The sequence below is a fragment of the Zeus faber genome (assembly GCF_960531495.2).
Source record: "Zeus faber genome assembly, chromosome: 11".
NCBI classification, from domain to species: Eukaryota; Metazoa; Chordata; class Actinopteri; order Zeiformes; family Zeidae; genus Zeus; species Zeus faber.
This window is the reverse complement of record NC_137205.1, coordinates 20,014,799-20,075,746: the sequence shown is the minus strand read 5'-3', so window position 1 is coordinate 20,075,746 and position 60,948 is coordinate 20,014,799. Positions and strand designations below refer to the sequence as shown.

The window sequence follows — 60,948 nt, the reverse complement described above, 5'->3', positions numbered from 1 at the left end:
TCAGAGCTTTATTTTGGTGGGCCAGGCTTGTTGCTTTTTGTCACTTGGAAAATGGTGGTTCATATCTGTATTCAAAACATAGCTCGTCACCACAAGAGTCAAAAAATATATTAAACAAAACAAAAAGATCCAGAAGAACTGGGTGTAAAGATGCCATGTCAAACAATTTAAGTGTGATGCAATGGCGTAGATTGCTGACAGGGGGCGTCAGCCTGGGTGTGATCACAAAATGAAACGGTATAAGGGACAAATTTCCGTGCACAATGAAAACCAAAAAAAACCTCCCAATTGCAAAACATTTTTTATTGCGATACACAGGTTGTCGTTTCTTCTGCTCTGCTCATTGTCTGTCAGGGACATCAGCATTAGGGGGGGACAAGCTGACACCAGAATATCATGAGTGTGTAGTAATGTGGGCTCTATGACAAGGGCTCAAGCCAACCGTGGCCCAGGTCAGCCATGCACTTTTCCCAGAGTTCCACTTGTGTTCAGCTGTTTTAATTTAAAACATAAACAGAGGCCTACCCCAAGCGAAGAGCATATTCTTATAAAATAGAGCAAACAATGATGACAGCAGAATAATACCCACACAATACATTCAGAGTAAGAACTGAAGAGCAGAAGAAAGAAAATGGAATTTTGGAGCACATAAAAAAAAAAAAAAAAAAAAAAACTTGGGGCGAGCAATGGCAATGATTTTTTTCTTTTTTTTTGGTATTTCTCCCCAAGGAGTCGATCGAACCTTCGGCCGGTAGCATTATGAAAAATGGGGGAAAAAAAAGAAGAAAAAAAAAAAAACTACAATCATAGTGGACAGGAAAACACAGAGAACATTAGTAACCGAAGAAGACAGTTCCAGTGATTAGATAAAAGCTAGCCTGTCTGATTGATTCGTAGACTAGCTTGAATGATTGTAGCGTGTTTGGCTGAACAAGAAAGCGTCAGACAGAAGGCAGAAAAGGGCTGAAAGTGCAAGAAGTTTAGGACAAAGGAGCCGGTGCTCGGTCATACAGGTAAATCAAAGAGAGGGGGGATGGGGGAGAGACGACCACCAGACAGGGAAACAGAAAAAACAACAAGAAGGAAGGTGAATGTGAGTGTGTTCAGTAGAAGATGACGCTGGACTTTCCGCCGGGAGGGTTGAGGACTCTGTTGTGCGAGCGAGGCTTGGGGCCCAGGTGGGGCTCGTGGTTCTTTGGCGAGGGTGAGCCGGCGCACGGGGCGGAGGACGGGGGTTCGGGCCCGGGACACGGGGGAGCCGCGACAGGCTCCGCCTTGGCCGGCGTGGAAACCGTCTCCACCTTCACCTCGGCTGGGGTGACCTTGGGCTGGGGGGCTTTCGGGAGGGGGAAGAAGAAGGAACAACTTTTCAGCAGAGTCACATTATTATTCATGGAATTCACTGGGAGACCACGTCTTTACTGGTCTGATGGGAGGCGTGTTGCTGATTGGTTAAAACAATGGGTAATGAGGCAGGAGATTGGAATATTTAAATCTCCGAAATTTCCATGTCTACATCTTTCAAGGTGTAAATGTTCACACACACACACACACACACACACACACACACACACACACACACACACACACACACACACACACACACACACACACACACACACACACCTTACCTGGCGGCTCGGGCTCAGCACCCACATTTATGTTGTCCTGTCAAAAGAAAACAAGCATTCAAAGCACATTACATAAAAAATACGCAAACTTTCAATTTAAATGTTGCCAGACAACAATTTAAGTAAAATGAAATTATTTCTGTGGAAGTTTTAGCTCTTTGGCTGGGGGATATCAGATTAACATACATGAGCCAATTCATTTTTCTCTTTTTAGTAAACTGGCTTAAAGCCTGACAACCACGACCGAGCAAAACCTGGAGTATGAAGGTGATTGTCAATTAACTCATATGAGCTCAATTTATTCTCAGAATTAAGTGAAAATGATATTGACAAAGTAAAGAACTGGTGTCGCAGTCGCTCCCATACAACAGCAAAAAAACCTGAAAGACTCTGTCATGGGAATTTCATTACTGTGTTGATGGGTGCTTAAGTGCTGTACTTCACCATGATACTATGACTATGATAGCACTATGATTTACATATCCTGTTCTATGAGATATGTTTGCGGTATTTAATTAAAAGGAAGCACATACGCACATACATACATAGTCTGCAGACTAGTGTTGTCAAAAATATAGATTTTCGTATACATATTGATTCAGAATATTTGAAACTGTTTCAATACTAATTTGCGCACTATGGATATAGTGGTAGCAGCTGCTTCCTCGCTCTTTCTTCTCTCCCAATCAGACACACACTGCCGCGGTGTCCATGTAGCTCCGCCTTCTCTCCCTCGCTCGCTCGTTGTCTCCACTGTCTCACTCATTTGTCGGGGTGTTTGCTCATTAAGGGTAGCAAGTGCAGAGCGTCCGCTCTGGTCGGTTTTGAAAGAAAACAGCAGAAATGCTGTTTGGAAATATTTTGCATTTAAGGCAAAACGGAAAGCTAACTCAAGAGAACTGGAGCGAAGCTCGTTTCTCTTCCAGACTAAGCTGTGCATGCGTGCGTTCCCGTGGCGATTTTACTGTCGTTTTTATTTTAGATCTATTTATTTTTGTTGGTTTCATAACTTGTATGAAACTTTGAAATTTTTTTTAACACAACACATTTCTTTTTATCTTTGGTTCAATAAGGGAACTGAGGCCCCCCTCAGCCCTCAGATTACCTATGGACATTTATTAAGTTGTTTGAAATAAGTGCACCACGACAATGTAGACAATAAAACAAGTGTTAAATAAATGCCCATTCAACTTCAGCAATTTTGTGTGTCATTTGTTATTGTTAATAAATTGATGTACTTCATCAGATGAAAAAAAAAATACATGATATTGCCATTATACTGTATATCGGCCATAGGCCACCCTGCTCACTAAATATCGGCATCGGCAATTGAAATACCCATATCGGTGGACCACTACTCACTAATGCCATAATCTTGCTTTAAAACATACCCCCCAAGTGTTGGCAGCATATATAACATCCTTCGCAAGAATCATTTGCATGCCAGATCCACAGCATTCACAAATGACACAGTAACAGTCATATGGTATAGTGCAAAGCATCCATTAACTAGTCAGTAATCACCCTCATCAAGTAGAGTGGGTCAACCTTTCTCACTGGCCTTATTTAAATACAATCCTTCGCAACCCTTTGCCGGCTCCATTCCCAAGACTGTGCAACCCCATTTATACAAGACCTCAAACCAACCGTGTAGTTATAAATTGTTAAAATGACAAAAAAAAAAAAAAATTATAGTCATTTTAGCATTGAGTGGAGAGAAGTGTCGCCCAAATCAAGAAAATCAACTGGTAGTAAACAAAGAAACATCATCGAGGCTATAACACAAATAAAATAGGTGAACATAAGGAGCCCTTGCCTCTAACTGTTGCACTTGTTGAAGGAATATTATTTGTTGATTGTATACAATACAAGACCAGCTTTATGAAGTACAAATGAAACACAAAATACAAAGTGAATGCAGAGGGGAGTGGTCATTATGGAACCATAGAAGCTAATACCTGGGGACAGCTTCGTTATTCAAAGAGCTTGGGTGTATATGCATTGCATGTGCGCTACAGTTTCAATGTGAGCTTGGTTCACCTTTGGTTTATTGGGGTGGCAGGCTGGGCTTTGGGCAGATGCCTTCTCCGTTCCCCCAAAGATGTTGTAAGACGGTCCAGCTGGAGCCGCAGGTCTTCGCTTTTGAGCTTGAGCTTCAGGCACTCCAAATATTTCACTGGTCTTCCCCCCTGCACAAACATTAAATAAAACATAATATGCACTATAATTATGCACCAGGGGTGTACACTAGGCACAATTCAGCAAATCCACATTCGGCTTTAAGGTTACGATTCGATTAAAACTTTTTTCAGTACTTGTGGCGATGCCATTGTTTGACTATTAAGTCTTGATTTGTAAAGAAAAACACAACTTTTATTTGGATATTAAAAACGATAAATAAATATTGAAAAAAACACACCTAAACAGTTAAGAGCTTTATCAAAGTTAGACTTTAGAATAATAAACAATTAGTTAGTTATTACACTACTAAATGCAGAAAAATGGATGTTATTTTTGCCAGAGGGGAACGCTGGTAGTAATGCAAATGACTCCCTGCAGCTCCGCTCAGAGCCATCTTTTCTCCAAATAAAGCAAATAAAAACTCTAGATGTATTTTCATTTACTCCTGAAAATACCCCGCGGCCCATCATTGTCCGTGAGCCGGTGGTTGCGAACCGCTGCTATAGAGGACATTCCCTCCGTGATGGCCGGGTTTATTTCCCACTTTCATGGCCACATCTGTGGAATTACTGGACGTTCCGGTCAAAGGCAAACTCTCCCTTGTAAACACGGTAAAACGCCGGAGGAGAGGGAAACGCGCCGGTGCGCTCGTATGTCTCTGCCAGCTGGACTTCGCACACCCTTACCGGGAATATTTCTCTCTAATGTGCGTGCACTCTGCAACAAACTGGATGAACTTATATTGAACTTGATTGTAGGGCTGTACCCAACTCAGAATGTAATGAAACAAATCGGAATTCACTATTCGTCGGCAGTGGCGGTGGGCGGTGTGTGTGTGTGTGTGTGTGTGTGTGTGTGTGGGCGGGCCGCTCTGGTCTTCCTATAGGCAAGATAGGCGGCCCCCCATCTGAGCGATTGGGGCGCATTTTGCACACCAGTGTCCCCCCCCCTCTGACCCTGCAGACGACGTGTGCGCTAGCGACAGGGTGCCCTCGATCAGTGTGCCAGAACAGTGTCTTTATTTTGATTTTACGTCTCTTATGGAACAAAACATGTGCGTGTGGGAGGAAACTGTGCGTAATGGGAACAATTTCTCTGTGACTCTCTTCCCGACCGGCCCCTCTCCATGCGTTATGCGGGGAAAATAATCTTAGTAAGTTGATGAGTCGTGCCCCGTTCCCGCACTGTTTTTAGTTGTTTTATTTGGAGTGACGGGGCTTGGCCCTCCATGTCGTGCAGCCTCAGTTCCGGGTGAGTGGGTGCAGTGTGCGTTGAGGGATGCGGTGCAGCGGACCCTCCACGGAGCCCACCGCAGCTCGCCCAACTCATGCAATTTCATGCAAGTCAGTCTGGAGACAGGCGAGCTGCAGTTGACATCCCCCAGGGCACGCTTGCATTTGTTTACCGGAGGATCTTGACCGTCCCCAATATGGTGACCATGTCAGACAACATTACCCACGAAAATACAGCGAGAATCGAGAACCTGCTTGTGATCTCCAAGTTCGAAATGGAACGCTCATTTCCATCGATTTTCAATTTTGAATCGGAATCGTGACACCCCTATAATGCACTATTCTGGGCTGGACTGTCACATAGCTAACCAAATTTCCCAAAAGAACAAAAGAGGAGTAGTTCAAGTAGCAGTGGTGCTTTTTAACAACCAAAACAGTGTAACAAACCATTTCAAAGTGCCAAAAACCTTTTGAACTTTAACGTTCCCGGGCGGGTGTTACTAAGTGCACATCTTAGCCAAAAGACCATTATTTCACCTTCCTCAGACTGCCACTTAAATCTTCACACAGCTAGTTTCAGTATCTCGTCAATGGTCCACTGCACCTGCAACCTTAAAAATGTATTTACTTTGGAGTTTTAACATGCACAGTAAACGGCAATAGAATATACTCCAACCTAATTCCCACACTTTCTCATTTACGATTGCGAGAGCCCAGAATGGAATCTTTTATGGTGATGTCAAAAAGGGGGAGCTAATGCCCCCCCCCCCCCCACCCAGTACATTGTCATTGGTTTGTCGCGTTGTCAATCCAACTGCCAGGAAAGTGCAACTTGTAAATGGGCCAGACGACCATTCCTCCCAGCCTGACAGCGTTTTTAAACAAAAGGCATCGTGGCCTCAGAGACTCAACTTGATGAATTCTTCAAGGGTGTAAGCTCCATACAATGCCTGTTGTTACTCTGCTTTCACTTTGTGAAATTAAAGTAAAAAGGATGACAACACAGATGCGAGAGAAGAAAGGATAGTTTAGTAACAAGTTCCTGTAAACCAAAAATTCTGGGATGTTGGTCAACCCTAAATATACTGAAAGCAACTGTTACCAAGATCCTGATTTGGCAATGATCTTAGAAGTAGCATCTTCTTCTGCTTTTATCTGTCAAAGCACTTTGTAAAGAGTGTTCTTAAAGGTGCTATATAAATCTAACACCAGCATTTTTCATCTGTACTTCAATAGTTTCCAACAATAACGATGGAGTCTATCATAATGTGCATGCAGCAGTTGTTGTTGAAAAACCCCAAAAATATAAATACCTATAAATACCAACAACAAAAAAAAAGGAGTAAGCCCTTCAAGGTTCTACTTGAGATTTTAAGTACACTACTTGAGATTTTAAGTACTAGATATGGAAGCGATACAGTAGTTTTGTAGAACAGAATAGAATATAAATAATAAAAAGTAAGACATCTACTTTGAAATAAGGTTGAGTAAAAAGTAGAACACCCTTTTAAAAAACCTCTCAATTTTTCTTAAGTACAGTACTTAAGTAGACTGAAGGGTCCAGCTAATTTACCAGAGGTACCATTTGCATCAAAGGTACTGGTTGTCAGTGTAGTTTACCACTTGATGATGCACTGAAGCTTGCTAGCGGCAATAATAGATTCGACACGATACACGTGGTATCAGTCCAACAGTTGGCACATTCAAGTTGCAATTGAAGCACTTCCCAGGAATACAGAGGCCAAGTGAGGAAAAGTGGCCTACAGCGTGATAAACCATACCCAAGTCAAGCAAGGGCGCTCATTTCAGGTTTACATAACGCATCATGTGCCAGTGGGAATCAGCATAATACATATTAAAACACACATATTTATGGAAATGACTAAAATGAATAAACGAAATGAGCAACCATGGGAAGTTTTAATGTTGACCATTTTTTAAATCACCAGTTAGTAAAACCAGAATGTGTTTAATAACTAACAGTATTCTCCCCAACCCCAATTTCTTAAGTTACTGTTAGTGGCAAAAACGGTTTCATGCCCCTGAAAAAGATCGCATTATACCGACAGTTTTCACACTGTGGTCAGTATGGGAGGCTTGGAGAGAGCTCTCCTCACTGTGTCTAGACAGGGATTGGCCTACCTGGAGGATTGGACCGTTTGGGGCCTCCCTGGGGCTCCTCCATCGGAGCAAAAATGTTGGAGGCCATTTTATTGGGCTTTCTTGATGACGAGGTGTCTCCCTCGTATCCGCCAAACAGGTTGCTTGAGGCGCCTCCTGGGGGCCGCAAAACTCTGCGGAGGACAGGGGGGAAATGAGGCAAGCGGGTCAACAGAAACAACCTTTACCCGTATTGGTCTCGGTGAGATTGCTTATCTTTCACAAGCGGCACATTTGGTTGCTCCGACACACAATGCACTCTAACTTTAAAACCCTTGTACAACAAGGTCAAACATGGGTTTGGGATAAGGTCAGAGGGCATGTTCAGTTTTTGTTGAATTTCACATTGGTAAATTGAAGTGGAAGGGGGGGGAACCCCGCACTATATATTTGTTCCCCCATTGCAAACCGTACACAGTCAACCCCAGTTGGACATGGTACATACTCTGTCTCATACATATTAACCTTACATACGTATATATTTTGTTTATATTCTTGCTATGTCGTTAAAATAGCATTTTATGGTAAAGATTACTACTTTTCTTCATGCTTTGACTGCTAATGACAAAGAAAAGAAAAAAACTAAGATCTTGAAAGACAAATGTTTACAAGTAAAGCAGCATACAGGGCGCCCAGCATGATGACGATCAGTCATCATTTGTTTTGACATATTTTCATGTACTCGAAACTAAAGATAACGAATTAAAACAACTCGGGGTAAAATAAACATGACGCAGCAGCGGCCATTTCGTTATCAGGTGACAGTTCCATCGATCAATTGAACATGTTAAACCCAATCTCCGCGGGCTGCCACGTTCATGGTGAAGGGGGGAACGGGGGAGCCGCCGCGCGGCGCCGGGGGAGATGAGGCGCGGAGCGGCTTCGTGTGGTCGCACTTCCGCAGTTGGGAGACAACGCCTGGGCGATTGGTACAGAAGCTAAACCCAACGCTTCGCTTAAGCCGTTCGACTGGGACAACTCGGGACGAACCGCCTCCGTAACGAAACGCGCGGTCCGGCCGACGCGTGTGGGTGGATAGTCGGACGGGGGGGGGGGGGGGGGAGAAAAAAACAGAAGCCGCGTTAGCATTCCAAGCTAGCCGAGTTAGCCGAGCCTCCCCAGCCCCGCATCCGCCGGCCGGGGACGCCCGCTCGAACCCCGAACGGCGGCGTCCGGGGTCGCCCTCGGCGTGAACCCAACGTCCCTTACCTTGAACTTGGTTTGGAGCCGTTGTCCAGTCCCTGGAACATGTTCGTCGAAGTCATTGTGGCTTTAGTCGGGCGCCGACGAAACTCCTGCGAGCAACTTTGCGGGCGAGCCAGCCGGCCTTCCAGCGGATAGATCCCTGCCTGCGTCGTACTCCGCTGTGCCCTCGCTAGGCGGGGTTCGAGTCCAACCCCTTTCCGTGACGTAGGAGGGGGAGCTTTTGATTGGTCAGGCTCCGATCCGGTCTACAAAACGCTGTTCTCGTTGGTCTATATGAGAGTGCGTATTGCAGGCACGGGCTGTGATTCGTTGCATTAAATGTCAATCGCTTTAAAGGCGGGGTCCTGTTACCGGACGCCCCACCCCTATGTCCGAACGTTAAAAAAAAAAAATAATAATAATAATAATAATGGGAGAGTGACGCGCGGATATTTTAAGGAAATACATGCGGTGGTTAATTCCCTCAAAACGTACACTTTATTTTGGAATTTGTTCGTCGATATTGCGGAAACGCACAAGGAAGAGAAAACAATTGGTCCCACGCGATTCCCTCTCTCACCGGCGATTAGACCGCGGAGCTGTCAATCTCCTGGATGCTGCGTTCCGCTGACGCCTTCGCGCGGAAAACGCAGCCCTCCGCTTGGGCAGCGCGCAGAGGGACGACCGTTTAAGGCGCAACTTTCGGAGTTTCCCCCCCACCCGGCGTCATAGAAACGCGGCGCCGCGCGACCTTCGCCGTGCGCACGAAGTTCCATTCACGCGGGGTTTCGATTCAAAGACACGCCCCACGTCGACCTAAACCCCCGCCGCAACCCCAAGCCCCCCGTGCAAGATTGCTGTAGATGCCACAAGCTCGCCGGACGACGTAAAAGCCACTGCGCGGCGCCCACGACTCCCCGAACCCGGGGCCGAGGGAGACGCTTCGGTCGGAAGTAAGCGACCACCGAACGCGCCGGAATTACCGATTTCCGACTCCCCTCGAACGCGGCCCTGCGTGACCGCGCGCGCGCGCGCGCGTGTGTGTGTCGCGCCGACCAATCGCAGCGTTTGTTTTTGAGTTGCAGGAAGTGTCAGAGAGCAGCGGGGTTTTTTTTTTTTCCGCCGACACATGTTCGCAGACGGGGACGCCGCAGCTAAAGCTCCACTCAGGGTAACTCTGCCTTTCGTTTCCACGCTGTTTTACCCACCAAACACGCAGAGGCGACCCGTCAAAAGCGGGTGCGGGGTGGGGAGGAGGCTGCGTTCGAACGCGCGTTGTGTCGCCGTGGCTAGCTAGCGACAGCCGCTAAAGGGGGGGAGAAAAAAAAAAAAAAAAAGAGGAGACGTCGTTCTCGGCGTTTCGGGATGATCGATGGTGGATGTACCCGCTGGTGTTGTGAGGGTGGAGTTTGTACCCGACACCGGTGAATGTAAATGACGGTAAATAGCTTAACGTTATTTGAACGCCGCAAAGCACACCTCGTGTCGGAAACGGGTTGCAGACATACGCGTGTTGTTTTAAGGTAATAACAAGTGTCTCTGCCTGGGAGCCTGGGATAGAGGTGGACGAGACTGCAGCTTGTATTTAAAGTCAAGTATCTCTTTGACCTAGATATTATATATGTGTTATGTTATATTATCTTATATTGTTTTAGTTGCATGGACTCGTAAATGCAAACAATGGAGCCGTTTGGGGGGTTTTGATAAGCTCTGTTGACTTCATGTATGTTGACGGCTGAGAATCTGTGGAACACTAAGTTGTCCTTGATAGTTGTTGTTTTTTTATGCAAAGGAATGCCAATAATTCAGATGTTTGTTTGTTTGTTTGTTTGTCTGCTCCCGTGCAGGTTTACACCCTAAACCCGTAGTCTGTTTACAACTGGCATTTAGTTCATTTTCCCTTTATACCAGTTCCATTTCCCCCCTCCACTCGTCATTTCTTAGAATAACAGCCATGATCGGGATACAGTGATCTGGAAATAACGGAGCCAACAACGTTTTATGAAGAACATTTTTTCTTCTGCGCACGTATAAACATTATAAACATTCTTCACTCCATCGAGTGGATTCCTCCTCGATTCCAGGAGCATAATTTACTCCGAATGTTTGTTGCGGTATTTTTTTTTTCTTTTAAATATCAGATTAGTGAAAGTCTTTTGACTTGGATCGGTGTACAATTTCTCAACAATCGGTTGAGGAAACATCATTTCTCCATATTGTGCCGTGGAGACAAGCAAGTCGTCCTGAACACCAAGTTTCGGTGTAATGGATTTGGAATAAAACTGTGTGTATGGGGGGAGGCTTTTATTTAAACTGAGTGTCCCTGACTTGTTAATAATTCTCCATCGTGGAAATGTAATGATAATCTGTCACATCTCCTGATGTGGCCGTGGAGAAGCGTCGGGTTCCGTGGGTAATGTTGCTGATCAGTGGATCTGCGCAGAGTTGGGCTCAGTCTGGAGCAGCGGGGAACGGAGAGCAGCGCCGCGGTCGTTTCTATTATGCCCAATCGGACCCAGTATCGCCGGTCAAACCTATCGGATCCATGGTGAAGAGGAAGAAGACGCCATCCGCCAGCGAAGAGCATGAGAACGGGTAAAAAAAAAACGTTTCGGAGAAGCACTTTATTTAGAGGTCGAACCCACCAGAGGCTTTCCTCGTCGTCGTTTCCTCGGGGCGCTAAACCGAGAGAGAGAGCGGCGCTCGCTTTTCGGTTTCGGGTTGAAATTTCCGCAGAAACGTCCCCGGACCCACCCCGGGGACAGCTCGTTAGGCGTTTTGGCCGGTCTCCCGGCTGCCTCGTCCGCTAAGAACACATGCACACCGACGAAAAGACAGGTTTTTGTGCGCGGTGTTTTTGTTGGGACGGAGAGGGATTTGGAGCGAGCCGCGGCGGCCATGTTGAGAGAGACCGGAGCATCGTGTTTGGAAGTTGATTCGAAACAGTTGATTTGAAAACGGTGTGTGTGTGCCTCTAATGTGACGCGGCGGCCCCCCGAATGTGTCCCGGCAGGATGACGCTGGGCTCCAGGGAGGGCGGTGGCGCCGACGGACGGAGGAATCCGCCGCGGAAGCCCGAGGGCTGCGACGACGACGACGACGAGGAGGAGGAGAGCACAAAGGCGGCGGAGCCTCTCGGTCCGTCAGCTGGAGCCGGGAGCCCCGGACCAGCACCGGAGCCCCTCGGACCGGGACCCGCGCCCGGTCCCATCCAGCAGAACCCGACCCAGACGCCGGCGGAACCCGCGCCCCCGAGCCACGACCAGCATCATTTCCTCCGCTCCAGCGTTCGTCCTCCGAGCAAGCGGCTCCGGAAAGACTCTGTCGGATCTGCCATCAACGGTCACGGCGCGGCGAAAGCCAAAGGTACGGAGAGGGATGTGAGCCCGGTTGTGTCCCGCCGCCACCGGTTTATTCAAGAAAACTCCGTGACATAAGTTTGTCTATGGTGGTAAACTGTGACTCGACTTGAGATGAAGTGTTTTCTGGGATGTAAACACTGTTTCTGCAACTGTTTTCCAAACCGATCAGTGCAGCTGAGACACAAGCCCCAGGAGACTGACACAAGGCATCTGGGTTTTTAGGCTGTCACATCTTAGGTTTTCCTCGTTTTTCCAGAAAACTGACGCAAAAACACAGATTTTAATACGATAACACCTTTTTTTTAAATCAATCCCTGGCGGGGGGTAGGGATTCGGGTAAACAGACCTGTAGCTTCTGAGCACTGGGAATATGTGAACCCAAGATGACCATTTTAATGGATGTGGGGAATATTTTAAGAAATGAAATAAAACGTGTTATCAGAGGAAATCATGTTTTTTCGGGTGTCAGTTTAAAAAAAAAAATGTATATTGATACTTAAGCATATAAACACACTTACTTCACACCCACCTATTTGTGAGTCATGGGGGAAATTATCAACTTACAATTTATGCTAAGTTAATCATTTTGGTCATGATTAGTGAGGGGAGTGCTTGGAATTTGTTAATTCTCTGGGCCGGACTGGTAAACAAAAAACTGTAGTTGTATAAAGCACAAAATGACATCATCAAGAACATTTCCATTTCCAGCGTATCTGTTTTCCACCTTTCATAAATTTCAGTGAGACCACAGAGCTGGCAAATCAAAATTTTGAATCATTTTTCAGGATTGTTTTTACTGTTGAACCCATGAGGACAATGAATCCTATTTCAGCAGTGGGACGTCAACAAATGCTGACCGAACTGTTGTCCCTGTTGAATCGCTCAATATGAACAAGTCGTTTTAAGCAATGTGTGCTGCGTTATTTGTCGTGTCGTTTTTAAGTAAAAATAGAGTTTCCAACTGAGTCACCAGACGCTGTCACTAATGAGCCTCCCTTAATTGTGACACGAGCAAATGCATCACCAAAAACATGCACATAGTAATTTCTTACATTTGAACAAAAGGTGGCAGTGTTTTATGGATATGAATCAGTATTACACGTCTGAAACTAGAAATGTATTGAGGTTCCTTCATCAATTCAGCAACAAACTCCGCAAAGATCTCACAATTAACTTCTATCATTCAGCATATTTAGTATCATAAGAGAAAACAATCAAACTATTATTGTATGTCGTGTATATTTTCATATACATGATTTTGCATGCATCGGTTCTCGCACTGACTTGCTGTTATTCCAAAAATTCTGATGCCGTCGCTTAAATAAATCCTATTTTGGAAGCCTCAAAGCCTTTGGTTTCTATATGATCTCGTTGCTTTGCTTGTCTCCAAACTTGAAATAATTGCTCACATAATACGTTGTCGTGTCCCATTTTAAGAAGGTGACTGCAGTGGGGAAAGTCTGTGTACTTTGTGTAACATGCTTCTCGGCGACATCAACAATCTAAAGCTGTCCCGGTATTCAAAATAACCTTCTTGAAACTGGCATTGGTAAGCATCTGCCACGGAGGAGCGGCAGTGTGTGCAGGTTTTAATACGAGCAAATTGCGACCAAACTCAAATTTCTAGTTGGTCACTGCCATTTTAAATGAGATCCTTCTGTGTTGGTTTAAGTGAAGTGCATCTCAGTGCGTTCAGATGGTGCCGTGCATTGAAGTCACGGCACATAATTGCACGTCTCATAGAATCCCACCGCTTGCTTTGTGTGCTGCCACCCACCTCTAACACAAGCTAACATTGATTTTTCTTGACGCATGCTTTTGCACAGTTATTTTTTTTTTCTTTGTCTTTTACTGCATCTTAAACGAGCGGGTCTTAACCGTTTGCCCGATTTAAATATTTGAATTAATTGTCAGACTTTCTCATGTTGTGAGAAATTAACCGTGAAGGTATGTAGGTCAACCAAATGTTGACCAGCGGAGGGAAGACTATTTATTTCAATATGATTTGACATTGCACCACATCTATTTTGGACCAGACATATCTAGGCCATATCCTGTGCACCATACATTTTTGATTCTGGGGGAAAAAAAAAAAAAACGTCACTGATTTTGAGTAAAACCTCGACAGCAGAAGTATTACAGGCCAGACTTGTAGCGGTGGTTGTGTGGATGCCTCCTGGCATTGTTCTTTGTGTTGGGCTTAACGTGGCTACTGGGGCCAACCTCAAAAGTCGCTTTTGGACCATTATGCTGTAACCCCAACCATCGGCTTGTTTTCCTACCCTGACCTGTTGCCAGAGCTGCATCATGGGAGGGGAAGCTCACTATGTTGTCACACACACTAATAGGTTTGTGTGATTGATCTGTGAGCTCTATGTGTTTGTAATTCACAGGGACAGAAAATGGTTCTTCCTCCCAGGGGACTGCAGGTCAGGCCGGCTCTGTGACTGGCTCCGCCGGGGGAGTGCCCAAGGCGTCCAGGGGACAAGGCCCCGCCGATAAGGAGGAGCAGGCGGGGAACCAGAAGAGGGCCCGCCGCCAGTGGGAGTCCTGGAGCGCCGAGGACAAAAACAGCTTCTTTGAGGGTCTTTACGAGGTAGGGCATGGGCCGTGCTGGCGTTATCTGAGTGCTGCATGAGGGCATTAGCGCTCATGGGGCAAACCCCCTGTTTGATATTGTGGCATTTATGTTTGTCCAAGACAAATGTCAAATAATATTGCTTCTTTTAGAACTGAGATGTGTATCTCACGTTGACCTCTCCCCCCCTCAGCACGGGAAGGATTTTGAGGCTATCCAGAACAACATAGCGATGAAGTACAAGAAAAGAGGCAAGCCGGCAAACATGGTGAAGAATAAAGAGCAAGTTCGCCATTTCTATTACAGAACCTGGCACAAGATCTCCAAACACATCGATTTTGCCAATGGTGAGCCTTTCGTTTTCACCTCCTCACCCCGAGCAGGCTGGAGCAGCCGGTCTTGCTAAAACCCTATAAAGTCGCTTAGGAATGAGAAAGCAGCATATTTCAAAGGAGGTGCGCATTTTGTTGAGGTTTTATTAAAGGATGGAATTATTGGAAATGGGAATAGTAGGGATAATTTAACACCTAACAGGCAGAGAGGAGCATTTATCATGTGCATGCAGGCTTTGTTCCAGCTGATCATTCAAAGCCACGGGGGGGAACAAATTTAGGTGCATTAAACTAAATAAACAAAACGATAAAATTTCATATGAAATGAATTTGCTGTGACTTCAATTTTGGACAGAAGTCTATCAAGCGCTCTCCTGGTGGCAGTTTTATATCGCAAACAGCCAGCTGTAGGGTGAGCGTGTCCCAAAGCGCTGGCGTAACTGCATTAAGCGCCACATGGTCTCCATTCCAGTGGCCAGAAAACGGCCTCGCTGGGACTGCCTTTCTGTCGAACATGCATCCTTCACGCTTTACCGGTTGTGGCATTAATGTCAGCGTCTTTTATTGCGCAGTTTACTCCCGAGTGCTGAAGAAGTCCTCCCAAGAACTCTACGGACTGATCTGCTATGCTGAGCTCAGGAAGAAAGTCGGGGGCTGTGAGTAGAGCTATGGTTGTGTGTAGTCACGTCCCATCTTAGTTTTCTCCCGTGTTCGTGTGTGTGTGTGCGCGTGCGTATGTTGTTGTTTTTGGACACGAGGGAAGTGATTAAACTCTGCGTGCTAACCTCCCACTAGTGATGGGGGGGGGGGGGGGTGTTCAGTCACGCCTGATAGGCAGGTTGGACTTCCAGAGGGAGAGCGTTTCTAAACAGTCCTCTGTGTTTTTGTTTTTCCTCTTTCCGCACAGTAATGGATGATAAGAATGTGGCAAAACTCAACGAGCTCATCCAACAGGGGTAAGTCTGAGTGTGTGCTTTGCACAGTAAGTACACAATATAAGTACGGTATAAGTAAAAGCATGACACTTTATATAAGTGAAAACAGCAGTTTCTGTGTGTTATTGCATATCAGATTGAATTGTTAGATATCCATCTGAAAAAGTTGTAAACCCCTGCAAACATCACTACCGCATTGTGGTAAAACTTATTATGCTCTGCATTCAATATGTTATGTTTTTACGTTGGTGTATGACAAAATGGTGAAAGTTATTATTATATTTTTTTTAAAGCGGGATGATGACATAATGTGTTGTTATAGCATATACAAAACCCCATGTTGACAAGCAGGTTGCGTTGAGCTCTTACAAGCTGTGTCACTGGTTGAAGTACTGAATAATGATGTTTCAACAGGGCCACCACCGTGCGCTCGAAAGGCAGAAACCTGCGCATCAAAGCACCCATGTGCCGAGCGCTCAAGAAACTCTGTGATCCAGACGGTGAGCCCACACACACCACTCACTTACTCTCACGCACACACACACTCACACACACACACACACTCACAGACAATAATCAAACATTGCAGCGTTGGAAAAAGGTTAGAAACGTGTTTTGCGGGACGGTGTTTTTCGGCGGTAACGGTGGCAGCATGTGGGCTGGAGGGGTTACATTTCCATGGCAACTCTGCTGGAGAGTACCAGAGCAGAGCGATGAGGAGGAGATGATTTCACCGGCTGCCATCTTCCCCTGTCTGTTTGGCAACAAAGTTTGAGGATTTGCTTTCGACGAGTGTTGACGAGTGTCGGTCTCCCTGCGGGGCTCGGCTTTCAGGGCGCCGGTGAGAGGCTCCAATGTCCTCTGGGTTCAACGCGTCACGGTGAGCGTAAACACCGGCCTCGAAGGGATTGGGGTCAAGTCAACAAAGTAATTCTGCACTTGTTTGACATGTTCCGGCATTGTAACCTGAATATTTTCAAATTAGGATTATCCAGTTTGAAACAACTTGACGCTGTCATTCATGTCATACATTAGCAGCTTTATCTCAGTGGTGCCCGGCCCATTGTCTACCGGATCCACAGCCTTGTGCCATGCCTCCCACCACGGCCTCTATGCAATACCGCTTTCTGATTATCATTCGCCCACACATCCCGAAATGGCGCCGCCTCACCGTTTTCCTTTTCCTGTAGGCATCAGTGACGAGGAGGACCAGAAGCCGGTGCGTCTCCCCCTCAAGGTGGCAGTGGAGCTCCAGCCACGCAGCAACCACTCCTGGGCCCGGGTTCAGAGTTTGGCCCACAACCCTCGTCTCAGGTCAGCACGGTTCCTCACTGCTGCCTACTCTGTCATTTCCCAAAGTCTGACCTGACTTGCACAGTAATCCTGTGCTAAAGCACCAAACATCAGGCCCCATTGTATGCACCCTTCCTGTACCCCTCTATGTACTTTACTGGAAACAAGTGTTGGCTTTTCCTCCCGAACCAGGATGGTGGTGGAGCTGCACAGGAAAGTCTCCAGCCTCATTGAGTACCTCAAACAGAAGTGGGCCTTTCACGACGAGCGGATTGTATCCTTAAACACAAACTCAATTACCTTCCATCTGCTGATGTCATCCTTTTCTTCATATCGTGTCCCTTTGTCAATAGCTGTAGAGCAGGGCTATTCAAGTGCATTCTGTCAGGGGCCAGATTTTCAACGTGTTAGTGACAAATTCAACAGGAATTTTTCATTGTTGAAGGTATAGCTACACTTAAACAAAGAAAAATAAAATGCAAAACCACCTTCATATTCTTCAAATTATCTTCATCAATTTACAAAGCTTAAAATAAACTACTACATTTAGAGATTTAAATACATTTGGCCCTAAGGCCGCCAATTGTGGAGTTGTATTTGAGGCCTTAAAACTTTGTGTGCAGCTGAAGAGTCTGAAGGAGCGAGAGGCTCTGGAAGGAAGCCAAGGCGGTGTGGTTGTTCCTGGAAAAGCAAGTCATGAGGAGCTGTTCCTGTTTCCCGCAGAGAGCAGCACCCTGAACACGCTGCCCGGCGTGGCCCGCGTTGTTCACTCCAAAGCCTCGTGTACGGTGCACTGGCAGGAGAGCGGCAAGCCGCGGACTGGCTCCAAAGAGCTTCCCACTGCTCAGATCCTCGGGATCCACACGGCACTAAACCCGCATCAGCGCGGTGGGCCCAAATCTGGACGTGGTGGGGCTGCCGCCGCTAGCACTTTAGCGACAGTAACGGGTGACGCTCGCCAAGCCGAACCCCTCACCGTCCCCAACCCTCCGACGGACAATACTGCAAAAGCGGAGGAAAAGTCCAAACAGACTCCAGTCCCCAAGCCAGAGGCGAGCGGGATGAGCCCCCAGGAGGAGGGCAAGGCTGGTCTTGGGGCGGAGGCGGGTGGAGGGCCGGCGGGGGCCAGTAGTAAGGAGCAGGCGTTCGGAGGAGCGGAGGAGAAGTCGGATCAGTGCAGAGATGAACACACCACAAGCACGTTTTCGGCAGAGGCCCCCGACAAGCCTCCAGTGCCCGGCTCGGAGGACGCCGCTCCGCAGCAGAACGCTGCCCCTCCCACGACCAAAGAGCGGGCGGCGGAGCAGATCAGGGTGGAGGGCTGGAGCGGCCGGGGGGCAGAAAGCGTCACGCTGGCCGAGCTCTACCTGATGCTGGGGAAACCCAGCAAGCTACAGCTGGAATACGAATGGCAGTCTATCACGGCGCCCTCGACTGACCTCCAAGAGAACGGACAGGTCGCTCTATCCCCCCAACCTTGTCAGAGCTCCGGGACACAAAGTGTGCTGCGCTGCCTGCTCAGACTGGTGGCCTCTGAGGTCAACCCCAAACCTCTGGTGAGCAGGTTTTGACAAACTCACTTAAACTCAATGACATGCATTTTATATAACTAAGACCCTGGTTCTTAATTTATTTCCAATTTTTTTTACTCACCATAGCTATAGCTTGCTATAGCCCGACATTCTTTCTCTAGCCTGCAAATCACATATACCACCCCCCATTTACTCTTTATGCTGTACTGTATTTTTCATTTGTATTTTTAGGGTCCACCCTGTGGACCCACCCACCACCTGCAGGGATAGGCGTTGGGGTCAAGTGCAATGTCAGCTGGGCGGCAGGCAAAGGCGGGGGCCTGGGCCTGCTGATCCTCGGCATCGTAGACTAGTTCTAGGGACGTGGAATGTCACCTCTCTGGCGGGGAAGGAGACAGTGCTGGTGCAGGAGGTGGAGCGGTACCAACTAGATATAATTGGGCTCACCTCTACACACAGCACTGGCTCTGGAACCAAACTCCTGGAGAGGGGCTGGACTCTCTCCTTTTCCGGAGTTGCCCAGGGTGAGAGGCGCCGGGTGGGTGTGGGGATACTCACGAGCCCCCGGCTGAGTGCCGCTGTGTTGGGGTTCTCCCCAGTGAACGAGCGGGTCGCCTCTATGCGAATACAAGTTGCTAAGGGGAAAGCTCTGACTGTTGTGCGTGCTTAGGCACCGAACACCAGTTTAGAGTATTCGGTCTTCTTGGAGTCTCTTCACCAAAGTGAAAGCTGTGTTTGCATTCTCGGCACCAAGTCAAACACGTTCTCAGTGGGTGTTGGACTCGCCAAGGTTGCCCCTTGTCCCCGATTCTGTTTGTGACATTCATGGACAGGATCTCAAGGCGCAGCCGAGGTGAGGAGAGTGTCCGGTTTGGGAACCTCAGAATTGCATCTCTTCTTTTTGCAGATGATGTGGTTTTGTTGGCTTCATCAGACCATGACCTCCAGCATGCGCTGGGGAGGTTTGCAGCCGGTCGGGATGAGAGTCAGCACCTCCAAATCCGAGGCCATGGTTCTCTGCCGAAAAACGGTGGATTGCTCCCTCCGGGTTGGGAGCGAGTTGCTGCCCCAAGTGAAGGAGTTGAAGTATCTCGGGATCTTGTTCACGAGTGAGGGGAAAATAGAGCGTGAGATGGACAGGCGGATTGGTGCGGCGTCAGCAGTGATGCGGGCGTTGTACCGGATCGTTGTGGTGAAGAGGGAGCTGAGCTGGAAGGCAAAGCTCTCAATTTACCAGTCCATCTACGTCCCAACCCTCACCTATGGTCATGAGCTTTAGGCCGAAAGAACGAGATCGTGAATGCAAGCGGCTGGAATGAGTTTCCTCCGTAGGGTGACTGGGTTCAGCCTTAGAAATAGGGTGAGGAGCTCGGACATCCGGAGGGAGCTTGGAGTAGAGCTGCTGCTCCTTCACGTCGAAAGGAGCCAGTTGAGGTGGTTCGGGCATCTGATCAGGATGCCTCTTGGGCGCCTTCCCTTGGAGGTTTTCCGGGCAAGTCCAACTGGTAGGAGACCACGGGGTAGACCCAGAACGCGCTGGAGGGATTATATATCCCAGCTGGCCTGGGAACGCCTCGGGGTCCCCCAGGTGGAACTGGAAGACGTTGCCGGGTAGAAGGGGCCCTGGAGCTCTTTGCTCAGCCTGCTGCCACCGTGACCCGGCTCCGTATAAGAGGAGGAAAATGGATGGATGGATTTTCAGGGTCTCAGCAGGGCCTCAAAAAGTCTTAATATGTAGGCTTTAAAAGCCATAAAATAACAGACATTTACCTATTTTTATTTTATCCATATATTTCTTTCTGTTTAAGTTAGTCTGGTTTCTGATATTATTAACCATAAACCTAATACCTTCATGATTACCTTTGTACTTTCCTGTTCTAGATTAACCCAGCTCACTTTATTCTTACCTCCTCAAGTGTGCCGATAGTTGGGTCATCAACTCATTGTCTGATGAGGGAAAATACATGGCTTCCAATATTGTCCTTTTTCGACCCCCTGGGCTGTGGCAGAAGGAAGTCTTTGAAAGCCTTTTGATTCTTCCGACAGGTTCCAGAAACGTGCTCTACAGCCACATCCCCTATCAAGAACCCCCAAGAGGACCAGGGACAGACCCTCACCCCTCCAGGGAAGGGTCCCGCCACAGGGGTCCGCAGCCCCAGCTGTGGCCGCCAGCCGGCCTCCGTCCGAGGGGCCAAAGTGCTCATGCCGACAGCCACAGCGACAGGTAACTTTGGGTCTTGCTTGGTAAAAGTTAACCCTCCTCACAAAAACTGTTTTAGTCATGAGTGTTAGACTCCTGGTTAATAGTTTCATATTAGAAACCTTTTTTTTGTTGTTGTTGAGACAAACTATTATATGCCCATTCTAAATTTAAGACGTTCTGAAACATTCTAAGTTTAACAAAATGTCAACGCATATATGCAGAGGGCTGTCCGCGTGAACACAGGGGTGTCACTCTCTCCGTGCATGTGTGCCGTTGGAGGTCATGCGCCCCGCTCGCTGCACAGGGGTCACCTCATGTCACAAATCATCCGAGCTGCACAGAGCGGCTCGCTTGTTTATTCAACGTTTATTAATATTACACGTTTTGCGTGTCCAAATTGCACAAAATTCGACACTCAACGTTCTTGGTTCCCCAGCAACACACCCGCCAAGTGTAAAGTAGATCGGGTGAGCGGCTATGGTTTTAATCGGATGCTTCCTAGAATGCTGTGCCTCATCCAGGCCTCTACCAGGAACGGCCCTTTTTAACGTAGATGTTTCTCCATGCCCTGCCACAGGAGGGCGTAACCTGCCGCGGTCCCTCATGGGGACGACGTCCGGCGGTGACTCGGAAGGCGGTGTCTTCGCAATACCCACCACGTTACCACCGAACAGCTCCAGACACTCCAGAATGTTCTCCCCCAACAAAGAGGCTGAGCTGGCCTTTAGGCAGCAGCTGGACTCCATCAGTGTAAGCGCTTGAATTGTAAAAGTCATGATATGTACAGTGGAAAGGTTTATATCTTAAAGGTTGATTTGTATTTGATAGCCATGGAGCGGCCATTTTGTCCCATTGTTGGCATGTGCAGCATATTTTTGGCACGCCTTGCCTTCCTGTTATCAGCCATACACCCAAACTATATATTTCGAACAGTCCAAAGAAATCTCCGATTTATGATTTTCATGTCCCATTTCATCTTTAATTTGCACGACTGGATCTTAGGATTTGCGTGCTTGCTTGGATGTAGTTGATCAGTAGGTGAACTGAAGGAGTTTTTTGTTTCCGTTTTCTCTTTCAGATGCAGTCGGATCTTTTTCTTTCCAGACAGAGGAAACCCAGGAGCCGACAGCCGAGGAAACCCCTGGTGGTTCAGGTAAGAGAGAGAGAGAGAGAGAGAGAGAATGATGCTGCACCTGTTTATCAGTAGGGTAATTATCTGGCTCAAAGTTGACCTGCAGCGCGGCTGTGCAGGTTTTTTTTAAAGTGATATTTCCTTCCTTCAGCGAACTCTGCTGCCCCGCACGACTGGTGACACTCCTCAGCACGTGTGCTCCTTCTCCATCCTGTCCAACTCCTCCGCTACAGGTACCTGAGTGGCACTGCTGCCCCATAGCAAAGAGGTTCCTAGGTTTGGTTGGCATTTTGCCAAATTGTTAATGATTCTCCTCTGTTGGGCAGAATGTACAAGAGCCTGACGACCAACGAGTTGTTTAGAGGAGATAGCACACCGGAGAGGCGTGCTATCTCCTCTAAAGTATTGCACCACGAGTGGAGAAACGTCTAGTTGATCAACACAAATAAGAGGATTTGTTAGAGTGGAGTCATTGATTCATTTGGGTTAGTTGGACAGTTGACTGCTTGACATTATCCAGGCCCTTTGAATATGCTGCCATTAAACATGAAAAGATAATAATGTTTTTGAAAACTCACATCACACCCACTTTCCAAGCAAAAAGTATGGTGATAGAAATTTTTTGAGCCCCCAGGTTTGCGGCTGCTACTTTTCTGTCTTCTTCTTCCTCTTCTTTTTCTTTCGGCTGCTCCCGTTAGCGGTCGCCGAGGTTTCTAAATTGTCGTTATTTCGAGTGGCTCAAGCGTGGGACGTAAATCTACAGTCGTAGGGTTATGAAGCTGCTGCCGAGCCCTGACCCTCGCTCCCCGTCTCGTTCAGGAACAGGATCCTTCCGGCCCATCCAAACCCGCCTGGCCCCGTCGTCCCGCCCTCTACCCCCCAAGGCTGCCCCTGCTAACTCAGGCAATACCACAGCCAGTGAACTCTCCAGTACGTATCTGCTTTTAAACGTGTTGTACACATGTAATAAAACGTGTGATGACTTAACCCTCTAAGGAAAATACAATTTTTCTTTGACTTTTTACACTTCCATATAGAAATGTAGTTGGATATTAAAGAGATTAATAATACCTATCGTTTTACCCTTTCAGGCGCCATCGACTTGGCGGCGAAGTCTGCGGGCATCATCCCCGGCAGCCCTTCCCGGGAGTTGGGGTCCTCGAATGCAGACAGCAGCGCCCTCCTGGGCCCCGCGGCCATCGCCGACGTCCCGGCCGACACCAGCCTGCTGCAGCACAATGCCCCGGAGGTAACGCAACCAAACTGAAACAGGATTTTTATAATTTTTTTTCTCTTACCTAGAGCAATGTGTGTCTAAAACAAGATAAGATGAAGAGGTCTGGGTCCGTCGAGATTCTTCAGCGTTCAGCGCTTCAGAAATTTGAATGTGTTTATTCTTTCATAGAGAATGAAGGTCTTTGCCGTGGTTCCCTCACACGTCGCACCTCTTTCCCCCGGTGCTTCACGAAATGTATCAAATTAATGAAAGGATAAAGTGCGGTTTAAGGAAAGCAAAAGGCACAACAGTAACCATAACCTACAAAATGAACACAGAGAATAAGTCTTGAGATTCAAATGAATTAATAATAATTTAAAAAAAAATGCTATCTTGCATTTAACTACTTTTACCAATGTTGGCATGCGGGTCAATACAGGAGGGTGAGCCGCTCACACTATAACTTTCTAAAAAAAAAAAAAAAATGAATGAGACGGCCAAACATAAGTGCCATTCAGACACTTGGCCTTAAGCAACATTTGTTGGTGAATTGAGGGTGAAGCTGCTCTGTGACCAACAATGGACGCTTGTGGTTGAACTTGATATAACACGCACTGACTTCTGTTGTGTAAAGAAAAGGAAAAACAAACTAAATATCCATCTCACTTTGCCATCTCTCCAGAACGGCCCGCCTCCGCCTTCTCCTGGCGTGTCCAGATCCAGGGGCGGAGAGCCGCTCCTCTCCCCGCCCAGCGTAGCCTCTCTCCTGGACATCTCTCTCCCCGGGCCCCCTGAAGAGGCTCTGACCCCCGGTGAACCCCAGACACACATCAGCGACTCCATCATCGAGCTCGCCATCAACTCTGCCCACTATGGTGTGTGTGTGTGTGTGTGTGTGTGTGTGTGTGTGTGTGTGTGTGTGTGTGTGTGTGTGTGTGTGTGTGTGTGTGTGTGTGTGTGTGTGTGTGTGTGTGTGTGTGTGTGTGTGTGTGTGTGTGTGTGTGTGTGTGTTGATTGGAACATCTACAACGTCTTATGAATTTCAGAATTTTACTTTACTGTAATGCAGCCATAGCCTTAACTATATGACGATAACCAAAAGTATTTTCAACCGGCATTAAACTGTAACTTTGCCATATGACTTCTATTAACTATAAACGGCTGATGCCTCTGGTGTCGTGCAGGTGAGGAGGCCTCTCTGTCCCCAGCCAAGCTGAGCTCCAGCGACGGCTCCAAGCTGCTGGCGTCGTCTCCCCCGGTCAGCCCGTCCAGGGGGTGGATCCCGTCACCCAGCCACGACCCCCAGTGGTACCCCAACGACTCGTCCGACTCCACGCTGGGTTGCCTCCTCTGTAAGTCTGGGACGGGTGATCGTCGCACTAATCAATGGGATTTTCTTATGTTGATATCTTATGTGAAAATCTAAATTTCCCCCATAATATTCATCGGGGATATCAAATCTGCTTGCGTCTTTAAATGTCGTCATAAATAATCAATTTGAACAGTTTCACTTTCAATTATATCCAGGCCTTTAAAAGGTCTTGAAATGTAAGGGACTAGAAACAGGAAGTTGCATCACTTACTACAGGCAACCGTAAAAAAGTAGTTGCAAGACACATATGGAGCAAGTTTCCAGTTTTTTCGTAAAGTATATAATTTTTTTTAAATATTGTGCGATTTATATTGAACTTTTAGACATGGCTTTGTTTAGATGCTACCTTTGCTCGACGGTCGTGCCCAGACTCCCCTCTCTCTTGCAGCCAGTCTGGCGTCTCCTGAGAAGGGGCGGCGCATCACCCTGGCCCCCTCCAGCGGGACGGCGCTCCTCGGCCCCAGCCTCCTGGACTGCAACTCCCATGACTCCTTTCAGTCCCGTGGCCTTCCAGATGTGCCAGAAGTAAGCGACCGTCCGTTCATTAAAGGGCACAGGTGGAGACTTCTTTAGAGTCAAAAAATGTGACCCTGTTTTTGTGAGGTCCCAAAATTCTTGCGAGAACAGCCAAAAAATGTTTTGCTTTTATTTGGAGCCAGCATCATACATTTTATGCGTTGCAATTCACATGTAAGCCCATAAGCAAGTAACCGAGGCTAAATACAAATCTTTCTCACTGTACTTTCAAAACCGACATTACTAGTCAAATTACGGCCAGTAGTCAAATCCCACATTGCACATTAGGAAACGGTATGATTTGAATATGGCAACAGCTACTTTTATTATATCCTAGAGCACAAAGGGAGCTCCACCTGGATTAAGTTTTACCATTTATAATACATGTTTTACAATTTTTATTATAATTTTTTATTCAAAACACATCAATCAAATATCAATAAATATCTTAGCAATGCCCCATGAGGCCAAAGTGGAGAATGTCTGCTGGAGGCCTGTCTTCTTCCCTGCAGATGGATACTCAGCTGGCCTGCATGATGAGCGAGAGCAGCGTGGACTACATCGCCCGCTTCAACGACCTGGCGCAGGAACTGGCTGTGACGGAGCCTGGCATCCCTCCTCCGCCCTGACCCCCCCCCCCAACCCCAACCCTTCTCTTGGAAAATAGTCTACCGTTGTGACGGAGAACACCCCTCCCCACCCCCACCCAGTATAAAGCCATCGCCCGACATGTTTTGTATAAGTGCAATAATAGCAGTGAACCTTGACCATTGTGTGAAAGTCGCGTTGGTTCGAAGCAAGACGCCCGCTGCTCTGTCCTTATTTGTGAAATGCCCTTTAAAAAGAGAAACTAAACGTTCGAAGACGAGTACAGTATACAGAACACAACCTCATGTATAGAAAGAAGCTGATGCCATATTTGAGCAAAATATTTTCAACGTCCTTCTGTCGCGTCCGCTCTCGCTCGCTCTGTCGCGTCCGTGTCCGTCTTCTAACGCCGAGGTCCGACCCCAAAATCTCCTCGAGTGCGCCACTCGGACCTCTGAACGACCGCCGCCGGGATACGGCGGGGACGTTCTGTGTGGCTGGTTTTTTTTAAGGAGTTACAGCCTCACCGTGAACGTTGTTGACGGACGGTGAAAAATTTGGAAACGAGGCTGTGGAATGGAATATAGCAAAGAGCACCAGGCGTTAGCCAAGCCGCTCGTGTAGTAAACAAGCTTTACTTGTGCAGCTGACCTTGCACTGAATGACCGATACTGAACAGGAGCAGAGTTTCTTAACATCCACTTGTGTCTTTGGAGTTCTTCTGTATTCAGTTTTAACATTCTTCCCGACTTTCTGTTTAAAGGACTCTTCTTCCAGACCACCCCCCCTCACCGAGGATTCCTTCTGCTTCCCCCCATGAGGCTTATCACACGTTTTTGAAACTGTTCACATTTTCCATGTTGCGATTTCTTGAAATCACCAAGCCCCCGACGTAGTCGAGTTTAAGTTGAATGTTTCGTTTTAAAACTACCTTTGCGGGGAGGAGGGGGCTGAATTAAAAAAGGAAAAAAAAAAACGAAAAAGTCAAGACACCACTACCACGACCCCTGGAGGGAGAGTGAATTCAGTGCCTTGCTCAAAAGGCTTCTCGGCGGGGGCAAGCGGGGCCTTACACCACAGCGTCCTCTGATATGCGAGCTGGACTGACGGAATCTTGCTTCTTTTTCCCCCTTTGAGGAAAAACAAAAAAAAGGAAACACTTTGAGAAACTCTTTAGCAGTATTCACCGGGAACAAATGCAGAAGCATTTTTCCCCCACATTTACATCTATACATTATAACATACTATACAGCACAGGAATATAGTTTTTTAAAGGAAACGGCAGCCTGAATGACTGAATCACTCCCAATTTCAACTTTGTTAATCGTGTTGAACAGAAAGGACGGTGGAATAGGAATCTTAACACTAAGAGGTTGTGACGTCATTCCAAAAGCAGGATTTAGAAGCCGGTCTCGTGTCTTTTTACTATGCGGATAAACAACGGCATAACGTCCAGTCTCACATAATTTGGTTTGACGACATTAACACTCTGCAAGGCAAGGAAGTGTTGGGTTTTGTCTTTAAATCAGGCATGCAGGTTTGTTTGTTTGTTTTCCTCCCATTAAGATTTAATTGTACATTGACAATTCCAGTTGTTTTTGTAATATAATGTAAATTATTTGAACTATTTATTAACATTTGCAATAAGGTGTTATTAATATTAAGGACACCTGAAATGCGAGGGCAACTTGTATAAAGTTCTCAGTTTGTAAAAAGATGTTTTTATTCTGTGTATAAAGATGGTTCCAAAAGTTGAAATGGTCGGTCACTAAATATTTTAAAACTTTGGTCTTCGGTACCTCGGCCTCAGTCGTCTTTCACCCTCTGCTCTTTGCGAGCGCGGGAGGACATGAGCCTGAAGAAGAGGGCGGGGCACAGCGTCCGGAGGTACACGGCGGCGGTGGGCAGCGGCCCGGCCAGCAGCACCTCTTTCCTCCTCTGACGGACGGCCTGGAGGACCACCCGGGCGACCTCCACGGGGTCCCGTCCCGCCGCCGTCGTCCTGTCCAATACTAAAACGGAAAAAAAGGGTTTTTTTTTTGAAGGGGCGTGGGTAAGCGTCTGAAGGTCAACTGCGACTCGGCGTGACTCTGGGAGACTTACTCGAGTCGGTTAAATTAAACTCTGAATTTGTTACGTAGCTGACCCCACTGTACTTCCTTACAAATGAGCCATTCTAAATGGCAATGTTCTCTGGGAAACACATGGTGAGGTAAATTTTTCCATAGTTCATGTCACTAAAATGGAAATCCATAAGAACGTCTGTTGAGTGCTTTACACTATAAGCCCCTGAATTCCACTTAAAACTGCAAGGTTTCTGCTTTGGGTTTTTTTCCCCCCCTTCCCCAATATCCAGATTTACCAGAACAGTCCTTTTCTTTTCCCTTAAAGTTGCCTTCTAATAGATTTTTTTTTTTTTTTTTTTTCCATGCTCAGTTTTGCAATGAAGTTACGGATCTTTACTCCGCCCTTCCTTACCTCCATACTTGGATCCGTCCCCGGTGACGGCGTTGAGAGACAGGTTGGTGCGGATGTAGCCGGGGCTGACGACCGTCACGGGGATCCGGTAGCGCTCCATCTCCGCCCGCAGGCAGTCGAAGTAGGCCTGCGTGGCGTGCTTGGAGGCAGCGTCTGACCGGAGGGGAGAGGCGCTTAGAGACCGCGGCGTGGGTTAGCGGCGCGGTGCAGTTTTGGCTTGTGGAGGTGTTCACTCACATGCAGATCTGTAGGGAATGGCGATCCTGCCCTGGACGCTGCTGATAACCACGACGTGGCCGCTGCGGCGACGAACCATGGAGGGCAAGAGGGCTGCGGAGAGGAGTCATAGCAGTGAAGCCCCTTGCAGTATAGTTTGCACACAAACACATGATACAATGATGTGACATACTAATAATGAAACAAAAGATTTTAAGTAGAGTGACTCATGACTGACGTGCATGTTCGTTGTCCTTTTTTGCGTCGCTTACTCACCCTGAGTCAGAGCGATGGGCCCAAAGTAGTTTGTTTCCATCACTTCCCTCTGAACCGCGAGATCGGTGCCGAGGATGTCACCACGGTAACTGATTCCGGCGTTATTGATAAGGACGTCCACCTGGCCGTGACACCTCAGTATCTCCTCCGCAGCCGTGTCCACGGTCCCCGTCTCGGCCAGGTCAAAGGTCACTGTGCTGGGGGTGTGCGTCTGGTGCGGAGCGGGGATGGATTAGATCGCTGTTATCCACACACGCTGACTGCCTTTGGTTTGTGTTTACCACGGACGGTACAAATTGAAATCAATGCCCGGTTGCTTTGCAATGCGCCGACAACACACCTTTTCTTTTTTACACCTAAAAATATCACAGTACTATTTACCACAACTGTGGCTTTATTTAGACAACAAACTGACCTTTGGAGCAAGCTGTGATTAAGCGCATGCCCGGTGTCGTGGAAGGCTTTTTTTTTTTTATTTTCCAGATAAACGCTGCAGACTGAATGTGACTTAGTCAGTATTGACCTTTAGTTCTCAACAGCCTGTGTGGCTCTATATCAGGAAGATCAATCTGGAGAGCGATCCTGCAGAGTCATAACATCAATAACCTCCGGTGACAAAAAGGTTGCGGCGTTAACCCTTTCAAACCAGGAGGTTCCTGAACAAATCTGTGCAGACGTGTGAGGTGGCTGAAATACAAAACGAGAAGCCCAGCGCAGAAAGGTATATTCTATGACCCCCCCAATACACTCGTACCTTCCCTCCTCATGAGCTCTGTGTGTGTGTGTGTGTGTGTGTGTGTGTGGTGTGAACACACCTTTTGCTTCCCATCCGTTGGAGACGCCATGAGCTCCTGGACCGTTGCCTGCAGGCGGGCGGCGTCTCGTCCGCACAGCACCAGCCGAGCCCCAGCGGCGTGGAACACCCGTGCACATTCTGGAACAGAACGAGGAAAAAAGGAACCTCTGTCCAATGTGGATAATCACAGCGACTCGTACTGGAACAGGCACTAGAAAATCTCCTCGTACACATTCGTGTATTTTTTTTGATCCATCAACCATGAGCAACTTTTTTGTGTGTAAATCTAAAATATATTTGTACATTTTTTCCTTTTTCTTTCACAGTAAATCACAGCTCAGTCCAAGCAACACAAAACATCTTACCTTCAGTCTACACTATGTTCTATTAGTACATTTTTATAAAAGTTATTTATGTTGCTGCTGTAAACTTTCTATCAATTTGATTAGATGTCATTGTCACGGTGGAGAAATAAAAAGTAGAAGACGAGTCTCCTCTTAATCTTATCGCACCGTGTAATTACGTCGATAAAGAGGAAGGGGATAAGTGACCTTTGCCCAGACCGGAGCTGGCCCCAGTGATGACCACCACGGCATCCTGGACCGAAGCTCCTCCTCTGAGACGGAGAAGCACCCGGTAGAGCAGCAGGACCCCGAGGCCCCCCAAAAGCAGGGGCAGCGTGGCCCCTCCTATCGCACGCTCCATGGCCGCACACCGGCTGCTCTGCGGTCTGTCTGGGAAAACACACACACACACACACACACACACACACACACACACACACACACACACACACACACACACTCTTGTGGCTTCCTGTCTAACCATCCTGGAAGGGGACCGACTTTTGTGCGTATGAAGGTTTCTTTCTTTTCCGCCCCCTCTGTGATTTTGGGGAGTACTTTCATACCTTGACTGAGGGCTTAGGTTTAGGGGATCAAACTATCCAGTATGGATCCAAATGGAAAGCCCTTTTAGATTCAACCCGTTTATTCAACCGACACAACTTCATGGTACCTCAGCGGAATTGCACCATGATATATATCAACTTTGCAAATTATGTGAATAAATTCAAGTCGTCGTAGCCTCTTCCAGTCAACTCCACCAAGACCAGACACTTGACCAACACGCCCTACACTGCCAATATTGAAACAGAAATCATAAAATATCTTTGGACGAGGCAGAGTCCGACCTTAACCCGTCCATGGCTTCTCTAAGCCCCTCTGCCAAGCCACAAAGCCTCGGGGATTGTTGGCGTCCAGGCAGGTCGGCGATCCCCGGCCCCTTTTTTTTTCCAAAGCAGGAAACAAACACCAGGCCTAGCAACAGTGACTCCTGTGTTGTATGTGACGTGCGGTCGTGCACGCAGCTGTGCACGACCGCACCCCTGCTCCAGCTGGACAGTGTGGACAGGATTCAAGCACCGTCGCATTCTATGTAAGCAACAAAGAAACAGTCAAACAAGACTCAGCGGACGCTTTTAAACTGAAGTGAAGGAAGTGAATGGCTGCCTCGACAGAATATGTCAAACTATACACTCCTTCATCTTCTGGGTTTTTTGTATTTTTTCTATATCAGGTGTGAAATGAAAACTTATGGGAGGCTAAACCTGGCAGAAGCTTTGTTCTGTTGATATGGTTGACATGAAGAAGAAGAAGAATCTTTAATTATCACACAACACACCACACCACATGCACATGCTTTGGATGGTGGCCGGTGAAATGAGGACCCAGGACCTTCTTGCTGTGAGGCAGCAGTGCAATGCACTGCGCCACCGTGCCACGAATGGTTGACATGGTTGACATGGTTAATATGGTAAATATGGTTCATAAAGTTGATAAGGAGCATCTGTTTACATGTTGATTCTAATACTTAGATAGACGCGTTTTCCCCAAAATGACTCCATGAACTGTTACTCAAACAAATTCCAGGTAAGTGAGGAGGATGTGAAATGATTCTATCCAGTACTTTTATATACACAACTTCGGGTAAGTAAGAAAAAAAATACCACTACTACTACCACGACTATGCAGAGAAATGCATTTTGTTGCCTCAGTACTTGTACTCTGTGCAATGACAGTTAGTTGTATCGAATCGAATCTACTACTACCACCATCGCCACTATTACCGGTACTACTACAATAGTGCTGCTACTACTACTACCAGTACTACTGCTGATAATAATAATAATAATAATAATAATAATACAAATAATAAAAACGGACAGATTTGAAGGCCTTATATTTGTAATTAAAGGTAATTAAAGATATGTTAGGAGTTTTAAAGACCTGACGTCGTAATGAAATGAAGACAATAAACAATCGTTTAGACAGTGTAGCGGCTAATGCTAATCAGCATCTACCTGCGCGTCAACTCACCTGTAAGCGCTGAACTGGTTTCCGGTTCTTCCTCTTGGATCCTTACTTGGATCCAACGCGGTGTCAGCGCGGGGACGCGGGGACACGGGGACACGGGGACACGGGGACACGGGGACCTCTGCAGTGCACCGCACCGGAACTCTGCTGCTCCGTGCCGCTGGGTACCGGTATGACGGGTGCACGCCGCGGTGCGCCCTGGGTAACGGGCAGCGCGCTACGGATTGTGGGTATTGTAGGTTCAGTGCCTACGCGCGTCCGGCCCGACGGCACGGCACGCAGTGTAAACAACCGAAAAGTGACTGTGCGGCCTGTGCTGACAGCATGATACAGATACTCATCAAAGTAGGCACTACAGATGATGCCTAATGTGTAATAGATAATCATAATTATAATGAATATACAAAACTTTATATGAAGAATGTTTGGAGCATAACTGCAGCCCACCCACCTGTACATAATATACACACCTACCCTCCCCCCGAAGATTTCAGGAGAATCTAAAATAAGCTGGCAATAAGAAGACTCAAACTACCACTGATAATAACAATAATATGAATAATAATAAATTCTGCCTGTAAAAAGCTGTCGTAGATCACCCTACAGCTGTGGACATGAAAAACTGCCATCGCTATCGGGCTCCAGTGTGTCCGGTTTGAAGTCCAAACAACGTGTCATGTAAAACACCAATAAACTCCATTTGCACCTGTAAATGATCAAATAAATTCAACATCTGACGACATCCATCACCACCCTCCTGCTCCCCGGAGCTGGTCCGTGGCAAAAATCAAACTTGTTAAACGTCGCTGTCAAGCATTTATTTGCCAAGCTGCTCCAAACTCACCTTCCGCTGGGACCTGGAACAATAAGACTGATCAATACAGCACGTTCTTTACAAGTGGCTCCGAATAACAATCATATCAATGCTAAAGGTTGCTGTAGTTGATATTTACCAAAAACTAAGCCAGGAAATGGTGCATTTAAAAGTTGTTTTTAAACTAAATTAAGGGTGTTAAGAATCAAACTACCATAATGTCTACTTTAACTGAAGTCCTATTTGCAGATGAACTGTAACCAATACTTTTGTCTATATTTAAAACACCCACTGCTCTTGTAACTATTAGCAGAGTTTGAGCAGGCGTCCACTCCATCTAACTAATACTATGTGCAGCTGCACCCAGCAAATACATTTGATTCGGATGGAGCAAGAAAACTTACATGCACACAACACATTCTGAAATAAGATGCCGCTTGCTCTGTTCACGACCTCATGTAGAATATGTTTAATGAAAAAAAAGCAAAATAAAATACAGAAAGGTGAGGTTGAAATATCCTACTGTTTAATGACAGGGTGATGTACTGATCAGCAAGAAAGGGGCACAGTAAAACTACGAGGAAGAGAGCGGAGAGCTCGGCTGCACCTTTTCGATGTCTGTTCCCTTCAACGGCCACCCTATCCAGTCCACAGTAACGGCTTTTCTACCCTTGAATGCGAGCTTGTGTATCGGGAAGCAGGTGGAGGAAGCACGAAGGTCGTGTGGAGGTGAGTGGGCTGCTGTAGTCGCTTACAAGTAAAGTAAATGAAAGGGACAAAAAAAACAAAACAAAAAAAAACAAAAAAAAAAACATGATTCCTTTTAGTTTTAACTATATCCCTCTGATCATTCAAGTTCAAAATGGAAGCGCCCATCATACACGTGGAGCTGAGCTTGGGCCCTGATAACGGCTGCCACTCTGCAAACTTCTGGGGGGTGGATAGGTTATTTATACATTATGTTGTTTTTCCTTTTTTCCTCTGTTGGTCATAAACCCTCTTCAGAGTGCGCTCATACTGCATAGAGTTCGTAGATCTTCTTAGCGCAATACGCCAGGGCAGCCAGTGCTATTGTGTTGTGGAGTCTCTTTCTGTGGATGTCATCCCTGCGCACCAACACCACGGGCGTCGAGGAGGTGAGCGTATGCAGGGGCAGCCGCGAGAGTTTTTGGCTGTCGTATTCTACCTGGTACTTGCAGCAGGGGTCAAATTGCCATGAAATGCCGTAGAGAGCGGCGCAGGCCACACTGAGGGCGCCGGCCGGCAGTGCCACGTAGCGCGTGTACTCTGGCGGCAGTGAAAGCGGTGTCAGGAGGCAGGCGGTGCCCGACAGCACCGCCGTCTTGTGCAGGCAGTTGCCCACGGCGATCCAGCGGGCCGTCTCATCGCCGATGCGCGTGGGCTCGATCACGATGTATTTGTACTGGGCCTCCAACGCCTGCTCCAGCTCATACTCAAACTGGTCCTGCGCATTCTCCCCGTTGTAGATTTCGTGCACAATATAGCAATCTGTCGCCGCCATCACTCCCCTGTACCATGAGAGAACATAGGAATGATTAACGAGGAAAAACAGAGCTATCAGGAGAAACTAAGTAAATCATTTTACGGCTCGGTCAAGCACCAAAATTTGCAGATTAACTTTCACAGATTACTTTACGCAGACCATATATGGCTAGCATTTTTATTTATCATTTTCCACTTTTGGAAAAGAGACACTAGTCTTATAAAACAAGCGACTTAGCTCTAGAGGCACATAAATACAGTTGACTGTCAGCTAGATTCAATCTACCTCTTTATCCCTCGACATACACACACAAATAAAACACACACATTTATAGCTATATTTATACATGCACAATTAAAAAATATATATAATAAAACAAGTATACAAAGGATGGATTGAGCTTTCAAATTCGGTTACATTTTAGGGTTGTTGTCGTTTAAAGATTATCCGGGGTTTATTTGGGTGAAAATAACTCTGAAATATGACAGATCCTGCTGTACACTCAATCATAACTCTCAATTGCTTGTTTGAGGCCTTCAGTGAGTGTTGACAAGCTGGCAAGCCCAGGGAGTCGGAAAAAACACCGACGGGGTTAATACAAAGTACACCAGACTATTACGGACGAACACAAGCCAAAAAAAATACACATTTTTAAGAAAATATAACTGTACTCAGATGTCAATGGAAGTTGCCAAGTTGTGGAGCAGTGGTTAGCTAGCGTTAGCTAATCAAGGGGGAATTCTCTCCAGTCACACCAGTCGGCGTTTAACTCCTTAAAACCGAGGGAACCGAGCATTCGGGGAGGCGGCGTGCGCGGACGACGACGCGGCGAAGGCCGCGTCGAAAGAGCTCGGGCTCGGCGGGAGCAACGCGGAGCCACTGACCTCTCCCTGTTTACTGGGACACCGCGCCTCCTTCCCAGCGACGCCATGTTGGAGATGCAGCGCTGGTTTGCGGCTGACGTCTGGCGCCGCGGTGCGTTGTGGGTAATGTGGTCCGCCGACGCGCCGGCGCCGCTACGCGCGTCCGACCGAGGACTACACATCCCAGGGGGCGGGCGCGAGTCTGAGGCACAGCGCGCATAGCTCGGGCGCTTTTCGTAATGTAGAGAGGAGGTCACACGATGTGATTCGGTTTAAAAATGGAATAAAGTCAATGGAGGCGCTGTCATCCACACGAATAAAACAAACGCAACGCGTGGAATTGCCTGCTTAAACGCAACGGTACATATATAGGTCACCGATAACGACAAAATGTCAACAACAACAACAAAATCCAACCTGTGCGTCGGTATTCCGGTGTTCAACCCAGATATTATTTCATGGCGCTGTTCCTTCATGAACCAGGTTCTCCGGGAGCCAAAAGGGACTCACCCATGCTGCTCTCCGCCGAGCGTCGATCTGCGCCGTGGGCGCAGGGAGGATCCAGCCGGTTGGGAGGATCCAACCGCAGATGGCCGCGTCCCGGATTAGATCCGATATCTTATTTTCACACAAGCGCAAAGTGCTCGCTCACACGAGGGCCGTGCGTTTTTAAAAAGCACGCCCCCCCCCCTAAATGCACAACGCAGAACTGTTTTACTACTTGTTTCTGTCTGATCAAAGATGAAAAAAAAGAATACATAAAAAACATTTTGAATGGGGAGATTCATCATCCCATTGCGATGCGTAATATATATTTTTTTATTATGTGTCAACAGTATTCATCGCTCAAGGTTCTTCACCCCATCCCCTTCCCTATTCATTGTAACTTATTTTATTCAACCAGGGTAAAGGTGACACACACAAAAAACACCCATACAAATTAAAACGGCACAACACCCAACAGCATGAAAACAATTAGGAACAACAGCGTTCATACTGAAACAGATCCACAATTCTGTGTTTCAAGTGATAGATTCCCTCTTTTCCACTTGAGAGCACCCTGCATTGTGTTCACTCGGCTTCTCCTTGGGAGTCAGTGGAGGGCCACGACAGCAGCATCCTGGATTTGGGAGGATGGGAACACGAGCCATCTTTGATCCGCGGTATTGCGGCATGCTTGTGACACTCTGGAGCCGCCACAGGAAGAGCATCCTGTTTATGGTTCTGATGGATGAAACGAGAGCGGTCCCCATGTCCCTTTGTTTGGTCCTCGACATGAAGTGAAAAACTTTCAAAGTTTCCCCAAACACAAGTACAGTTACTGCTTGGAAATCAGTTTGTTTTTTTTACGGCTTTCCTGTGATTGAGTCTATTGTCATGTTCTGTTGGGACGAATACTTATATTCATTTTAACTCAGTTTGGATAATGTCCGCTAACAGTTGTAATATAAATGGCATTTGGTTTTGATATCTTCATCGTGTAGCTGTAAATATGTTTATCTACATGTACCTGGGTAATACAATTATGACATTTTTGGTCATAGAAATGACATGTGGTAACCCAAATCCTTACATCATATTTGTTTTCAAGCGTAAGCCTCTATAACCATCAATCCATTTGACTCACACCGCATCTGCATCAAATGTTTTAGCAAGAATTTATTAACAAAGAAAACAAGAACAAAATGAAAACAAAGAAAATGAAAATGGCTTCTGTCAGTTACAGATTAAAGGAATCACTGCGGTCGGATGCATCTCGTGAAGCTGAGCAACAGTTTTACCTTTAAATAAAAAACACATTTTGGCCTTCTTTTAAGAAAAACAAAACAAAACAATAAAACAAATACAAAACAGAAAGTCAAGTCTGTATGCCTTAGTGTCTCATGAAATAAGCGCGCGTCAACAAAATTTATTTCAGTTTTCATCCACACGCATCCAATTATTTATTGTTCTTTTTGCGTCACTTCTTTCTCGCGTTGCTGATGTCACATAAAGACCCTGGAAGCTTGACATCCCTGGACGACGCTCAATGGTTTCACTTTTATAAAAGCTTTTTTGGATCTTGTTTGCAGCGCGCGTTAAAACCCGTGAAGGATGAGACTGACACACGGCGTCGGCCTGGTCGTGTTCAGAGTGTCAATATTGCTGTCGTGGCTGATCCCCTGAATTGTATTTCACCTCACAAGTCCACATTAAATAAGGACAAGATTAATGAAACTTCAACATGTACAGACATAGTGAGAGGTGTGTGTGTGTGTGTGTGTGTGTGTGTGTGTGTGTGTTGGGGTGGGGGTCGATCAGATTATTGTCCTATAGCTGAGAAAAAGAAGCTTGTAGGTTAGGAATGCCCCGTGCGCCATCTTGAGAAGGACTTAAGTTATTGATGTAAGAATGCATGTATTGCTCTACACAGTGTAACAGCTTTAGACCCTTCTCTGTATGGTTGGTACTTCTTCATAGCTACATCATCATCAGCGGAGAAAACAAAATCTGGCAACGCATGTTTTTTTTGTTTATCGAGAGTTCGGCGTCCTCAGTTTGAGCTCTTTGGTTCTGTAACAAGTCAGTTCCTAAAAATAACATAAATAGAGCAGAAGATCTCTTAAATATAGTAAATAAGTGACTGGTCATCCATCTAATGCCGCACACAAATAAATTTTTTTCACAGACAAACAAAATATCCTCCGCCTACCACCTGAAGGGGTGTAGTCTGAAAATTCAGAACTCTCTCCATCGCCAATCATAAAAAACATTTTTAAAAGACGGTTTTGGATAGAATCACCCAAAGAAAGGTCCCCTTACTATTCTACTGGTACAGCTATATTAGCATTTTGGTGCTGTTTTCAACACCACCCACTGATTATAGGAGATGTCAATTTAGTTAGAAATACACATAAGCTTGGGGTGGGTGGGTGGGGGACAACTGGAAAGCACCTATGGCTCGGATCTCAAGCATCACGGGAAATCAGACTTGTGCTCACGACTACCGAGTACAGTGAGGAACGACGGCCAGTAATTGTTCGTAGGTTATGACATAAAGGTTTTTTTTTTTTTTTTGGCCGAGGTAATAGGCTTCAGCTTTCGCCGCTCACGTTCAGAAGGAGTCACGCACACAAGAGCTACGTCGACGACTGCGCCGCACCTTTCTTCCTGTTCCCGTTTCCGCCGTCTGCGCTCCAATATTATGGACAAAGCACTGAATGGTCGCTCAACCGCCCACGCCGCGGAAGCCTTGGCGCGCGCGCGCTCGGCTCCTTTTTGGATTTATACAATATGCCCTGGAAGGTCCTCTGAGGAAAACGGCCCTTCGAGCCCAAAGCACGAGGAAATATGTCTCGAGTGGGAGTCTCTTCCCGCTCCCCCGAGCCTCCAGAGGTCACTGGTAGATGTGTTCAAAGTAGTGAGGCTGGGGATTCTCCTTGACGTATTTCTGAATGTACCAGCATGTCAAGTGAGCCTTCAGATCCTCTTCCACCACAAAGTCCATGGCTGCCTGCCACCCAGACAAAACAAAACACACTTATTACTCTTGACATTTTAGAAAGAAAATGAAAACATTTAGAGGTACTAGTCTTTGATTTCATCGCCTGTTCATGTTTAATATCTAACTTATGTGTGTACTTTATATATTTATTGATACTGAACTGGCTTGTACACTTTGGTACATTGTCTTTTTGAATAGGTCACCTTGAATCTCCCTGTGGTTAGTGCAGAGCTAAAGTAATAATTAATTGCTTATTAATTGTGTGTATGAATAATCTTCAAAAGACATGATTAGCGTAGTCCAAATAGTTGCTCTCAAAGCAAAAAATTTTTTTTTTGATTTAATAAGTGACGCATATTATCTCTGAGTGCAATGTATCGTAATTCAAGTTGGTTGTGTTTAAAACGCAGCCGCGAGAACCGTGAAAGAGGACACTGAGTAAACTAAACCTGGTTTATTCAGCTTCTTTGCCGTTCAAATAAACCTGTACCTTAGCCAAATGCTTTGCGATGCCTTTCCCTTGATAGGCATCTGGAACCTCTGTGTGCTGCAGGTCCACCGTCTTCTTCCCAACATACTCATACAGGAGCACAGCACGGTCATGGGATCCTGATCGCAAGGAATAATAATAATAATAATAATAATAATGATCTTTATTTGTATAGCACCTTTCATACCCCACATGTAACTCAAAGGGCTTTATATTAAAAGGTCATCAGATAATTACAATAAAAGCAAAGCAAGAAAAGCAAAATGCATTTACAAAGTAGAATAATAAAGGCGCAGTGTGTACAATTTACGGAACGGACTTGGCAGAAATGAAATATAATAATCATAAGTACGTTTTAATTAGTGTATATTCCCATGAAAATAACAATAGTTGTGTTGCCGTTACCTTAGAATGAACCGCTTTTCTCTACATGGGCGCGGGCACGCTTCACGGAGGCCTCCGTGTGTCACCGCCGTGTTTCTACAGTGGCCGAGAACGGACAAACCAAACACTGGCTCTAGAGAGGGACTTTCGTGCTTTTCGCGACCCACCGTCTCTTCCACAGAGGCCGCCATATTGCGGAGGGGTATTCCGTTGGTTGTGATCTGCAACCTCACCACTAGGTGCCACTAAATTCTACACACTGCACCTTTAAATAATTAAAAGAATGAAATATATTAAAAACAGGGTGAGATTAAACGTTCCTCAATTATTTCCTAATTTCAATAAAGTCTTGGATTTTACCACCATGAGACCCAAAATGCACAAAATAAAACAATAATAATAATAATAGAACACAGTTCCTTCTTATTGTCAACACTTTGTCGACTATTGTCAACTTTTCAAACCAACCAAATGTAAATTGGAAGGTCACAAAAAGATAACGACATCTACATAATGGAAAAAAATAACATCGAGAAAATATATCTAGAGTTTGATTTGCTTTGTCAGACGATATCGCTCTGATCAGAGCTGCAGGTAGGAATGTGCCTTTTACTACCAGCGTTAAAAACAAAGTTACGTTTTTGCTGTGCTTACTTTGGTGAGTAACTTAAAAGTAGTGCAATAAGTAACTTATTGTTTGTCATTAAGTCTAGTTTTGCTAAAGCACTTTACTGTTTGGGTGTGTTGTTTAAATATTTAAATATTTTTGTATCTATTTATACATTTCTATAGTCAAATAAAAGTTACCTATTGAGAAACAAGTGCTTTTTCTTAACAAATCAAAACTCCATAGTCAAACAATGGCATAGTCGTCAGTGTTGGGGGAAAAAAAAAAAATTTTAATCGAAAATCAAATTGTGGATTTGGAGAATCGTGACACCGCTAATGTTTTTCGGTACTTACTTCAGTATATTCAGTTTATGTTCAAAGCAATATATATGAAAGCAAAGGCAAAATAATAACCAGGGACTGTATCTATCAAACTGCTCATCAATGATTACTGGGTTTTTTTTTACTAAGACACGCCTCTACCTTTTCTCTCTTAATAAACTGTAACCGGGAAAACTGGATCCACCGATTAATTGGGCCGATATTTGCATGTTTCGAGATAATGGGCTGTGCTCACGAGGCTGATGAACAAAGAATGTCTGCAGACTAGTGTTGTCAAAAATATACATTTTTCTATCTAGATTGATTCTGAACATTTGAAACAGTTCCAATTAGATTATCGATACACCGGCAGCAGCTGCTTCCTCCCTCTCTCTTCTGACGGCGAGCTGAAACACACACCGCCGCAGTGACCACATAGCCCCGCCCCCTCTCGCTCACTGTTACGCTCCCAGGCGGGGAGTGTCCCGTCCCCCGACAGTCTGTACTCTGACATCATAGCATTGTGGCGACAGTATGACATCGGGACACAGGCGTTTAAGATGGCCAGACAGAAGCAGGCTGCGGTCAATCTGACCACGCCTCAGACTCGGAATAACATCTCTTTCCATCAGCCTCATTACTGACCTTGAGAAAACACATTCTGTGAGTTAATTCATGTTACTGGTGTATGCAAACACTGTAGGAGCCATGACAACAGGTTGTTTACATCTGCAAAAAGATCCCTAGTCTGCATACTTCTGTACCGCTCCACAGTTTTGCGCCGCTTCTATTGAGGACACCAAGAGTGAGCTCCTGTCGCCGGGTACTTTTTGGGAGAGTGTTTAGCTCGCTGCATCGCCCCGCAGGGAGGGCAGAAGATTTGCCGTCTTCACTCGTCTCATTCGCTCCAGTTTGTCATGGCGTTCCCTCATTAAAGATGGCAAGTGCAGAGCCTCCGGGACAGGTTTTGGAAGAAAACAGGAGGAGTGCTGCTTGGAAATACTTTGCATTTGAGGCAAAAACGTAAACCCAACTCAAGAGAATTTGAATGGAGCTTTTGTTCTCCTCCAGACGGGGCTGCACTGCGCGTGCGTTCCCGTGGCGATATTACTGTGTTTTTATTTTAGATCTGTTATTTTTCACTTATTTTTCCATGTGTTTTTATTTTAGATATGAATATTTTTGGTTGTTTCCTAACCCGTACCCAACCAGATTTATTATTATTATTATTATTTTTTTTTTAAACACAACTGAGTTAAGGGACAGCCCCGTTCCGTCCCTTTACAAACAAAAACCCTGTGTGTGCCGTGTCACACCGTCGCTGTTGCTCTACGTTGCCATGCGACTTAGTTTTGTAACAAATTGGTGTTTTGTGTGAAAACTGTACTTGTAAATAATAAATCCTGCACTTCTGGAATGGGGAGAGTATTTCCCAACCAGACTCCAATATGACCCTGTTTATTATTATTTTTTCTTTATAGTTTATTATTTTTCATTTCCCAGTTGTGTTTTTTTTTAATTACCCGCAGACACTTTAGTTAACACATATTTTTTTTAAATGAGTGCGCGGCAGAGGCAATGCAGACTATAACATTGGTGTTCAATAAACGTTCATTTAACTTCAGCAATTTTGTGTCTCATTGGTTATTATTTTTTAATTGTTGTATTTTATCAGATGCAAAAAAACAACAACATGATGGGCATAATATATATATATATATATATATATATATATATATATATATATATACACACACACACACACACACACACACACACATAAACACACACCGGCCACTTTATTAGATACGGCTGTTCAATTGCTTGTTAACACAAATAGCTAATCAGCCAATCACATGGCATCCATCCTGCCTTGTATCAAGAGTTCAAGCTGGTGGTGGTGGTGGTGGTGTTATGGTGTGGGGGATATTTTCTTGGCATACTTTGGGCCCCTTAGTACCAGTTGAGGATGGTTTAAACGCCACAGCATACCCGAGTATTGTTGCTGACCATGTCCATCCCTTTATGACTACAGTGCACCCATCTTCTGATGGCCTCTTCCAGCAGGATAATGCACCATGTAGCAAACCTCAAAACATCTCAAAATGGTTTCCTGAACATGACCATGAGCTCACTGTACTCCAATGGCCTCCAGTCGCCAGATCTCAATCCAGTAGAGCACCTTTGGGATGTGGTGGAACGGCAGATTGGCATCATGGATGTGCAGCCGACAAATCTGCAGCAACTGCGTGACGCTATCATGTCAATATGGACCAACATCTCGGAGGAATGTTTCCAACACCTTGTTGAATCTATGCCACGAAGAATTATGGCAGTTCTGAAGGTGTACCTAATAAAGTGACCAGTGAGTGTGAGTGTGTGTGTGTGTGTATATATATATATATATATATAGCTTTTATTGTCACTTTCTGACGCCCTTCTTTAAATGTATAAAGCACTTTGTATGAAAGGTGCTATACAAATAAAGGATCTTATTATTATTATTACTCCATTTAGGAGCTAGAAGTTCAGTAGGAAGGTCAGTGTGTTACTCGAAGTTCTACAGTGATTTTACTGTATTTAGATCAGAATACTTCACACATAGAGATGACTAGGGGCATCATCAGAATGGGTCAGAGAATAATAAAATGGAATAAAACCAAGGATTTCTGCCCCTTCGGGGGGATGACGATGAAGCCTGGTCCGTATTCACTACCTGGATGACAAGCGTCTCACAGGCCAAAAGAAACACTCGCAAGACGGATGTTTTTCTGCCTTAAAGGAACTGGCTGTGCTGTGCGTGCCTGTGGCATCAGTCACAAAACGCTTGGGAAAAGTTTTTTGGGTTTGTTTTTGAGGAAAACAGTCGATTATCCATCAGTTAAATGAATTACGTTGCTAATCATGTCACCGATCGAGAAAATACAGACTTGTCACTTTGCCCATCGCCGAGCGTGCAGCGGGGGATCAGTAGTTTGCAGCAGAAGCTAAAGCAGCTAGCCGTGCCATTAGCTAGCCGTGCCATTAGCTAGCCGTGCTATTAGCTCGCCGCGCTAGCAGCGAGCGCGTCGCGATGTTCCCAAACTCACCGTTCAGTCTTATGACGAACTGGCGCCGCTTCCTATCGTGTTCAACGCGGATCGGGGAGCTGTTGACTTCGAGGGCGTTGAGTTGTGCTGCATGTGCCATAATAGCCGCCCGGGGGGAAGCGACGACGGGGAGACGGCGGCGGCTCTGAAACTGGCGGCTGGACGGAGCGGACCGAGCGCGGCGCTTGGAAGCAAAACACTGGGATCAGCTGTGCGCGGTCACGTGGCCCCGCCGGCCAATCGCCGCTGTTCGCGCGGCGGCCTCCAGGGGGCGCCCGAGGGGAGCGCGTCGGGAACAGAGCGGAGGGCCGCGCTCCGTCCTACACCTCAGTTTATTTTATTTATTATTATTTTACTGTCATAGTATAGTATAGTAGAAGTACAATTAGTGGTACTGATGTCGTGTCGATGTATTTGTTGTGATTTATTTTTTTTATTATTTCAATGAAGAGTAATTCGCGCAGAAGAGATGGAAGCACGATGACTAGAAAATATAATACTACAATAAAAAAAACGAGCATGATGATTATTAACGCTAAACACTCTCCCCCAATGTACCCAGAGAGAGGAGCCCACTTTCCGTATCTTCAACAGAGGCGGCGTGAAACTGTGGAACGGCACAGAGCCTGCGCAAGCGCCTCGTGTCGATGAGGCACACTTTAGTATTTTTAGTATTTTTGGAGCTTGTTGTGCGTAATCGCCGGGCGTCATGACATTTCACTGCATATACGTATGACCGTATGTATGCCTATGTGACAAACAACCTCTTGAATCTTGAAGTATGCAGACTAACGATCAGTCTCTATGCAGATGTAAATAACCTGTTATTACGTTGTCTACACTGTGTGCATACACCATTAACATGTATAAACTCACCAATTGTGTTTTCTCGAGGTCAGTGACGAGGCTGATAAAAAAGAGATGTTATATATCATTTCACCACACGTATGTATGTGACAAATAAACATCTTTAATCTTGAGACATTAGTCAGAGTCTGAGACATGATCAAATTGACTGCATGTGTTTCTGTCTGGCTATCTTAGTATGACATTGGGACATATCATCACAATGCTATGATGTCACAGTACAGACTGGGGGAGGGACACACACGCACATTCCCCGCCTGGTATCTGTAAGATGTCACCACCAGGATCCTTGACCTTGGGGGGGGGGGGGGGGTCGTGCTTCACAGTCCTCTGCCTTGGAGTGGCTGGGCAGAAGAAGGACAACCTGCGGGATGGGCCTAAGGAACAGCTTCACTGCGCCGTACTCGCGCTCAACCTCGATCTTCCTCACCTTCCCGTCGTCGCTGGGAAAAGCCCTTGTGACCAGTCAGAGGGGGCCAGTCGTTCCTCTTGGCTTGGTTGTCTCGCAGTAGGACAACGTCCCCCTTCCTGCATATTTGGCCTTTCGCTTCTCCACATGCAGCGTCCCTGCAGGTCGCCTAGGTGTTCCCGTTCCCACCGTTCCCAGAAGGTGTTTACTCGACTCTAGAATTGTCGCCATTGGCATTGAACAGGTCCCTCTCATTGAACTGGCCTGGAGGTAATGGGGGTGCACCAACCTTCTGGGTAAGCTGAGTGCTGACTCGGTAAGCCCTGAGTGTGTTTCGCGGTCCCATGTTTGAGGAGCATGTCGTCCAGTATACGAGGCGCGACTCCGATCATCCGCTCCCAGCTGCCGCCCACGTGCAAAGAGTGTTGGGGATTGAACCGCCATGTGCATCCGTGCTCTGCCAGGTAGCGAGAGCCATGTCGCTGGGGCTGGTGGAGTCTATCTGGAGCTCCTTGCTTGCGCCCACAAAGTTGGTTTCTGACCTGAACTGCTTCACAGGACCCCTGATGGGGAAGAGGCGTCTGAGGGCATTAGTGAAGCCGGAGCAGTCCGTTTACTCGAGCACTTAGACGCGTACCGCACGTCAGCTCATGCATATGAAGATGATTGCCCACCGCTTGCTGTTCGCCTGTCCTCCTTGGGTTCAGGGCCCTCCAGGGTCGAGAAGCCTGGGTCCAAGGTAGAGCCACTCTTTGGATAGAGGCTCGCTGCAGATGTCCCAGCTGTGGCAAGGGCCGTTCTCAGATACTCGGGTGAAGGAGTGAGCGATATCCCGGTCACAGCTCTTGAGAGAGATTTCCCGCTGGAGAAACTCTCAAACCGCGCACAGCCATGCTCAGCCTTAAAAGGCACGCGACACAGACAGCGACCACTGGGTGGAGCTCCACATCAGTTCCAGGGTTAATAAGCTCAAAGCCGGTGGTCGAGTTGGGCGCTCGAGTCTGGGGATGGTAAGGCCAGGTTCGCTCTGACTTTCCACGTTAGCCACCTTGAGGTATGCGACAGCACCAATTGCCTTGGTGGAGGCACCGCAGAAGATACGCTTACCTCTTTCCTCTGAGCCCTAGAGAATGGCAGTGATGTGTGCATCCTGGGCATCTTCAGCGCCTGAAGATCTTGTAGCGGGTCCCACCACCTCAGCCACTCCTCCCGTTTCTTGTCCCGTAGAGAGGCGTCCCATTTGTCGCCAGCGGCCAGAATATCGTGACCTTAAATGCTGACAGACCTCGAAACCTTCGAAATCGAAGTCGAGGTCTTGTAAGCCCAGCCCTTGGCGAATGACTACAACCCAGGAGCTCACTTTTGGTATCTTCAATAGAAGCGGTGTGAAACTGTGGAACGGTACAGAAATATGCAGACTAAGGATCAGTCTCTATGCAGATGTATATAACCTGTTATTACGTTGTCTACACTGTGTGCATACACCATTAACATGTATAAACTCACCAATTGTGTTTTCTCGAGGTCAATGACGAGGCTGATGGAAAGAGATGTTAGTCTGAGTCTGAGACGTGATCAGGTTGACTGTGTGTGTTTCTGTCTGGCCATCTAATATGCCTGTGAGCAGAGCAATGATGATAATAATAATAATAATAATAATAATAATAATAATAATAATAATAATAATAATAATAATGATATAATAATAATAATTATTATTATTATTATTATTATTATCATTATTATTATTATTATTATTATTAAGAAGGAAAGAAATGTTCCTCACAAGTGAATAAAGTCAATATAGTGACTGTTTGAACAATATAACAATATTATAACAATATAATAGGTTTTCTGTTTGGTATTCTTAGTAATTTGTGTGTATTTGAGTGTGTATTTGTGTTTATTTTTTTATATCTTATTCTTATCCTACTTAATTTTAATATTATTTGTATTCTCCTTTTTACTTTGACTGTTAAGCTTTATTATTTAAATAAATTTTATTTTAATGCTGAAGTTTTGTACCGAAGTGCACAAAACCTCACCAGCAGGAACTCCTGGTATAGCGAAAATAAAACACTTCTGATTCTGATTCTGAAGTTAAAGGCTACAAGTGAATTAGAATTGGCATTTCATTCGATAATCTAATCTGTGTCAGATAACGTTAAACTTGAAAATACAGGTTGAACCTTGGTATCAAACATATAAGAAAAATAAAAGCACATTTCATATTTCCTTCCGCCAACTGCTTCTCTAATCAATGCAAGTTATTTTTACCTGCAATGAGACCACACATTTTAAATACAGCACAGTGTAAATAATTTGGTAAATGTCCCCCCGAAAAATAATTTGAGGCTTTTTAGGACGTCTTGAAGTGGGAAGTCAGAAAGCTGTGAATGGGTGATGCACAAGTAGCTCATTTGTCTCAGTTCAACACTCCCTCATCACCCTGTCGCCCAATTTCATCAGACTGTGTTTGTCTCCAAACAACCCAATCAGTCATTCATCAAATATTGATGAAATGCTGTTATTGTGATTTCATTTTGACAGCAGGTCACTCTTCTACCAGGGAGTGACTGTCGCTGCAAGCTGTCTCCATACTATATCTTCATAAACACTGACTATAAATGACTGTAAACCAGACAATGTATTGATTCAATTTTACCTCAGTTTATACAACAAAATATAAAAGAAAAGAATTAGGGGAAATGTTTAGGGGAGCGCTTGATTAGCAGGGTCATTGTGGACGTGTCGCAGGCTGTTCCGTATATTCATTAAGTTGTCAAGCTGTTTTGCTTAATCCCATGAAACTAATGGACAGTGTCAACTCTATAGGATTAAGTGTCTGTGTGTGTGTGTGTGTGTGTGTGTGTGTGTGTGTGTGTGTGTGTGTGTGTGTGTGTGTGTGTGTGTGTGTGTGTGTGTGTGTGGCGTAAGAGTAAGTATGTCTGTATTTTGGTCTGTGTTTTTTAACCCGTGTGCGAGAGCTCAACTTATTTTCTAGAAAGAATTTCAGATGCAGAGCATGATTTGAGGTAGTAGTGGGAGTAGCAGCAGGGCTTTTCCAACAATGTTCAGTAAATCAAGGTAAGTGAATATCTGTTAATAGAGAATAGAAAAATAGCATCTTTAAATATTAAGTCTCTCGGTTACACCACACTAATGTCCATGTGCTTCAGCCGTCCCTGGCAGGGAATCAATAAAGTCTTATCTTATCTTATCTTATCTTATCTTATCTTGTCTTGTCTTGTCTTGTCTTGTCTTGTCTTATCTTAACTCATCTTATATTGCTGTACAAGTTCCATGTATGTGGATCCAGATTTCTTATATTTCAAATGGAAACATAACAGACCTGCATGAATGAGGCTTTTTTTTTTTCCTTTGGATCATTAAGCCGCAAAGAATGATATGACTTATCAACTGAACTAGTTCCTCTTTTAATGTCAAATGCCCTTGAATTTGTATTATAGTAAGTGTGGAATACAGTGGTCCAGGCTGACTGTCCAAAAAGTGGTTGACGCTTCACTTTTCCCACAAATATTCTCTACTAATTCAGCACTGTTCCCCTTAAGACCGCCTTGGTACTCGCAGCGACAAAACCTTATTGTTGTATTGTTATGTTGTATTTCTGATGAAATGACAGATCCATGTGGGAAATGAGTCAACAGGGGTAAAAAGGGGGGAATGTCAAAAATAAAACCATTTATACCCAAAGGGTGTTTTGCCTCGACAGCCGGTGACATTTGGAAATGTGTGGCCAAACTCACCATGCTTGAAAAATAATTGTAATTATTGGTTTTTAATCTGAAGCAGGTGGAAAGAGCCGAAGCCCGACAAACCGACCCAAAAGAAGAGGGGGGAGGTAAGAACCATGTGGATGAAAAGGATTTCCAGTAGGATCAGATACCATTTATATATACTACAGAAGTCATGCTGTCCTCCAATTTGATCAAAATACCTCATGAAATATTCAATAATCAATATTTTAAAAAAGCAATGACGTAAAAAAGCTGCTTTTTAACTCATGTCACAATGGAGGAGATTGCGGCAATATATTAGAAGGACGAAAACTAAGGGTGGAAAAATAAAACAATAATACAAATCAGTCCACATGGCTTGTCGTCTACTTATCGTGTGATTTCGCTGAGCACCTTTTGAGGAAAGTGTTAGGGCGTGGTTAAGGTTGAGACTTGATTGTGTTTTGGCCGTAAATTCAAAACATTCTTTTCTCTTTCTTTAAGTTTTTCACTTCTTACAGTGAAATGTGTTTGTTTTTAAACGAGGTTCAATGGTTGTTTAATTATGTTTTAAAGGACTTAATTATGAACATTTCCTCCATTTCGGCTGCGCTCATGAATTATAAAACATTCCGATTTTGCACTATTTTCCCACTGTGGTTTTTTCATTTTGTGCAAGTCCAAATGTTTGGTTGGATAAATCAGGGGCTCCAGTGTCAAGGCTTCCCTGGGGGCAGTAGCTGCCTTGCCAGGAAGCTCCGTCAGGACATTTCCACTTGGTTCTTACGGCTCCTGCATAGTTATTGATTTCGCCGCCACGCAGATTTATCTCAACATCGATTGTCTCTGCATTTGGTGAGGCTGCATCTCTCCAGATTAAAATTGACTTGCTTTCCCGATGCTCAAGTGTGATTAAGCTGTGGCTCCTCTGCTGTGTGAACGTGTGCTTGTGTGTGTGCATGGGTGTGTGTGTGTGTGTGTGTGTGTGTGTGTGTGTGTGTGTGTGTGTGTGTGTGTGTGTGTGTGTGTGTGTGTGTGCGTGAGGGTGTGTGTGCGTGCATGTGAGTGTTTGTGTGTGTGTGTGTGTGTGTGTGTGTGTGTGTGTGTGTGTGGGTGTGGGTGCGATCACACAGTGTTAGTCAGATGGTACTTAAGCAAATTAAGAGATCTTGTTGGATTAAAAGGTTCTCTCTGAGGTTGGAGGGACTGTGTGTGTGTGTGTGTGTGTGTGTGTGTGTGTGTGTGTGTGTGTGTGTGTGTGTGTGTGTGTGTGTGTGTGTGTGTGCGTGCGTGCGTGCGTGTGTGTGTGTGTGTGTGTGTCAAAGAGTACAAGTTCGGTGGGTGGAGGGGGAGTTATGGAGTCTGATCCTTGACGCAAACGTACCCCCGCTCTCCAACATATATGTAGGTTGTTACAGTCTGGTTATGTCTGCCACTTTTTGTGTATTGTACTTTTGCTTTTTTACAATAAACCATTGTGCGGTTAAATACCTTCCATCCTCCCCCTCTCCCTCTCGCCTCTCTCTCTCTCTCTCTCTCTCTCTCTCTCTCTCTCTCTCTCTCTCTCTCTCTCTCTCCTATCTCTCTGTTCCACTCCCAAAAGGAGTCGGATCCATCCCTAGTTCGAGGAGCTGGCGAAGTTACAGCCGGCGGTGGTTGTGCCCGGCGCAGTCTGAGCCGAGAGCGGAGCCGCAGCGCCGGAGGGGGAAGTGGAGCGGCGGGCTCCGGCAGCAGCAGGTTTGGAACCGCCGGAACCTCCTCCTCCAACCGAGGTCACGGTTCCGGCTCCGGCGTCGTCGGCCCGCCGAGCCGCGCCGGGCGCCGGGGGCCGAGGCGGGCGCCCCGCCCGGGCAGGTCGGGCAGCTCTCCGTCCCTCCACACCTCCGCTCCCTCCGAGCCTCCGTCCATACGGAGCTACCGCTCTCTCACCCGGCTGGACCACACCTCTGCCAGGGATGGTAAGGGCCTCTTTCTTTAACGCCATCGTCGTTAGTCCAGCCTGTGTTGAATCCCTGCGTGTTTGACTGCACCGTCCCGTCCCCGTCGGCGCTGTGAGGAATTAGCGCGGTGGCTTCCGCCGCGCTAATTCCAGTACGATGCTTTAAATATCTCAGACCTCATGACTTCCCGCGCACTCACCCAGACACACAGAAACAAAGGAACAAACGCTAACTTTTTCCCCCTCAGTCCAACACAATGAAAAGTGCAAACTAACTGGGGGTAACCACCTGGAAAGGCCGGCGCGCCGTTGTGCCCTTTGTGACTGCTGTTTGGTCGGCTCCTGTAGAGTTCATGGTCACAACCTTTTTCGGTTTCTTTTGCCGCACAGTCACCGCTTCTGAACATGCGATGCCGAGTTCTCATGCCAAATGTGGAGACCCCTCCTTGAAGACCACAGCCACTAAACCTGGGTAAGCTGACCCAACCCCCAACCCCACCCCCCCCACCACCCCCACCACCACCACCACCACCATCACCCCCACCTCTCTCTCTGAATCGTCATCATCACTTGACTGCCGGTGTATTTATTTATCATTAGGCCTAATGTGAAGAACCAGCGCGATGATAGTGACAGAATGGGAACAAGCAACTCCACTGAGGCTCCCTCTTCTTCTTCTGCCGCTGCTTCTTCCTCTTCCTCTTCCCCTTCTTCTTCTTCTTCTTCTGTGGTTTCCAGCGCTTCTTCTCATCACCACTGCAATCCATTAAAGCAACAGGTAGTTCATAAATTGTTTATAAATTGTTTGAATAAATAACAAGCATTACTTACATACTTGTAAGATATGATTTACGAGTTATTTTTGCCTTTTGCCGGTGCAGGACGCCATATTTGGTGCATTCCATCTGTTTGCTTTTTTATTGCATTTCTGCATGTACCCAGTGCGTCAGTAAAATGGTCCCATGGACCTTGACCTTTGGGGGCAAATAAATGTACCCAATGACTCCCACAAGATGGAGATCCCCCACCAAGTTTAACAGTTACAACAGACTTTTCAAGGCATCCCACAAGCGTTTTCCGAATTCCGGCCCTGCCATAAATTCCAACTTTTGGAAGCTCAAGACATCGTTCTTTTTGTTGAGACGAGGTGATGATTCGATTCTGGGTCCATTTTTTAGGCCGAACCTTTGTGGCATTTATCTCCATCTCCTGTTTTCCCTGCCAGGGATGCTGATTTTTGGGGCACAGCAATAATTCTGCATATTATTTTATTTATTATATTATATTCCTTCCTATTCCTTCCTATTCGGGCGCCAATTGTCTGGTCTCTTTTGAACTCTATTAGTTGTCTCAAACGTTGTGGGAGACGAGCGTCACAATGTTGGTGTCGTTTCTTTTGGCTTCCTTTAGCGGTCACTATTTGTCGGTAATTATCCGTTGTTGATCGCGTCTTTAAAATGTTTTTTCATTCGTTATTTTGTCCAACGCCTGTAATTCCCGGTGGTCTCATTTTTCTCATCTCACACCCCGTCACAGCTCATTAACTCTCACTCGATACAGCCTTTTCTCAGTGGCTCTCCTGGGAATATTCTTGCCATTCGTTATATTAAATAAAAATCAACGCCGCACCTCTAATAAGCGAGGCGTCTCTTTCCCCAGACTAAAGATGAAGTGTACACATTATGTGGTTTGCCTTCTGGAGTCAGACAAAACTGGGTGCAAGGAGTGTTGAAGAATGTGAGGCCTGCTCTTCCCCCTGATGTTAAAAGGTAAAGGAAGGCTGTTATTTCAGCCATAAAGCATAAACAATTTAAACTCATATGTTTATTACTGCAGTGTTTACATGAGCGTAGTACAGTAGGCGACATGATTGGCTCATAACAGGATTGCAACTTTGAAAGAAAATGGATTGTGACTTTCTCAAAACACAGGGGAAATATTTTTTTTTACAAACAGCTCCAAGCATACAATGATATGGCACATAACATCCACAGCATGTATTTGTGTGTCATTCAAATATGCAAATCCAGTCACTTTTCATATTATGTTCCAGCTCTTTTTCTTACATCCAAAAGAACAGCATTCAAGACAATTATTGGGAGGGTCTAACCTCAACCTTTTTCGGCCTGTGACCCTTCCTTTCTCTCAGCTCCTTACCGAGCACGGTGAGACAGGCTCCACAGTCTGTGGAGGTTGCAGGAAACACTCCGCATCCAACAGGCTCCGCCCACGATTTCCGCCCTGAGGCTTGCCGCGCATCATGTGAGCCGCCACAAGCCATGAATCAGCCGGCGTTGGAGCAGGTACCCCAGGAGAGCGAGCGGGTTCGCAGAGGCAGCAGGGACAGCTTCTCCGAGGCTCCCTCCTCTCCCGGGCCCTCGTCCTCTCCCGTCTCCTCCGTGTCCTCCTCGTCGTCCGCTCCTAGGGAAGGTGAGGAGCTGGAGAGGGGAAAGGCTCTCTTCCATCAGCGTCCGCTTATTATTGGAACCACACACACAGGTGGGAATCCTACATGCCTGCATGCTTTACATGCTTGCTACTTCAACTCTATGCTTCTATACATGCCTTTGCCTTTCTTTTCCAGAAGAAAAATCGGACACCTCCGCCAAAGTCGTACTATCCCCGTCTCAGAGTCTAGGAGCTGAAGGGGACACATCCACATTGACCACGGGGCCACCGAATATCGAGGTCCACGGTGAGAGATGCATTTCCAAAAGCTCCACCTGCCAGAGTATGAAAGGCAAAGAAGCACCATCCTCTGAGAAGCAAACAGGACAGCTTCTCAAAGAGGTGAGACAGTATGAGTGCATGCATACTGTACATGCCACCACACAGAACAATGCTCTTATCATAAGTTTGCAGCCCTCAACACTGTTTTTTGGGGGGTCAGTTATTGGAGTATTATGCTGACTACAATACAGTGCAAGATCACATATAATTACAGTGATAATAACAGTCATGACTATGAGCTCAAAGGACCATACTTGCATCAAATTGAGTTTAAGCCTGTTTACTAGTCAAAAGAAACTTAATTTTTCCGTGTTTTGCATTTGTCATAGCAATGTTGCTTCCGTTCATTCACAAAAACGAAATATGGCAAAATCAAGTATCTTTGACATACAGTACATGTTACCGTAGTCCAGGACAGGAGATCATTTTATGGTAAGTGTCTCACCACATTTCTATAATTGTCTGTACCAACGTGCTTTTTCCCTGGGTGTTTCTCCTCTTTACAGCTGGAGCGAACACACAAGGAGTTGTCTCGACTCCAGCAGTTGAATAGGAATCTGCAGGGTCAGCTAGAAGAGAGAGAGCTTCTATCAGGAGAGGGAGTTCAGGTATCATGCAGAGGATTGTCATAGAAAACCATTCTTTTAATGTGGTTAGGATATAACTTTCATTTATTATTGTTGGTTGGCAATTCCCACATCCATTGAAACCATCACACAACTAACGATGCACTTCTGACAGTTGCGGTCGTGTTTTTAAACGTATTGAAAGAGCTTGTTATTCATGCAATACTAATCAGAGCAACCTTTTGCCTTGCCATATTTCTTTCTTTAGAACGGACCTCTTTCAACATCTAATACCTTATCAGGACAGACGACGGCTATGCAGCGACTGCAGAAGATCAACCATGATCTTCGCTTTGAGCTGGAGGCTCAGAGGAGGAGCCAGGAGGAAGCCAAAGAGGCTGAACTACGGAGGAGGGTCGACCTCCTGGCCCAGCAGGCGCAGCTGCTGGTCACCGGAGATGCCACGGCACTTGCACGCACCCAGCTGGAGCAGGATCGGCGACGTTTGCACGACCAGCAAGCTGAGTGGGAAGGTCGCGTGGCCTCTCTGCAAACACAGCTGCAGCACAGCGAAGATACAAGAAGGGAACAAGACAGCTGCTTACTGAAGATGCAGCAGGAAGCTCAGGATTGCCACAGCATCCAGAAGGAGGCTGATCGCCTGAGGGAAAGTCTCCAGGACGCGACGGCCCGACTTCATGCCAACGAGGAAGCGCAAGGCAAGAAAGAGGCTCGCTTGCAGAAACACCTGATGCTTCTTCAAGAAAGTCAGGACCGCGAACGGAGGAGCCTGGCTGCTTGCCTGGCAGAGGCAGAGCAGCACGCTGAAGACCTGCAGGAGAGACTGGAAAAGGCTGAACAGGAGGTTCACACGCTGGGTCAGGGACAAGTGTGGAGCAGGGAAGTCGAAGAGGCTCAAGAGCAGCTCCAGGAAGAGCTAGCCAGTACGGTGTCTGCTGTACAGAAGCTGCAGGAGGATAGGGAGCAGCTGAAAAGCCAATGTATCGAGCTCCAGAACCAGTTGGCTGACGCGGACGTGGAAACGTGCCGGCTGCAGAACCGCCTGAAAACAGAAGAGACCGGCTACTACAACCTAGAGCACTCATACGAGAGGGCCTGTGAGGAACTGCAGCTGGCCTTAGGGAAGGTGAGGGAAAGAGAGGCAGAGGCACAGGACATGCGTGAGGGTTATGAGAGACTCCTCGACAGGAAGGAGCAAGAGCTTAGCGAAGTTTTACTGAAGATGGAAGTCTTAGGAAACAGCCTCGAAGAGACAGAAGTTAAACTGAGTGAGGTGTCGCAAGTGTGCACCTGTTGCTCTTCTCAGCAGGGCCACAAGCCTCCAGCTTCCGCTCAGCAAGGTGAGACACTTAAAGCTGGGCCTCCTCTTACTGTGAACGACAGCATTACTAAGGTCAGATCAAGCAGCCTGCCATCTGGCAGTCAAAGTGGCGTAGATGTTCTGCCGCTAAATGGGAATCTATCTCATGCAGAACCCACAAGAACACGTTCTCAGTCAATCGATCCATCCGCCCATTCCATTGTCGTAGCGGGAGATGATTCGGATAGGTTCATGTCTCTGATCCAAGTTCTTGAAACTAAGCTTTATGCGACAGAGGAGAAGCTCAGGGACATCACCCAACGGCTGGAGGAGCATCAGAGTCACGTGGGTTGTCAAGATCCCCATCTATGCTCTCAGCTTACACAGAGTCGAGCCACTTCCCAGCATCTCAGCCTGTTGCTTCATAATCAGGCCAAGCGGAGCCAACGTTTTGCTGAAGACATTGAAAACCAGTCCGGGTTGATGGCCGACAGGTTTCAGGCCACACTAAAAATGGTAGAGACCAGCAGGCAGAGACTCGTTGCCCTTCTTCAGAATCACAAAGAAAGCAGCACCAGAAAGGAGGCGGCCGTGCTGGCGAAACAGTTAGCCACCGCTGCAGCCTACCTCCATCAAGGAGAAAAAGATGCAAAAAAACAACAGCAAGAATCCCACTATGCAAGCAAAGAGGAGAGTAAGATGATCAATGAAAACACATTGTTTGGGGATGAAATAAAAATGAGCAGAGGAAGTACATTCCCTGAGGTTCTTCCTTCAGAGGAGGTCATGGAAAGTGTTGGTAAAACACTAATGAAGGAAGCATTGCTGGTAGAGAAAATGGTGTCAGTTGTCCAGAGTCAACATGGTATTGCCCAGCTACACTTACAACCAGGTAGCCATGACAAGAATGTTGCACAAAGGTTAAAAAGACTAACCGCTCAAAAGTTAGCATTCAAAATGGAAAAAATCACCTGGCCTTGCAACACCAACAGCGAGCCTTTGGAAGTTACCATCGGCAAAGTCTGTGCTGAAGCAGAGGTTATTTATACTGCCCTAAAATTGCAGTGGCAATATGAGCATATGACTCAAGGAGACCCCCAAGTCAATGGCCAGGCAATGGTGCCTTTCTTGCAAGGTCCTGTAAATTGTGATGACGCAACATTTTCTCCTAGAGGAGATCTGGCAGACGATTGGCCCCCAGAGTTGGCAACTTACGAAGAGCAAGTAGAGACCGAAGAAAGAGTGGGGCAAGATGACAGAAAGCCCCCGAACAACGACCGATCTTTAACTAACAAAGAAGAGAAAGAGCGAGACTGGTTCGAGAGACTTGCATCCCAACTGCAAAGACGGGCTAAAACCTTACGCAAACTCTGCCAGGAGATCTGTGACAGCAACCAAGAGGACAACACCTGCGTAGGTCAAGTAAATGACTCGGTCCTTGACTGTAAGTGGGTGCAGGACCAGGTCATGCTGATCTACATTTTAGACAGACTGTACTTGGATTTTAATCTGGAGATGCAGCAATGCAAGGAGGCGCATGACAGGCTGCATGCCCTGTGCCAGGACCAGGACATTGCACTTTTAGATGAGCAGCACGCCTTCAGCGACACCTTGTCCCAGCTCCAGGATGACAACAACGACCTAAGAGCGCAGCTAGAGAGCGCGGAACACAGCAGAATAGCTGCAGAGGCTGGAAACCAGCGTCTCCTGGAAGACATACGGAGGATTGAGGACCTTCACAATGAAAAAATGAAAAAACTGGAGGAGGAGTTCCAAGAAAAGATAGGGGAACTGCAACTGATCCACGAAGAGGAGATGAAACACCTGCACAGCTACTACGTCAAGTCGGCATTGATCCCCAAAGGTGTGAGGAGAAAGTCCTGCTCTGAAGATCCCATCCCGACCAGTGAGACGGACACATTCGCAGCCTTGAGCCCAAACTCAGACCTGGAGTGGGATGGAGACGAGTACCCTCCCAAGCCATCCTCCACGGAGACAACAGGGGGGCAAATCGATGAGCTGGACGGAAAGTCAAACGCATCACCAGTGGAGCTCGGAAACCAAACGCTGGAAAGTAATGATGCGGTCGCCATGAGAAAGGCATACCAGAGAGACTTTGAAAAACTAAAGGTAAAGCAGACGCAGGCTCTCATTCACACAGTCACATGTCTGTTAGTTTCTCCAGTGGGAAGTCATGGGCTTATTTTGGTCCATTACAGCTTCAAAAAGCAGCATTCGGCAATGTGTTAATAATATATATTTTCTCATTTTCAATCTTGGACTGTGTGACTTCGAAATTTAAACGTAGTATCGGCACAACCACCGCATACTATATGAGGTAAGTAGGGTCTTTCAACTGTCTTTCTGCCTCGATGCAGGCGTCCTGCGATCAAGGTTTGACCGTCATGGAGGAGATGCACAGAAATCTGGTGAGCGATCTGAAGCGGCAACATCAGAAGGAGGTGGCGGAGCTTCTCAAGGAGAAAGACCAGTTGTTGAGGGAAGAGACAGCTGCAACCATGGCAGGCAAGAAACACTGGCTGCAATAGAATCAAACCCGATGAACACATTGATGGTAAAAAAAAAAGGGGAACACCCTGCTTGTTACTTTGAGCTTAAACTGAATGGAGTTTGCCCCCAATACAATGACATCACGGAGGAATCTCTGGTGGGAGACGGATTCATGTGAAACAACATAAAAAATAAAAAAAAATCTGAAATGATTGATCAGCGATTGGAACGAGTGAACTAACAAATGAATGAACTAACAAAGTAACAAACTAACACAAAACTAACGAATTCACTAACAATGGAGAAGACTAACTAACAAACGTGACCGTTTGATGCCTTGTGCGGCGACAATGACGTAGTGACGTAGTGACGTAATGACGCGCTGATGACTTTCTGTGATTATTTTTAGTTTTCTCGGTCCTAGTTTTCCGACCATCAAAGTCCATCAAACGCATCATGGACTCCTACTGTTTGTATGTTACGACTTCCTCGAATGCCGCAAAGAAAAGAGGGACACAACAAACAGCCTTTACTTACAAAAACAACTCACTAACGAACAAACAAACAAACTCAAAGCACAAAGCGTCTTACTCCAAAAATGTATCTCGCTCCACCAACCACCGGAAGTTTTAGAACCTTGGCGAATCGTTCTTCTGGTAAATTCTCATCGTTTTTTCACTAATCCCTGCTCCGAAAGTAGATCAATATGGATCAAACTTGAACCGCGAGATGTCTGACACTTTTAGCCCAAAAAATTCCAAGGAGAATAATAATAATAATAATCCAAACAAAAACAATATGGCTGCGAGGTGGACCCCTAATAAGGAGCATTATTTAAAATGTTTTACAGTGTTCTATCTATCTATCTATCTATCTATCTATCTATCTGTCTGTCTGTCTGTCTGTCTGTCTGTCTGTCTGTCTGTCTGTCTATCTACAACAGCAGCACAGTGAAGCTCTCGTCAGGCATCTTCTCAGAGTCAAACATGTGCTGCACTATCTACTGTATCTATCTATCTATCTGTCTCTGTCTCTCCCTCTCTCTACACGGTGATGACTTTTTGTGATTATTTATATTTTTCCGATACATTCCGAGTCCATCATACGCATCATGGACTCCTACTGTTTGTATGTTAATACCGAATACCGCAAAGAAAAGAGGGACACAAGAAAAATAACGAACGAACGAACGAACAAATCTTTCTATCTATCTATCTATCTATCTATCTATCTATCTATCTATCTATCTATCTATCTATCTATCTATCTATCTATCTATCTATCTATATATCTATTTATCTATATATCCATCTATCTATCTATCTATCTATCTATCTATCTATCTATCTATCTATCTATCTATCTATCTATCTATCTATCTATCTATCTATCTATCTATCTATCTATCTATATATTTATCTATCTATCCATCTATCTATCTGATGGATGTCATATAGATATCATGTTACTTCATCCATCTATTTATGTGCGGTGTAACTTCTTCTCTGGTTATCAGCCATTGTGGCGATGAGGAAGGTTCACAAGGAGGAGCTGGAGAGGAGCCGGTGGTCCCAACACGCCCGCGAGAGCGCTGACTTCACACAGCTGCACGGACAGTATGAGTAAGTAGCCGCCGCCCCCGCCCCAACGCCCACCCCCCCCGGACATGACCCTGTATTTAACCCGTTGTGCGTCACACGACGGCCACCGCGTCTCCGTGCCGCCGCTGCAGGGAGGATATCCGGTCGCTGCGGAACGAGCTGGAGGCCCTGTCGCTTCAGCACACCCAGAAATGTCTGGAAAACTGTCAGATGGGCCACCAGCTGGAGTCGGAGCGACAAGCCCTGGTGCTGTGCCAGAAGGAAATCCAGGAGGTGAAACACAAGCAGGTACCTGATCGTGTCTCACAACACTTTCTACCACACGTCCTTGACATCCCAGCCGCCACATTGTCAACATGCACTGGGAGCGCCTTGTAGGCCGCGTAGCCATGTTTCACCCAATCTTTTCATTCCGTCGACCTCTCTGTGCTTATGTCTGCATGGATGTTTTCGCGTCGCTCAGAGAGTGACGGAGGACATGCAGCACGACGCCGCCTTTCAGTCCCCGGATCTGTACGGGATGGAGGTGTGTGGTGCAACAGACTGCAGCCAACGGCATTCACTGAAATCCTTGGAAGTAAAGTCGTTTCAGTTTGGTTCTCTATGTCAGTCTCATTTCATCAAATGTGTGTGTGTGTGTGTGTGTGTGTGTGTGTGTGTGTGTGTGTGTGTGTGCGTGCGTGCGTGCGTGTGTTTGCATGTGCGTGCGTGCATGTGTGTGTGTGTGTGTGTGTGTGTGCGTGTGTGTGTGTGCAGCAGGATATAGCTTGTGCCCAGAACAAGCTCCAGACGCTCACCGACAGCCAGGAAAATGGCCGACACATTGCCGCCGCCAAATCCTCGGACGATTTTGGGTACGCCACCTGGTCTCCAAGTGATCACAGCAGGAATGGCGCCACTGGACCAGGACACGGTGAGATGCGTAACAACACAACACACAACACAAAGTCTGTGTCCGTGCTGCTGATTTCACGCTAATTTATTTTGTCAGATGAAATCGCTTTGACGACCCACAGTGATTGTTCTCTGCGAAGGAAAAAGTCCCACAGCCGCCAAATCAGAGGAGTCAGATCCAAGGTAACGATGCAGGCTGCAAAACTCAAATTCAAATTCAAGTTCAAGAGGTTATTTGTCTTTACATGTTCTTACTTTTCACAGTTTTCAAACATTGGAAATATATATATTTTTTTACAAGTTGTGTTAATTAATAATAATAATAATAATAATAATAATAATAATAACAATAATAATAAGCAGGTGATTGAACTGCTTAAGGTCCCAGGTGTCGAATTCACCTTTTCTTAAATAAAGTGTCAAAATGCTTTTTGTTGGCTGTAATATTTCAATTTTTTTTGGCATTATATTGTCTTCAATAGCAATTTTAGCTCTTTTGAATTCTATATTTTCTATTTGCTAACATCTTTAATATGTAAATATATGCCCCATTTTTTCTTCCTTGTGGCTTTCTGCCTCATTTTTCCTGTTCTTAATGTTTGTTTTCCAGAGCCTGAAGGAAGGTCTTTCCATCCAAGAAAGGATGAAGTTGTTTGAGTCTTTCTGAGGCATAAAGGGGGGGATGGCTGGAATTGGGGAATACGTTGATGAATGCAGCGATGGATGTTTGTTTAGTGCAGCTCGAAAACACGTAGGTTTGTCCTTTACGCCTAATTTCACTGTGCTTTGGATGAAAGGTCAAATCATTTGAAAAAAAATCTGTAAAAATGTGTGTGTGTGTGTGTGTGTGTGTGTGTGTGTGTGTGTGTGTGTGTGTAGTCGGACTACTGAGTAATAATAAACAGACCATGGAACTGTGTAGTTCTCAAAACTACCACAAGATGGAGCCTTCGATACAGTATGGAGGTTTCTTATAGGTTTCAGCCTTGCTCTTATAATAAATTACAATTTGTATGTATCACAGACAGGAATTCATGTTGGTTTATTTTTCACATCACTGCAGGATTACCAGCGAATTATTTAAATGCAAAAATATAATTCATTCTAAAGATGTGAATTTTGCAAGTCAAGCGCAAAAATAAAAAGGATCAATGTGTTTTCTCCTACACTGTACGTTGTGAGATATTGTGGAAAAATAAAAAAGATTCTATGCACACTTTGGAATA

The 60,948-nt window shown here is 46.0% G+C and overlaps 5 protein-coding genes across 6 annotated transcripts; 1 reads left to right on the top strand and 4 right to left on the bottom strand.

Moving 5' to 3' along the window:
• Window positions 1-570: 570 nt before the first annotated feature.
• On the bottom strand, window positions 571-8,555 carry jpt2 (Jupiter microtubule associated homolog 2). The gene is made up of 5 exons (XM_080009367.1): window positions 8,414-8,555; window positions 7,187-7,338; window positions 3,672-3,820; window positions 1,632-1,668; window positions 571-1,336 (listed from the first exon to the last, which is right to left on the bottom strand). Exons 1-5 carry the CDS (start codon window positions 8,467-8,469, stop codon window positions 1,104-1,106), a joined length of 627 nt encoding a protein of 208 aa, XP_079865493.1. The 5' UTR covers window positions 8,470-8,555; the 3' UTR covers window positions 571-1,103.
• Window positions 8,556-10,889: 2,334 nt separating this feature from the next.
• cramp1 (cramped chromatin regulator homolog 1) lies at window positions 10,890-25,505 on the top strand. The gene is made up of 20 exons (XM_080009224.1): window positions 10,890-10,984; window positions 11,403-11,755; window positions 14,145-14,347; window positions 14,523-14,676; window positions 15,234-15,317; window positions 15,569-15,617; window positions 16,011-16,096; window positions 16,787-16,910; window positions 17,082-17,163; window positions 17,513-18,445; window positions 20,468-20,645; window positions 21,202-21,374; window positions 21,703-21,777; window positions 21,908-21,989; window positions 22,576-22,686; window positions 22,848-23,005; window positions 23,655-23,847; window positions 24,157-24,324; window positions 24,733-24,869; window positions 25,373-25,505. The coding sequence occupies exons 1-20, from the start codon at window positions 10,935-10,937 to the stop codon at window positions 25,487-25,489; spliced, it is 3,510 nt and encodes a 1,169-aa protein (XP_079865350.1). The 5' UTR covers window positions 10,890-10,934; the 3' UTR covers window positions 25,490-25,505.
• An 81-nt stretch (window positions 25,506-25,586) lies between these two features.
• Window positions 25,587-31,741, bottom strand: dhrs7b (dehydrogenase/reductase (SDR family) member 7B). Its single transcript, XM_080009042.1, has 8 exons — window positions 31,593-31,741; window positions 29,766-29,948; window positions 29,234-29,352; window positions 28,419-28,629; window positions 28,164-28,256; window positions 27,927-28,079; window positions 27,248-27,460; window positions 25,587-26,578 (listed from the first exon to the last, which is right to left on the bottom strand). Exons 2-7 carry the CDS (start codon window positions 29,917-29,919, stop codon window positions 27,255-27,257), a joined length of 936 nt encoding a protein of 311 aa, XP_079865168.1. The 5' UTR covers window positions 29,920-29,948; window positions 31,593-31,741; the 3' UTR covers window positions 25,587-26,578; window positions 27,248-27,254.
• Window positions 31,742-32,850: 1,109 nt separating this feature from the next.
• On the bottom strand, window positions 32,851-35,317 carry tmem11 (transmembrane protein 11). 2 transcript variants are annotated; one of them, XM_080009977.1, is made up of 3 exons: window positions 35,188-35,278; window positions 34,792-35,000; window positions 32,851-33,932 (listed from the first exon to the last, which is right to left on the bottom strand). In XM_080009977.1, exons 2-3 carry the CDS (start codon window positions 34,950-34,952, stop codon window positions 33,416-33,418), a joined length of 678 nt encoding a protein of 225 aa, XP_079866103.1. In that variant the 5' UTR covers window positions 34,953-35,000; window positions 35,188-35,278; the 3' UTR covers window positions 32,851-33,415. The 2 variants fall into 2 exon arrangements, with proteins under 2 accessions (XP_079866103.1, XP_079866104.1); XM_080009978.1 differs by lacking the exon at window positions 34,792-35,000 and having other exon boundaries at window positions 35,188-35,317.
• A 1,122-nt stretch (window positions 35,318-36,439) lies between these two features.
• natd1 (protein NATD1) lies at window positions 36,440-43,282 on the bottom strand. The gene is made up of 3 exons (XM_080009660.1): window positions 43,148-43,282; window positions 38,745-38,863; window positions 36,440-38,263 (listed from the first exon to the last, which is right to left on the bottom strand). The coding sequence occupies exons 1-3, from the start codon at window positions 43,245-43,247 to the stop codon at window positions 38,147-38,149; spliced, it is 336 nt and encodes a 111-aa protein (XP_079865786.1). The 5' UTR covers window positions 43,248-43,282; the 3' UTR covers window positions 36,440-38,146.
• Window positions 43,283-60,948: the final 17,666 nt, after the last annotated feature.

What these genes read in the sequence shown, in the direction of transcription:
- jpt2 (XM_080009367.1), bottom strand. Translation starts at nt 8,469, where the DNA reads ATGACTTCGACGAACATGTTCCAGGGACTGGACAACGGCTCCAAACCA. An exon ending in GGCTCCAAACCAAGTTCAAG is followed by an intron (nt 7,339 to 8,413) that starts GTAAGGGACGTT and finishes TGTCCTCCGCAG; the next exon opens with AGTTTTGCGGCCCCCAGGAG. An exon ending in TGCTGAGCCCGAGCCGCCAG is followed by an intron (nt 1,337 to 1,631) that starts GTAAGGTGTGTG and finishes CCCTCCCGAAAG; the next exon opens with CCCCCCAGCCCAAGGTCACC.
- cramp1 (XM_080009224.1), top strand. Translation starts at nt 10,935, where the DNA reads ATGGTGAAGAGGAAGAAGACGCCATCCGCCAGCGAAGAGCATGAGAAC. An exon ending in GCCCACAACCCTCGTCTCAG is followed by an intron (nt 16,911 to 17,081) that starts GTCAGCACGGTT and finishes CTCCCGAACCAG; the next exon opens with GATGGTGGTGGAGCTGCACA. An exon ending in CCTTTCACGACGAGCGGATT is followed by an intron (nt 17,164 to 17,512) that starts GTATCCTTAAAC and finishes CTTTGTGTGCAG; the next exon opens with CTGAAGAGTCTGAAGGAGCG.
- dhrs7b (XM_080009042.1), bottom strand. Translation starts at nt 29,919, where the DNA reads ATGGAGCGTGCGATAGGAGGGGCCACGCTGCCCCTGCTTTTGGGGGGC. An exon ending in CAGCTCCGGTCTGGGCAAAG is followed by an intron (nt 29,353 to 29,765) that starts GTCACTTATCCC and finishes GTTCTGTTCCAG; the next exon opens with AATGTGCACGGGTGTTCCAC. An exon ending in GCCCATCGCTCTGACTCAGG is followed by an intron (nt 28,257 to 28,418) that starts GTGAGTAAGCGA and finishes TCCTCTCCGCAG; the next exon opens with CCCTCTTGCCCTCCATGGTT.
- tmem11 (XM_080009977.1), bottom strand. Translation starts at nt 34,952, where the DNA reads ATGTGTAGTCCTCGGTCGGACGCGCGTAGCGGCGCCGGCGCGTCGGCG. An exon ending in GTCCCAGTAAACAGGGAGAG is followed by an intron (nt 33,933 to 34,791) that starts GTCAGTGGCTCC and finishes CTCATGGTACAG; the next exon opens with GGGAGTGATGGCGGCGACAG.
- natd1 (XM_080009660.1), bottom strand. Translation starts at nt 43,247, where the DNA reads ATGGCACATGCAGCACAACTCAACGCCCTCGAAGTCAACAGCTCCCCG. An exon ending in GTTCGTCATAAGACTGAACG is followed by an intron (nt 38,864 to 43,147) that starts GTGAGTTTGGGA and finishes CCTTGCGATCAG; the next exon opens with GATCCCATGACCGTGCTGTG. An exon ending in TCGCAAAGCATTTGGCTAAG is followed by an intron (nt 38,264 to 38,744) that starts GTACAGGTTTAT and finishes TCTGGGTGGCAG; the next exon opens with GCAGCCATGGACTTTGTGGT.